The sequence below is a fragment of the Cyrtonyx montezumae genome, unplaced genomic scaffold (assembly GCF_038088225.1).
Source record: "Cyrtonyx montezumae isolate F1298 unplaced genomic scaffold, pur_monq_1.0 scaffold_12, whole genome shotgun sequence".
In the NCBI taxonomy this organism is placed as follows: Eukaryota; Metazoa; Chordata; class Aves; order Galliformes; family Odontophoridae; genus Cyrtonyx; species Cyrtonyx montezumae.
Window position 1 is genome coordinate 15,851,612 of NW_027071848.1, and position 72,089 is coordinate 15,923,700.

The 72,089-nt window shown below is 38.8% G+C and overlaps 1 protein-coding gene across 2 annotated transcripts; it reads right to left on the minus strand.

Moving 5' to 3' along the window:
- Positions 1-3,085: 3,085 nt before the first annotated feature.
- On the minus strand, positions 3,086-60,071 carry SACS (sacsin molecular chaperone). 2 transcript variants are annotated; one of them, XM_065730117.1, is made up of 11 exons: positions 59,846-60,071; positions 58,702-58,802; positions 41,202-41,773; positions 31,087-31,237; positions 28,818-28,905; positions 27,489-27,574; positions 23,294-23,405; positions 22,590-22,736; positions 20,004-21,486; positions 18,799-18,890; positions 3,086-15,988 (listed from the first exon to the last, which is right to left on the minus strand). In XM_065730117.1, the coding sequence occupies exons 3-11, from the start codon at positions 41,222-41,224 to the stop codon at positions 4,428-4,430; spliced, it is 13,743 nt and encodes a 4,580-aa protein (XP_065586189.1). In that variant the 5' UTR covers positions 41,225-41,773; positions 58,702-58,802; positions 59,846-60,071; the 3' UTR covers positions 3,086-4,427. The 2 variants fall into 2 exon arrangements, with proteins under 2 accessions (XP_065586189.1, XP_065586188.1); XM_065730116.1 differs by lacking the exon at positions 58,702-58,802.
- Positions 60,072-72,089: the final 12,018 nt, after the last annotated feature.

A 72,089-nucleotide genomic window follows, 5' to 3' on the forward strand; every position in this document is an offset into this window, starting at 1 on the left:
TTTTGTGTTTAGATGAAACTCACCTTAAATGAATATTATCATTTTCTAAACAGTTATCTTCCCAGGACATCAAAATGTGATATTTACACCATTCAAAATAGGAATAGTGATTCTTGACCACAACTTCCCAGCATTTAGACTATGCTTTACAATCAGGCTTCATGGAGTCTAATCTAGAGTTTCTTCATCTGTACATGGTAAAAGTAAGCAAAATACTATGCCAGTGCTACTGAATTAAATCACCTTGAAAGCAAATCAAAGAAAAGCTAAACAGGTTTGGTAAAAAATAACAACTCAATGTCCCAAATATATCTTCCTCAAATTAAAACATCTACTTTGGCTGTCAAGTTTATTTTTAAACTATTACTTCTTTCAGTGTTCCAAAATACCAATCCAGACATCCTCAAAGTGTTCAGATCTAGCAATGGGAAATCTTAAAGTTTGTACTGCCCTTTTTTACTTTAATTAGAATGATTACAATTGATTTCATTAAAATATCACTTAAAGCAACTCAAGTGCCAACTGAATTAAAACAACACATGAATAGTTCTTAAATAAAGCCTACTTTTCAAAACAACACTGCAGTTTTATTCTGTTGTGCATTTGAGCACAAATATCCAAAAATCTATTTTCTTTATTAAAACGTATTTTTCTTGTCAGTGATGCAAGTGAACAATCCTTTTTCAAATAGGTGGTAATGCTTTGAGAAAAAAACTTTTGAAACTTTCACACAAAGATACATAGCAACAAATCTGCCAAGAATCTACCACCAAAGTTCCTTAGATTTAAGCTATTGATTGACAGTACAGTCTGTTTCCTGTAGCAAGTTATCCTTCCTATACCTCAAAACAGCAATCCTGGGATACAGAACTGCTAAAGCTGCTTTAAAAAACACATTGGATCCATGTGGACTTGGTTGTAAATAGCTTTTGGCTCATGTGATTTTGTGTAATCTGTAGAATTACTTCTAAAATAAATATTTTTGTGAAACCTACATGGGATGTTCCAAAAGTCATAGCATCACAGATTCGTTTTGAGTTGGAAGGCACTGTTGAAGTTCATCTAGTACAACTCCCCTGCAATGAACAGGGATACCTACAACTAGATCAGGTTGGTCAGAGCCTCATCCAGCCTGATCTTGAATGTCTCCAGGAATGGGACATCAACAATCTCTCTGGGCAACCTATCCTAGTGCCTCACCTCTCTTACTGTAGATCAAGTTATATCCAGTCTAAATCTCCCCTCTCTTTCAGATGGAAACCATTTCCCCTTGTCTTATCACAGAAGACCCTGCTAAAGAGTCTACCCTCTTCTTTCTTATAGCGCTTCTTTAGATACTGCAGACATTAAAGTAATGGCTCCTGTTTTATGATGCCAGCCCACAGCATCAGAGGCGGATGTTGGTGGTATGGCAGTAGAGGCTGAACCCTCCCACCACTATTCCATTATATGTTGTTGCCGTGGACAGATGGCAGCATAGGGGCAATCTTGACACAATGGTGTCTGACGTGGAAGTACTGATAAAGCAAAGGAGTGTCATTTAGTTCCTCCACGCAGAAGCAATGTCACCCGTTGACATTCGTTGATGCTTGGTGAACATTTATGGAGAACAAACAGTGGATGTGGACACAGTGGGGCAGTTGGGGTGTATTTCAGCAGAGGCAACAGCAGGTGACTGCCACTAGCCCAGGTTTTCACAAGCACAGCAATGCAGGCTCTTGTTTGTCACTGGCAAAAATGCATAGCTCGTGGTGGTGACTTTGTTGAAAAACTGTGTTTTGTAGTTGCGAGTTTGCTCTATCAAACAGTGTTATTGTGTTCTTTGTATCTGTTGCGGGTTTCCATCAAACAAATAGGAAGCACTACTTTAGAGCAACGTACATATCTGCTAACATTTCGTTCTACTCTTGCTAAGAATAATCACACAATGCTGTCCAGGGCATCCCTGCCAAACTCAGGAATGTTACTGCATATCTCTCAGGGCTCCCAGCTGAGCCAAAAGGAAGCATACGTTTTTTCCTTTTTTAAAATTCACTTATGAAACCCACTTCCATCACAATAGGGTTTCCATAAAGCCCCTTTATTTAGGCTATCCGTCACAATGAGTTAAGCAAGTGGAAAAGGAAACTTCCAGTTCAATCATCCTCTCTTGCATGTCTTTCTGCATCCATATATAAATTCTGTTCCAGTTTAGATGGCAGCAAACCATCAATAAAATAATTTTTCTGTCATTCAGATTTTCTTGCTCTTCTTGTTTCAACCTTTTAACTTTTATCTGAGATGATTTTCTTTGTAACAGCATCAGCACCTGATAACACACCCAATAGAATTAACAGTAGTTCTGCACACCCATTTTAATGGTTCATAATAAACACAGTCCTGTCGCTTAAAGGTTTCCTTTCTCAAAGCTTGACCTAAAAATGGAAAAGTGTTCATGCAGCTCATCTGTTTTTTCCAGACCATTCTGCTCTCTTATGTTTTAAGTCCATTTAAACTGAAAGACACATTGAGAACTGTTTTCTCCAGTTATTATTATATTAATCCTGACAACTATTCATCTGACTCAATACACAAAATAACAATGAGCCACAAAGCAGTGTACTGTAGGGAATTAACTAGATTGATTTATTTCACAGCACACAAGAGTTTATGGTTCACTTACATGCTATTTATTTGGGGAAAATGAAGAAGGCAAAATGTACAATTTCTTGAGAAAATTATTAATGGCATTACAAGAAAAATGCATCTTTTTAATATTAGTATTTGTACAGTTATTTAGAATTAGTTTAAAAGAGACGATGTATTATATAATACAAAGCTTGAAATAATAGATAAATTTACTTTATAAAACCAAGACATATTAGACTGAAGTATGTTTGCATTTTTTATTAAAATTATGGCACTTAATATTGAATAGCAAAAATAATGACAGGGCTTCCCTACCAGAAGCAGTGTTGCTTTCCAAATATCAAATTTCTTCCTACTACCATTAATGGCAAGATTTTTCATAATTTTTCAGAGAACAAGCCCTTTATATTTTGCAAAGAAAAAAAAAACCTTAGTCATGATTTTTTCTTTTGATTTATCAGCCCTGCAAGCTCGCTTGTCTATTTTTCTTAGCATTTTCTAAGTTAAATTGCAAGTTTCACTGTGCTGCCAAGTAAACAATACTAACAGCATGTCACTGGAAAGTGATGAACAGGTTAAATGTTGCTGATCCAGCAAAGAGAAAGCCTTTTTAGCATGATCCTTCAGTTTAACATTATCTTCTTTTTTTTTTTTTTAACAAATAGCTAATGTTGAACATACTGAATGTTACCAGAAGTAGTACAAACTATAAAAGAAAGAGTGAACTAAAAACCAGTCTTCTTTAGAGTTGTAGTGAACAACAAAACAAGAGCATTACATTGCAGTACCTTTAAATATGTAACAAAACAAAGTGTTCACTGTACACCAAAAATGTGGTACTGATTTGTACTACTACCATTGTTTGTTTGTGGAAAAATATATGTTTATATGTACACACACAAAGGCATACACACGAAAGAAACTCACACATTTAGACATCTGAAAACTGAGTTTTGGTGTATGGTTTTTAAAAACGAAAAATCCTCATAAAACACTGTATAATAATATCAATATTGTATCAGCTACATGCATTTTTTCATTAAACAAAAATGACAGATCCTAGAAAAAACAAGTAAATTAAATAATTATTTTACAATAACGTAAATGCAATCAATGCATGACATGGAGTTTCATGTTAAGTCAAGTATCATTATTCAGGATTACAACAGCGTACCAATTCACAGGTACTAAACAATCCTTTATATGTTTACAAGGTGATATTGCAGCAAATCTTTAATCAGATCCAGCTGATAAGAGTATTACTATAACTGACATGAATGTCCACAGAACACAAAAGATTAAAAAAAAATGCTTTGGAGCATTATCTCCAAAGTTTTTTTAACTTTCATCACACCTCACATTTTCTAGCACATCCAGTCTTAGAATTAGTACACTGAATAATGATATTACATTCTTGGAAATATAACAGTAAATGAAATAAAATCTAATGAGGAGTTACAATATCAGGACCATCTAACAGAAAGCTAAGCTTTGGTTATATAAAGTGCAGTTCAGTAATATGCCAATTAATCACAATAACATACATACAGTTCATTTTTGCACTGTTTCCTTGGAAATTTTAAAAAATGCTTTACAGATTGCTTGTACAGCAGGCTCAGTTTTAAAAAAAAAAGTTTAAATAAATTTAATTTCTAAGCACTTCAGTGCCATCCACCTGTGTGCATATTTCTAAATAGCTTTGCAGTGTTTAACCCCTTGGATCTTTAGTGATCTGCTCAATCACATTTGTGTCTCATCACATAAACTAACTAAGCACTTGAGAATAGTCTTCAAATCTCTTACACTTTTTGTTGTATAAAGTTCTCAAGTTTTATTATGATACAAGCAGTACATTCCATCACTCTCATAGCAACTTCTGAAGTAAACCTATCATTTGGAATCTGTGGAAAAGGAAGCAAGTCAGGATATCTAGTTTTTAAGCTATCTACACCATAAGCTTCCAAAGTCTGAACATCATTTGCAAGCCCTTCAAGTTGCTGACTATATTCTTCTATTTTTTGTGCGAGGGCTGCTGGTTTTACATCTTTGTCTGATTTTCCCTTCACAGCATAGTCAGCTGCAATCAAGGCTAGTTTAGTAGAAAGGTAACACTTAAAGCATACCCATTCATTGGCATTTTTATGAAGATCATTTCTTGCAGCTGAAAAGTTAGCTCGGGCCTGTCTAAGCCATCGACGTGCTTCTACAGGATTGCCAACAGACCTGAACGTGGGTGGGACAAAAAAGCGTTGTGAGAAAGATGGTCCTGTCGAAGATGGACACTTTTCTTTATACTGCTGCCTTTCAGATTTGTGACTTGTTGCTTCTTGATTCCATGAAGTATAAAACCTTTGGAATGAAAATTTATCTGACTGAAATCGAGAAGCTGAGGATGAAAATGTTCTTCTTGAGGCTCTGTCCATGTTTTGATCCATAAAGGCCTGCTTTTCTAGCCTGTTAATCTCATTCTGTAAATGTTTGAAAACTTCATTAGCTATATCAAGATTATCTGCATTTTTATCTGGATGCCACTTAAGGTAAAGCCTTCTAATAATCTTCTTTCTTTCAGATTCTGGAAGCTTCCAGGCCTGTTCAATCACAGATGTCACTTCTCTTAATATCTCTGGCAAGGAGCTTGCTTTTAGCTTCTTTGGAGAGTGGTGTTTTGAGGATGCTGTTTTGTGGCTGTCTCTACCAGTGAAGAGAGGTGGAATTGTTCTCAGTCCATGAGCTGGAAATTCTGTAGGACTAGTTGGGGTAGAGGGTGTGCTATCCCTGCCTTGAGAACCTTCCTCAGGTCTTGAAAATCTGTACAAGTCGAGAGAGCTCACTATTTTATATTCACTATATCCAATATCAATCTGGTAAATCTTTCCCAGAAAACTGGAACTTTGACCATCTTCTCGTTCTACTTCCTGTACAATTATTGCATACGTGTAAGTTGGTTGATATGATCCATAGATATCACCACCTTCAGCATCAACAAGGTAACCAACATACTCACCAGGATAAAAGACATTCATCGGATCCATAAGAAGTGTGTAATGAATTTCAGCTGGTATAGGAGTGCCAGGTGTTGGTAGTTCAAGTTTTGATGGCTCAGATGAGTCATACTTCACTCCTAAACTGTCGAGCTTCTCACTGATCCGGTAAATATCATTACAACCCAGCATTGCAATTAAATATGAGGTATCAGAAATCAGGTTGTCAGTTGCAGATTTTAAGGACATTGCTAATGCTAGCAGGAAATTTATGTCTTTGCTGTCAGAGTGCTGTATATAAAGCAGTATTACTGCATTTCCATATCTCTTTAGGAAAGCAAATGTTTCACTTTTACTGTGTGGAATAGGAGCAAAGCCTTTAACTCGTAATGTTGTTTGCAGCTTCTCAAAACAGGAAACTTTCAAACCTTCTCGTAAAGCTTTGCAAAGTCTTATTGCTTTTTCTTCATTCGCTAAGAAAGCATTGTCATTTTCATGCTTCATAATCCTAATAAGTCCTGTGATGAACTGCTCTGAAGACAACAGTAATTGTAACCTTCCCTGCAAAGAACATAAGGCTCCAAACTGACAAGTTCTGGGAGATTCTTCATCTAACTGCTCTTCAAGAATACTGCTAAGCAAGCGAGGCCTCAATTTCTGAGGGAATAGCATTATCAATTTAGTATGAAAACCATGGTCTTTGCCTAAGTAACACTGGCTAAGATCAACAAGCATTTGTACACCAATGTTACCCTGGATTCTACTTTTGTAGTGTGGCGCATCATCAAAAACTAAGATACTTGACTTTACTAACCTACCATCTTGACTGGGAAGGTAAAGGGCAAAATCCCTCATGTTTTCAAGGTCATTCCTAACCTTGACAGAATCATTCTGAAGACTTTTGAACAGGCCAGAAACTACTCTTTTAACTGTGCGCATTTCATTAGGATCCAGCTGCTTTCCTTCTGAATTCTTGAATATACGTCCTAGAACTTCAACATATTGCTTTGTTGAAATAACATCTTCAGTACCCAAGTGTTTAAATAATTGATGGAAAGTACCAAGTTCTAAAGGGAGTTTGTAAAGATAAGGTTTAAAATCAGATTCATACTCAAGGTTTATTACCACCTCTTCAGGTTTCAGGAGCTTCCAGCCTTCTTCCACCATTACAAAAGAAACTCCTCGAAGCTGAAAGCGGAATTCCCTTTTCTCTGCACTAAGAAATTCATAAATGCTTCTCAGGATCTTGGCCCTAGTTTTCACCATTTCTTCATCCACAGTTGTTATATTGCATATGTTCCTGCAGTTATTGATAACTTTGTCCAGAGGAGGGTCTAGATTAACATTCAGCATAGTTAAAACCTGCTCAAGTTGTTCCTGCACATCAAGAGTACTTCCTTCTTGCTCTTTGATGCTCAAAGGTGTTGCTTTCTCAGGAAGAATGGGACATGAAGTCCACAGCAACTGTAATACATCAGTTTGTTTGAATTTAGGGTTCACTTGTGCTCCATTGAATCGTATAAGAGGGAGTGTTCCGTTAACTTCTTGGTACTGTGGATGAAATCTAACAAATTCTGCTGGAGCTCGTTCAGGGCAAAGAAAAGGAATTAACGACAATTCTTTCAGAAAGTTTCCTGACAAAAGATCAGTTCTTTCCTGAAAAATATGATGAAGGAGGACATCAACAGCATTCTGCAGTGTTTCTTTAGACCAGTTTTCTGTATTAGCTCGCATGCTGATCTCCTTAGCAAACTGTAATAACTGCTGCTGTGAAATAATGTACTTCAGTCCGATATGTCGTAGAAAAGTTACCCATGATGGAAGGAATGCAGCTTGGCTTTTTGGCTTTGTAATCTGTTCTAGTTTCTTAAAAAAATCTTGAGGTATAAATAATTTTTCAGGAAGCATAACTTCAAAGACTTTTACAGTCCTATCATAAAAATATTTTGCAGGTTTTAATCTATTGCTTGCGTCATGAATGATCAATACACTTTCAAGCTTTTCAAAGAGCTGTTCCTTCATTTCTGAAGTTTCTTCAATGCTAGTCAGCCTATTCTTTAAGTAGATCAAATGTTCGAGTTTTGCATCATAAGACAGACTTTCAATTTTTGGCAGAAGATGTTTCAAGTACACTTCAAGATCGTCCACAGACACACAGCCAAGCACAGTATACAAATCTTTTAAATGAATTTTCTCTTCAAGAAAGGCTGATGACGTTGACTGTGTCCATCTGTCTACTTCCACTGATGGGATGCTTTTTGTAAGAACATAACACGTCCCGTATTTTGAAATGCTTATGTATCGACCACTAATGGATTTATAGCACGGGAGAGACTTTAAAATTTTAATGTCATCTTGAGATGTCAAATGACATAAATTGCAATTGAAGTACATTAAGAGAGCCTCAAAGTCACTTTCTGCTAACTTTTCAGTTCTAAAAGATGATGTTTGTACCATATACTGTATGGCTTTCAGAATGCTTGAAGGATTATCTATATTTGCTGTAGAAGCTGACAGCAAAGGCACTAAAGCACTGTCTTTGGAGCATATTTTGTTCAACGCCAGCTGAATACAACCTGTTTTCATCAAAGCATGAAAGACTTTATCACTCTGGGCATTTGGAAAAACAGCAATATGCATAATACTGAGAGGCAGCAAAACGTCACACTCTGGCACTACAAGATGGTTAGCTGAGACAGTAAACTTCACACCTGGAAGCAAAGTCCAGTCCTTCAAGGTTTCAACAACACCATCAAATTTTGCTTGCATATCTTCTTGCTCTTCCTTAACAGCTATAGACTCACTAATAAAATGCCAGGCATTTTTAAGCCAAGACTCACTTGCAAAGTTTTCTTTCCATTTCATACAACTTTTAGTTTTATATTCTCTGGGCAGCACAGAAGATAACAACTCAGCAAAACTTGGAATATCAAAGACTTTTGCTACATCACTGCTAAGTAAAATATTGTTGTACCTCAAATACAAAGTGTTCATAAAGAGATCCTTGCGAGATGGAATCAGTTCATGGTATGTTGTTAAGAACTTCGGTCGTTTTGAATCAAAAATTTGCAAAACATTGTCAAGAGTAATAAGAAGTGGCAAGCCCTCGATTTGGATTTCATTTTCTTCTGCATCCTTAAAACAATAGTCAACCAGAAGTTTGAGACTATGGAAGAGTTTCAAATTTGTCTGCTGAAGACGACAGGGTAACTTTCCAATGTGGCAATTAGAGTCTGGAAATGAAAATGTCATCAAAAATAATCGGACATCAGCAGGTGTGACGTAGGTAACAGGAATATTTGCATCGACCAAACAGTGGTAAAGATTTGCAGTTTCATCACAGTTGTACACCAAATTAAAACCAATTTCTAAAAGTAAATGTTTTAATCTGTAAACATTTTCAGCCACTGATTTCCGTGTAGTAATGTTGTATTCTGTGTTTTTGAGATGCTGCAATTCATCTTGTAGCAGATTGTCAAAGAATGGCCGACCTTTATTCACAGTAGACATGTTAACCCATGTGATGATAACAGCAGAATGCAGATCAGAGCCATCAACATTTGGAGCTCGCATAACGGGTAAAAGACGCTTCAAATCCTCATAAATACAACTGTAAACTGCTTTCACTAAACAATACCAATCTGGCTGAACATCAAGTCTATTAACTGGAAAAAAAGATAAGAACTTTTTTAAAGTGTCTTTCACAGAATGAACCGGTGTGTTTTGCAGCACTGACACTGTAGGATCGGTGCCTGGAAAATAACGTTTCTTCAGCTGAATCAGCAGTTCAACATAAGCTGGTGCTATCAGTGCTGTCATTAGACTGTTATTCCAGTCACTTCTTACACCAACTCCATTATCATCACGCCACAGATTTCTTCTTGCAGAATCCAGAGCAAAGTGTCCATTCACATGGAAAGGTAGCCCAGTTTCTAAAGATAATGGTAAGAAACAGAACGCCCTGTGGGGCTTTTTGTAATTATGAGTAATGCAAGCTGCCACCCCACCACGTGGAAAAAGAGTAATGTCCTCATTCTTGTGGGCTGAAACCACACTTTTCGATACCTTTTCCATAGCAGAAAAGCCTGACCTATTACAAATTAACCAAGTTGTGAGATTTCCTTCAGAGTCTTCCGTGTCCATTGTGTAAGTAATCTGTTGCACAGGTATTTCACTTAACTGTTTTTTTTTAGTTACGCTGTCAATTACAGATGCATGGAATTGCTTTCTTTTCAGCCGGTCTCCATCAGTGATTTTTCCTTGTACAGAATACAACACATTCAGTGCTCCTGTTGTTTTTTCTATCTCGCAAATAGAAATTTTTTCCATATGGTTCAAAAACATTAAGAGTTCTGCTCCATCTGTACGCAGTTTATCTAAAAGATTTTGGACCATTCTATCTGAGCATGGAACTGTGGAAATTTCTGATACTTTTGCCATTTCTGCATTTCGAAGTGGAAACCTAAACATTGTGCAATTATCCAGTTTGAAGTGATTTCCTAAGTAGAGGTCCAGGACATCCGAGAACTGTGTTCTGAAATCTGCATCTAAATCTCTAAACATGCGTCCAGGACTTGTTGATGTTGCACCTGGTGCGTATCTAGCATGAGGATCAAAAATACAAAGTATATCATTGCCAGATATGAAAGAAGGGCAATCAGTAATGTGATAAACAGAATTGAAACCTATACCATATTGTCCAGTTTTACAGGGGTTTCCTACTTTAGTACCTTTTCCAAGGTTCTGAATTCCTCTAATATCATCTTCCGTAAAAGGCTGATTGTTGTAAACACACAGTGCTGGCCCTTGAAGTGGTGCCCATTTCTCATCAAATATTCTATCAGCTGGATGCTGCCTAGGATCAAACACAAAACAGATCTCTGTAGCTTTTGCATCATCTGCATTCTGAAGGAGCTCTTTCAGCATTTCTTTTTCTGAAGGGTAGGCATTAAGAATGCTTTTAATTCTACTTGTCAATTTTTCTTTCTGGCCAAATTCTGTTCCCAGGGTAGTAAAACAGATGTTGGATGCATATCTTTCTAAAGCTTTATGGCGTTTGGGTATTGCTCCTAGCTTTACTGCAACTTCCCTAGGAATATCTGCATGACAATACTTAACCGTTGTGTCTTTAACTTTAATCCATGGACAGTCATTGTAACACAAAGATTTTGCAGGCAGAAGTGCAAGACGAGTATCTGGTAACAAAATCTCACCATATTTTTTCACACAAAATTCCTGCTTTTTCTCTCTAATGAGGCTCCATATTCCTTCACTAATTATTCTCCTGCAAAGCTGAAAATTCTCTTCTGTTAGTTGCTTGGTCCCTCTTTCCTGATTTATTAATTCCAGAACAAGAGCAAAATCTTCCACTGTGAAAGACTGCCTTACACCCATGCTTTCAAATAGCTCACGAAAACTGTTTTTATATTTGTTAGGCAACTGATAGAGATATGGTGCTGCTTCAAAATTCAAGTGAAAAGACACTTTTGTTGGATCAACATACACATTCTCAACAAGAATAAAACTACAGTTTGTCAGTTGTTCAATTATCATTGCTTTTGTTGATTCATTTTGTAACATCGCTTCATGTAGGTGCTTGTAGCAAGCATTGGTGATATTTTCTTGATATAACGTAATGCCATCACAGGACTTTGCAACTTCTTCTAACTGATTTATGACCAAATTAACAGCTGGTTTCTTGAGCAAACCCAAAAATTCTTTTACAGCTAATGACAAAGAACCACAACCTTTGAAAGAATGGGAATTTTCGTTAAGAATTGGTTGTATCAGGCAAACTACATCTTGATGATCAGCAGTGAAAAGATCAGTTGCAGAAAACATTGCATCGGGCTGAAAATCACTGCCTTTCCAGTGCAGTGAGAAGCCTGCTGGCTTACTAAGGAAAGGAAGAAAAGGGATGGTTTGACATTTTTCAGCAAATTCTTTAGCTCTGGGGTCTCTACACTTCAGTTTCTCATCAATGAGACTCAGTATAATACTGCTTCTGAGACAAGCTGCTGCATGATCTACCTTATTAATTTCAGCCACTGACTCTGCACGTTCTATCAGATCTTCCCATAAAATATCATCTTTAGCCATTCCTAACTGAACAAGTTTAACCAAAATAACAGGGTTAAGGTAATCCTGAGTGGTGCCATAAGGAAATCTTCCATCTTCAGCATCGTATAACTTTGCAACTCTTCCTTCAGGATGGATCAGTCTTGACGGTGTAACTAATGGATGTCCATCCAAAGAACAAGGAATACATGGAGTAACACGAAGAATTCCTGAAAACTCCTCAAGTTTTTCATTGAGAACGTAACGCATCAAAGGGTCACGCAGCTCTGCAGCAATCTCTTGAACATTAGGGAAAAACACTTCAGAAAAGAACTGTTTCTCAGAGAAAGTGTTCTCCAGTAATATGTATTTGCATCCTGCTTCTTCAAATCCTGTCTTAACCCAAGAAGGGAGATCCACAGCACACAGACTTTTGGAACCAGTTTTGTTAAGGTACTTTAGAAAGATCTTAAAGGCTGATGGTCCAACATCTGGCCTTTTCAGAATTGAGTCATCTAGAAACCTTACGTTCTTCATGGAAACCCAAGAGATGCCATCAGAAAACACTTTTATCCCTTCCTTGCTTTTCATATGAGCTATGTCTTCATAGAATCCTTGACAAATAACAGAAAAATCATCATGAACCGAATCAGGATCTGGCCATACTGCACAGTAACTGTAGTCAACTAGCTCACCACTGATGGCCATATCACGGAGAACACAAAGTGCTTCTATGTAGGCTTTTACAATAACGTGCCTCATGAATACTGTGTTCCACCTCCCTTTCGTGTCTGTTTTCCAGATTTCTTTCCGGTTTGAAGTAACTGCAAAGCAGCCATTTATATGAAGAGGTAAGCCTGTTTTTATTCGTAGAGGTAAATAGCAGAATACTTCACCTAAGTTGTTGCAGTTAGGTTTCACAATCCACTTTTGATCCTGGGTTTCAGTCAGCAGCACTGCTACTCCACCACAGGGAACAAGACCTAGTCTTCGTCCACTTTCATGTAATGAAAATTTTAAAGCATCACCAGTGTCCATGCAAGAACAAATAAGCCATGTTGTTGAATCTACTGTCTTCTGTGGCAGCTCATCAGCTGACCTTTTTACCTGTCCTGATTTAGCCATTTCAAAGAAAGCAGTTGGATCCTCTTCTGCACCTCTGAAAAGGGGAGACTGTAAATCAGCAATCCGCCTAAACACATGGTGAAATTCTTCTACTACTATCTGTAAGATACAGGAGGACTTCGGCACTTCAGTGGGAAGCTTTTTATTACTGCTGCCACAGACCTTCATTAGTTTAGCTGCTTCTTTTAAAACACTTCCATTTGGTGCGGTCAAGGCTTTGGAAGAACAAACCTTTTTTTTAATAGTGACAACATCCTGTGCCACTCCAGGATCTTCTTCCTCAATTTTCAAGTACTTCAAAACCATTGAGTTTACACTCTGAGCAAATATAATCAGCCTATGACCACAAATACTAAATTCATCCACAAGAGAATAGATGTCTGCTGTATTGTAACATGTATTGCTGACTTCACTAACTTTAGCTTCCTGCTGAGTTCTGAAGGAGAGTCTGAAAAGTGTTCCTTTGTAGCTGTAAGGCAATTCTACAGTCAGCGGTAGCTGGCAACCAAAAACTCCTATAAATGGCTTAAACTGATTGGGAAATTTTCGCAGCCGTTTCTGTTGTTTACTCCAGTTAATTTTGATCCCAGGATTAGATTTATCTCTAATATGCTTACTGATATGGTTTACATTTGGATCAAACATAATCATGAATTCACGGCTCAAAATAATTGGAACATCAGTGATGTGATAAACAGAATTGAAACCCAGTCCAAACTTCCCTACTTTGTCAACTTCACTCCTTTTCAAAGACTCTCCTAATCGAGTTATATTTAGAAAATCAGAGTCAGAAAATTCAGAGTTATTAAATGACCACAAAGCTGGACCATGACACGCTGCCATTCCTGGATCAAGAAGATTTTCTCTTATATCCATATTTCTCCTCATGTCAATCAGGAAATTACATTCTGTGGCATTAGCATCATCAGCATTTTGAAGAAGTTCTTTAAAAATATCTGAAATTGAAGGGTACTCTTCCAGAATGTTTTTAATTCTTACAGTCAGAGGCTCTCTTTGCCCAGACTGCTCAAACCCCATATTTTCTGGATTAATCAATCTTGTGCTAAGACATGGAACATTTAGCCACTCAGCAGTTTTCATTGGTATGTCTTCATGCACCAAAATTATTGGTTCAACAGAATCTTCAAGCAAATCATTTAAGTCATCAACCTTGATATCACAGTAACAGCACTCATGAATTGGCCTCATCGCAAGTTTATAAGGAAGTTTGCCACTGTAGAGTGGCATGGGTGTATGAAGACTTGCAGGAATCTGATTACTGTACAGCCATCTTATAATGCTCAACATAATGTGAAGATTTTGTTTACTCTCTTGTTCTGAGAGAGATTGCTCACTTTTTAGATATATTTTCTGAATGACCATAGAAACATGGTCTGGTGTTAACTGCTCAATTGAACCACAACATTTAAACAACTGGTGAAATTTCGCCATAGTTTTTGGCACATAATGCAGGTAAGGCTGGAGGTCAAGATCAGGTACTGTTTTTATTACTGCTTGTGTAAGGGAACAAAATGTTTTACCTGTCCAAACCCAGGGAAATTTCAAGGCTTTAAAAGCTTCTTTGCCATCTTCTAAATGATCATGCATAAACCCATAAATTTCAAGCAAGATATGCTGAAACTGATAATAGTCCTCATCACTGAAAGTTTTAGAACTGTGCCAATCAACCACCACTTTGAAATGTTTTAAGACTGCTTTTATGCTGGGTTTTGTGGAGATGCCAAGTGCTTTTTCTATATCTACCTGCACGTTTTCCACAAGAGGAACTGAGGATCCAACTAAGATTGCATGAGATATATCACACATTTCTGGTGGTAAACACAGACTGCAATGATCTCCTTTCCAAACTAAGGATCCTGGATAATTTGGAGGCCTCTCTTTACATGCAGGAATCCATTTTATTTTTTTCAGGGCAGTTTTTGTTTCAGATGATTGAAGCAACATATGATTTTTGTTCAAAATCATCAAGAGAGTTCTAGCTTTCCTTAACAGTAAATCATGATCGGTGTTAGAGTTAGCATGCAAACTTTCAATTTTGTTTGCTACTCTCATAATATCTCTTTCCTCAAGATTGGTTTCATTTTTTAAGCCTATTTGTCTCAGAGAATGAAGAATATCTGAAGATGTAAAAATAGCAGGAGGAAAGGAAATTTCTTCCTCAGCATAAAACAAGTTTTGTAGCAGTTCCACCTCAGGATCAAAAAGTTCATTTGCTGTCATTGTCTTTTCCTCTGAAATTCTAATAAACTTCAATGTTGCCAACCAATCTATCACATCTATATTCTCATTTTTCAGAAAAGTCAGATTTTCAAGAACCCACTGCATTATCTGTGCTGTTTCATCATATGAATAAAAGTAATTTCTTATGTCTTGTATTATAAACTTCAAGCAATCTGTGCTCTTTAGCTGTTCTATTTTTAGCAGGTTAGCTAGGCGAATAGTAGCTTCATCACTGCTGTCTATTATTGGAACAGAAAATCTTAGACCAGGTGGAATTTTGGCAGTGTGGTGTAATACCTTACTACCATTTAGCCCAGCATAAACAGGAACACCTTCATCAGATGATTTTTCCATTTTTTTAAATATCAGCAATTCCTGAATAATTCTTCTCTCTTTTTCACTTACATCATTCAAACTAGCTAGGAATGCCCTAAGAGCATCCTTATGTGCTGATGATAATGACAAAACTTGATTGCATAGTTTCTGTAGGGACACTTTTTCCATTATTTGTAAAACAGCACTTGGTAATGGTGGATGCACATATTTTTTTATAAGTGGATGTTGGATTGAAATGTCCAGCTTCTTAAGTACAACTCCACCAACTTTCTCAATGATATCAGCTACGTAATCCGGGAGCTGAGTCTCAGATTCATCTTCCAGAATGATAGGTGATGGATTCCTAAATCTAACCAGTTCTACCGATGTTTGGTTTTCTTCCAGCAAAGTCTTAGGGATAAGTGGCATGTCATCAAAAGCACTCAAGTCATCAGAAAAATGCATATAGAGGTTCTTCCAGACCATCTTAAGCCAAGAAATTGATGGATGATTTTTGTCTTCCAAACCTGGATACCACTGTACAACCATGTCTCTGCCAGGCCACACCCTATTCATAACTTCTTTAATTAGCCGAGTAAATCTTTCTGGGTTCAGAAGCTGCAGCTGAGTGCATGGCCTTCCTGAAATTACAGCAAAAGGGCAACGCCATGAGAACCAGAGCAGAGTTGCATAACAAAGTGCTTTTGGAAGTTAGAAACAACACTTCTCTATTTGGGGAAAACTGCTAAATAGAACTGCAGATATCAGCTACTCTTGTTTTTAAGAGTTAATTAAAAGCAAATACATTCAATATTAGTATAAAAATAACAACAAATTGAAAATTATTAATAAGTTACTGCACTTGTTAGTTTGATACAAAAGCTTTCAGGCAAACAAAGCAACTATGGATTTACTATCAAAGTAGAAACTTGAACGTTATTTCCTGTGTAGCTGATTGTTTACACTACTTACTTGCCTACTGCTAAGTAATAACCTAATCCACTATTTTTCTTTCTATATTTGCAAAGATTCCAATAGTTTCTAATGATTATTTATTAAACATAGCAAGGCAGATGCTTTTATGCTAAAAACTGACAAGCAAAACTCAGTTGTGCAGAGTGCTGAAACTAAGTTTAGATGTATATGCTTTTATTTTTATTGTCAGTACTTTAAATAATTGTAATGCATGTTAACACATCTTAATTATCATTAAGACAACTTATAATTAAAGAACTAAAGAATGCCTGTGGCTAAGAACAGAGTAGAGAATACAAAAATACCAATACTTCCCAATGACACTGAAAAAAATGACAGAAATGGAATCAAGACATCTGAGTTTGATCTTTCTTTCTTCTAAATAGTGCAGTTGTTTACAAGGAGATGGGTAGTAAGATCTTAAAAATAAATAAATAACTTTCACTTCAGCACTTCAAAGACCTATGTATTCTATTGCTTGTGCTATGAGAACAAATTGTATTTAGATCTCTTTTCATAATTCTCCTTGGTAGCTATCTTCTGGCAGATTGTTTGGCAGGTTTTGTTTAGAAAAAAGCTGGAAGTAATAAGAATAGCTAATCACCAAATTCACACAAAAATCAAGCTTCAATCCAAACCAATACATCTTGAGTTAATAACCATACCTGAAAATCCCCAGAGAAGCTGTTGGGCTAAAATATAATCAAATTCATTTAGAAAACATCTAGTCAATTATATATTAACTTACAGAATAGAAAATACAGAAACATTCATTAACTACAAAAGTACAGTACATGTCTTGGGAGAGAAAAAAATAAAATCTGGTTATTTTTGCGCAACACAGAGAAAAAACACACAACCCATCTTCCCAACAAACTGTGTAAAAACATGTCTATTCCGCAATCATACTGGGGAATCTCTTGGATTAGATTCTAGTTAAACAAGTAAAATTCTTGAGAGGTAAGATCTTAAAACCTGTACTGTAGATGTGCCTTACAACTATGAAAAATCCTAGAATGACAGGTAATTTAGGAGGAGGTGGAATGAAAAGTAGGCCACAAAAACTCACAAAAAGTCACCTGAAAGTTCTCAGGCATTATTTCTACATAAATCTGACAAGTAAGTTCTTCTAATCAATGAGAGGCATATCACCAACCAAGAAAAGTCCCTGAAAGAACAAAGGTCAAAGAAGCAGTGAAAGGAAGATAGTAAGATTAGGCCCCAAATGCAACCAGAATCTTTCTAGGAACTAGATTCACAGACCAACCCAGGAAGTGAAGGAATGTCCTACAAGAACTCTGAAAGTGACTGGGTTATAAATACACAGATTGGATTCTATTTCTTTCTTTTTAATCTCTGCTTTCTGGTTTTAGGTGATTTTTGTTTTCTGCTGTTTTTTATTTAAGCACAGTTTTGAACTGTCTTGTGATACTAGGAAAAAGCAGTCTAGAACACTTCACCTCAAAAGCCAATTTAAGGTATCATCACAAGGAACTGACATTTTTCAAAGCTAACACTCCTGTCTTCCATATGATTTCTCATCCATCTATCTCACTGTGGCTGTCTAAATCAGTTTAAACAAGAATTCTGATAAAATGAATAATTTAAAGAGAGACACAAGAATCTTATTTTTTTTTTTGAAGTCACTTTTTCTAGAGATTGAAGAATAAAATAACTCACCATATACATAATATTTAAAAATAAGTTGAAGTGTGACATGTGGAGAAAGAAAAAGCAAAGGCTTTGGAGACAGACTTCAAATATACCTATCAAATGCATAATGAGATGCAAGTGCAGAACAGTAAATTGAATTAACGCTGACTAGACAAGAGACACAAAATAAACAGTGAAAAACAACACAGAAGCATCATTCCTACAAAAGCAACTAGTTTTCTGTAAACAAAATATTTGAATAAAGATCAGTAGTATTCTGGTAGGTCCACTTTGACACAACCAAAAGTTACAAATTAAGACTCAGGGAGTATTTAATGATACAGTCTACTGCATGAATCCATCCAGATGATTAAGATGGTTTCATCTGTTTGGTTTTTTATAGATGCCTCTTAAAAATGCATGGACGTGATCACTTGTGATTGTGAGATAAGAAATGATCTATAATATTAAAAACAAACAAACAAACAAAATCATGATATAGTTATTGTGTATAATGATAACATAAGACATGTAGTACAGAACTCAGACCATGTCAAGAGCAAGAATACTAAACATACAAAATTTGCATTGAGTTATCCTATTATTCTTTTATTGTACATTTTTATCCTTCTTTAGATCTTCTCTTTATGTTCATTCATAATTTTCATTTATGCCATGTACATTTTAGTCTGCAGTTTTTTGTTCTTTTTGAGATGATCAGCTTAGTAATGTGAAATGTATCTCAAAGAAGTCTCAAGTTTACAACTACTATGTTCAACAATCAGCAATCTATTTCATCATATGAGTTTACAAAAGACATTACCTCTACTTTTGGCAGCTTCTTTCAAAGCAGCTAGAACCTCAGGCTTCAGGTCATCAGAAAGTAACCTCCCTTCAAGGCCAGGAAAGAGTGATCTAACACATTTAAAAAATAAATAAATAAGTTTTCAGCTAAACATCTAATTCATGTATGCTCCAATACAGAAATTCCCAGCATGGTAATGATCATGGTAATTGGTGCATGCAAAGTAGTCACTTGTATATTGGGCTGTCAGTGGATATCATCCTATAAAAAAGGAAAGAACAACTTGGGAAAGAGAGCAGTAAGAAACTAAACTGGCCTTCTTGGCCACCAGGGCATGTTGTTGGCTCATGATGAGCCCATTGTTCACCAGGACACTCAGGTCTCTCTCCATAGAATTCCCTTCTAGTACACCAGCCCTTAATCTGTACTGATGCATGCAGTTATTCCTCCCCAGGTGTAAAACTCTACACACGCCCCTGTTGAAACTCATAAGGGTCCTCTCCACCCAACTCTCCAGCCTGCCCAAGTTGTCCTGAAAGGCAGCACAGCCTTCTGGTCTGTCAGCTGCTCCTCCCAGCTTTGTATCATCAATAGACTTGCTGAAGATGCGTTCTATCCCTTTATCCAGGTCATTGATAAAGATGTTGAACAAGACCAGACCCAGCACCAACCCCTGGGGAACACTACTAGCTACAGGCCTCCAACTAGACTATGTGCTACTGATCACAACCCCCTGAGCTCTGTCAGTCAGCCAGTTCTCAGTCTACCTCTCTGTCTACTCATCTACCCAAACCTCCTCAGCCTACCCAAAAGGAGCTGAAAATTACTGAAATCAAGGAAAAGAAGGGGTGGTTCCATCACATATGGGAGACAAGAATGAACAGCTACAGGTTAAAAAAAAAAGCCTAAAGCTATCTCATACTTTAATAAAGCCTTATAATTTAATGTACTTCCTTATAATGTGATGTATATCCTGTGGCATTCTGTTAAAGCCTAGATTACATGATTCTTTACAAAGTTATAGAACTAAGTAGCTTTCAAACTTTTCAAATGAGACACATGCATACAAACACTTACTTTTATCCATAAAATTGAGATATGTTTATGCAATATTTCATTACATTATAGCTGCTGTTTATCATCTTATTTCCTGACAAGCAAATAACATTCTGAAGCTCTTTAGCTTTTAAACTATAAAGCAAATTTTAAAATACTAATTATACCTGGGAAAATCTTCTGAGGTTATGTAAACGATATCCTGCTCTGACACAGATGAGGAAAAAGGAATAAAGTTTCCATTCTGTAGTGGCAAAAGCTCCAGTCCAATGAGTTCACTGTACACTCCATCAGAAAGCACAAACTGAAGGAGATGAAGCTTTTCTTCAGCAGGTCCACTGTGTCCAGATTTCCTTAGTACTTGCCGTACAACTGCAGGAGTCACTTTTTTCACAGCTTTAACAGTACAAGTAGTAAAATGCACTGCACTAGCAATATTTGCTGGTACCTTGGCAATCTGCTTCCCTGAATTCTGGAGGTAGTTGAGAACAGATTGTGTGTATTCCAAACTCTCATCCATTTCAGAAAAGTACACCTGTTCCACTTTCATCCACTGATTACTCACTGAGTAAATAACTGTATGCTGAAGCAGCTCTTTAAAGAGAGGTACTACAATTGGTTTCCAGGGTACCCTGATTTTGTTCTCATCAGGCCACAAACCATAAATTCTTTCAGCTGACAATGGAAAATCTGAATTCTCCTCAGTCTCCATTCGTTTGATAGCTTCCAAAATAAGGGTGCTATATGCCTTTGGCACAATATTCACCACAAGAAGATCATTCCACAAAGCTGCCGGATCTCTCCATTGATCCAGCTCTCGCCATTTGATACTCCTTCTATTGTCTGTGAGACCAAAGAAACCACTGACATGAACTGGCAGACCAGTTTTGCTTTCTTCACCTGGAGGCAAAGGCAAAAAACAAAATGCTCTTCCTGAGAAGTCTGCTACAGCTCCTTTATCCTTTTCATTATATGATAAAGGCATGGCTATTCCAATAGTAGGAACAAATTTCAAGTCATCTGCTAAGCAGTCCAGTTCAGTACACATTCCTCGGCCACCCACACAATTACACACTAACCAAGATGTTTTCTGTGCATCCTTAACACTCTCATCTTCTAGAGCAATATTTACATGGTACGTCACACACGTTATGCTATTGCTTGGAACTCCCTTACAATACTGATTTATGGCTGTTCCTAAGATTTTGATAGAATTGGGTCTTTCATGTTTCAAGGCTTTGTTCTCACTAGCAGTCACTCTAAAAATCAGCTTCTCTGTTCCATCCACCTCTCTAACATGCAGTGAAACATCCTGAACACTCTTTAAGAACAACAATACTGTGTCAGCATCTGCTCGGAAGGATTCAAACAGTTCCAAAACTTTCTGTTTGTCATAGACATTGCTGCTCAGCTGGGACGGCTGCAATCGAAGTGGGAAGCGAAAAAATGTACCAGGAAAGTTTCCATTCTTAAAAGTTTCCTTAGTGCTGCCAAACACACCAATGAATGGTGCAAATTGGTCTGTAAGTTCACTGATTTCCTTGCTATCTTCTTTGAGATTCCAACACTGGCCTGATTCATGAGGTCCAAACAGGGTTTGATGGGGATCCAGCATTCCAATTTGGTCACCACTGAAAATACTAGGAACATCTGCATAAATAAAAGCCAAAATATGTTAATAATCCTAAAAGAGCACTTTGAAATACACTTTTATTCCATTCTAAAACAACGATGAACCTAATAAAATTCTGATAACATATAGTTCAGTATTTACTGACAGAAAGCAACAACCACATCCCTATTCTGCAATATGTAGTCATAAGACTTCTGGATTTTAGCCAACAGAGAAAGGGTGGAGTTGTTTTCAACTGTATATTTTGACTTCTAAAAGACTATAAAAAATCTACTTTTCTAAAAAATGTAACCTATTACAATCATACTTCGCAGATTTCAAAGGCTGGCATTTATAAAAGCACAGCATCCCAAAGTTATCAAACCACTCAACGTATTAACTTTAACTAAGATTTTAGGCAGGCTGTACTAGGTAAATATACTGCAAAAACACCCTGAGCCTTATTAATCCCCTTCATGGGCAACACTCATTCAATATGTTATTTCAGAAAAATTTTGTCTTTATCCTCTATTACTGTAACTACTACAAAGGCTGCAGGCACTGTTTATATCTACTTTTTTAAACTGTACATTAGTAAAACATTCCAAAAGAATTACGGATTTTCATACTTAATTTTCCCAGTTAGTAAAGTTATTTTTGTCAGGGTTTTTTTGCGTGGTGTAGATTTTTTTGGAAAATCTTTCTCAACTGTAAACACATAAATTCCTGTATTATGGTGTACCCTTTTTAGCATGAAATAAACATCACTGCTTTTTATATAAAGACCTTGCATAAAGTTTTGGTCTAGTGACTAATTTAGACTAGATGCTTCTGCTTATAAATCCACCCTATATTATAGCTTTCTATAATGTGAACTGCAGCACATAACTAAAATAATGATGCAGAGGAATGTTCATTTCCATATAAGGGACTAAGTACACAATAATGTTATTAGAAGAAGCAAATATTTTCAAAATTTTCAAAAATAAAAGACACCTTTGTAGGGTTTTAGAAAAACATCTGTACTCTTTAGATAAACTTAGCTGGAGATCTAACGTAAAACGTACTGTACAGATGTTATTACATACTTGATGAATATGTAATTAAAAAATGATTAAATGAAAATATATACTGGATGTACCTGTTATATGATAAACTGAATTAAAGCCAATTCCAAATCTTCCAACTTTCAGGGGATCGTCTTTCTTCCTGCTTCTAGCAATTTCCTGTATACCATGCCAGTCCTCAGGAGTGAAAACTGCATCATTGTACGCATAAAATGCTGGCCCTAAAATAAATAGGCAAGTGTTAAAAAGATGATGGAAGAAAACTATTCACTGCTGAAAATTTCTAGAGAATTAATTTACAAAACTGAGAAAGCATTTCCTTGAAGTACATGTCTACAAATTTAATGGGGAAGCAATGACTCAGATTACTCTTGGCGATGAAAGCAAGGTACAGGCAGAGGAGTAGCAAAAAACAGAAGCAAAAGTTAAGAGTTATCAATGTATATGGTACTATTTCCAAGGGAAATAAACCTACAGATAGACACATATCTCTCAGAGAAGTGACTAAGAATAAAGTAGAACATGAATACTTCCTTAACCAGAATAATTGGAAGCACTCAGAAAACTGCAACTGACAGCCTGCAAAAAGACAACATGGCCTTCAAAACTAAAAACTTGCTTTGGAAAAGAATTATCAACATCAGAACTTAAAGAAAAGATCTAGCAAGGTTGAAGCAGCGACGGAAACATCCCTATAGTAGTCAACTACACTCAGAAAAAAAGCATAGAACTACATACATACTGAAGAATGGACAAAATTAGTAAAAAGTGTATTTACCCTGATACTGCGCCATGTCCTTGGACCACAGAGTTTCTGTTCCATATTGAGTTTCATCATATAAAAACCTAACCTCGGTGGCACCAGCATCTTCTGCATTTTGAATCAGTTCCTGACAATAAGAATTAAAATAAACAAGTTAAGGTGTAATGCAGTAATTGTAATTGTACACACACCATAGCCACGGCTTTCCAACTTAAGCAGTAGAAAGTAACTTGTAATAGCCTCAAGTATAATTGTTGTCATGCCTTTCAACCAAAAGTATTTTATCCAGCTTACCTGAATGAAAACAGACATTATAAAAGGAACATTCAAATACTATAACCATGATTTGATTTAGAGCTCAAATATCACATGCAACCAGTATTTGTAAAGTTTAGAACTAAACTATTAAACTGTTACTCTAACAACTATATTATCCCAAATCAGAGTCTCAAAATAATGCAAGATGGCAGAAGATTGGAAAAAAAACCATAATAAGTTCATTGTTAAAACCACATTGTGAGACAGATATCAAGTAAAAAATTGTGAAGTAATACACCGTGTTCCTCTTTGCATTAGCTAAATTCAATTTAAGTCAACATCCTACAGCAATGAGGTGCGAAACATTTCTAAGCAGTATCTCTACAGTAATGAATCAACAGAGGTCACCTGTCAAAGTCCATTGAGTAAAAAGAGGTTTATATTAAGACTGACTATTTGTTAAACTGCATTAGTAGCAGTGAGAGCCATGGAAAAATCTAATAACTGAAATGTAAATAAGGTAGTTTATTAATTAGAAACTATATTGATAAAATATGTCCATCTAGTATCCTTTACCATATACTCATGAGAATAATTAAGAATTTCATTAAAAGCTCTATTTCTGCCAGATCTTAAGTTTGTCAGCGCTTCAAAAATGCACCACATAAGTATCCATGTGCATGGCAATATGTGTAATTAAGTTTTGCATAAGGAAGTCTCTTCATTGAATTGAAGAGCTATGTACATAAGTACATCACATCAAAACATAACACACAATATAAATTTTCTTCAATCATTCACAGCAATAAAAGAGCAGTTAGCAAGATGAATGTTCAAGTTGCATTCCAACTGTTGTCAATAATGAACAGTAATAAATGAGTAATAAACTCACTGATTTCTAGGATAGTGTTTTAAAGTGATAAGTCCTCATTTTCCCCTTCACAAAAATATTTTCAGTCCATAAAGTACATAACAAATTAACCAAAATAATTTATTTTTAACGTCAGTTCTACATCATTTAAAATCAAGACAAGATAGCAAGGAAAACACCCAGTTGAGCATATGCTTTAAACAGAATCTCTATGTGTAGTACTTAATTTTAAATAATAATAATTTTTTCCAAAATAATTAACACAATCATGCAAGAAGATGCAGAAAAACAGCCGAAGTCTTTAGAAACACGAACTCAGAAGGGAAACTAACAAGTAGCCAAGGACTCGCATTCATTCTGTGGCACAATTGACTTTAACAGCAATATACTTGAAGAATATTAACACTGAAATCAAATTCAACAGACCAGCAAAATTCCTAGTTCTAAGCCCTTCCTAACAGACAGTTAACTCTGATCTGAAAAACATGAAAAGATGAACATTTATAATATTAGATCTAACTGTCTGCTTTCTAAGGATATTATCCTATCCTTTTTCATGCTAGAATGAGAAAATGAGTTTCACTTTTTAAGAAATTATGAACCCTTCATGATGCAAATGTACACTATAGGTTCAACTAGTGTTCAGTATTATTTACACAGTAAAAATGGTAGGTGTCTGTTCACAGAATGGATACTATCGAAAAATATATCCATGATGCAAGCTGCCAAACCTTCCAAGACAACAGGGTTTGTCGTCTTCTGTCACTCATTTTATTGTGTTTTCTGTACAGAAAAAACACATCTGTAACAAATCCCATCTAGTCAGAAACTGGAATTCCCACATACCAGAGAAATGAATTCCCTACCAGCCAAGCCATGATATATTCTGGACAAGTACGTTATTCAAATATGAAATTATCAGATGAAATGCCCTTCAAAAGTAAAACTGACAGTTCAACATGTTAGAATGGAAAGCTACGATAAATTAGCCAAGTCATCTTTCCCATTGCTAAACTTATCGAAATCAGTGTGAACTGTTTAGCATTATCTGTGTTTTGAGATCATAGGGGTTGGAAGGGACCTCAAGAGATCATCGAGTCCAACCCTCTGCCAAAGCAGGTTCCCTACACCAGGTCGCACAGGTAGGCATCCAGGTGGGTCTTGAATATCTCCAGAGGAGACTCCATAACCCCCCTGTGCAGCTGTGCCAGTGCTCCGTCACCCTCACCATAAAGAAGTTCTTGCACACATTCGTGCAGAACCTCCTGTGCTGCAGTTTCTGTCCATTTCCCCGTGTCCTGTCTCCACACATTTCTGAAAAGAGTCTGGCCTCGACACTTTGTCCCCCACACCTCAGATTTTTTATAAACCTGGATCAGGTCCCCTCTCAATCTTCTTTTCTCAAAGCTAAAGAGACCCAGTTCACTTAGCCTTTCTTCATAGGGGAGATCCTCCAGGCCCTTCACCAGCTTTGTGGCCCTGCGCTGGACACTTTCCAAGAGATCCCTGTCTTTTTTTATACTGAGGAGCCCAGAACTGGACACAGTACTCCAGATGAGGCCTCACCAGGGCAGAATAGAGGGGGAGGATCACCTCCATTGACCTGCTGGCCACGCTCTTTTTAATGCATCTCAGAATGCCATTGGCCCTCTTGGCCACGAGAGCACACTGCTGGCTCATGGTCAACCTGTTGTCCACCAGGACACCCAGGTCCCTCTCTACAGAGTTCCTCTCCAGCAGCTCACCCCCCAGCCTGTACTGGTGCATGCAATTATTCTTCCCTAGGTGCAAGACTCTACACTTGCTTTTGTTAAATTTCATCCCGTTTCTGACTGCTCAGCTTTCCAGCCTGTCCAGGTCTTGCTGAATGGCAGCACAGCCTTCAGGTGTGTCAGCCAATCCTCCCAATTTCGTATCATCAGCAAACTTGCTGAGGGTGGCCGCTATCCCCTCATCAAGATCATTGATGAAGATGTTGAACAAGACTCGATGCAGCACGGACCCCTGGGGGACACCACTGGTTACAGGCCTCCAACGACAATCCTCTGCGCTCTGCCTGTCAGCCAGTTCTCAACACACTTCACTGTCCACTCGTCTACCCCACACTTCTTAGCTTTGTTATAAGGATGTCATGCGAGACAATATCAAATGCCTTGCTGATGTCCAGAGTTAAGCGAGATAAAGCCCATTCTACCTGTTCCCCATCTTATTAATTGAAATCTTATTAATTATTAATCTTATTAATTGAAAATAATCTCTCTCTTAGGTCACTGCTATGATTTTTAACCTGTGGTTTGCCCATGTAATATTCAGCATTCAAACACAGAGCACTGCAACTTAATGCGCCCTAGTGCCAGCATACTTAAATCTCCTAGACAAATTATAAAGCAATATAATGATGCTAACTTCAGTTTAGAAGAAAAACCAATATTCATTCATTAATAACCTATTTACAGAATAAAAATATTTTTATGCCCATACAAAACCAATGAGTTCATTATTTTTGCTGCTCCAAAACAGTCTCCCAAAAGTCACTCAAAGATGTCTCTTGTAAGTGTACTTAATCTTACTTCGAGACTGTGATACCATTGTAGCTCATTGGGGAAAAGCATATTTATTTAACATGAAATTCCAAAGCAATATTTTATATTAGATTCTCAGGCTTATCCCAGTCTTACACTGAGATAAGTCCCACAGAACTGCATAAACTTTTTATGTACTTTTTAATAGTTTACAGCAGAAATAAATATAATAGCGAGCAAACTAAACATTTTAGACAGCTCATTCACAATTAAATCAAACACTTCATGATTAAACTCACATCTGTTTTTTATCTCTTTTTTACTAATTATAATGGCACTGGTGACAAGCAAGCTCAAAGACTACGTTAAACAACAAAAAAAAACCACAACCCACTTTGCTTTGTTCACAGAAACAGAAATATTTATCTACTGTACTAGAATCTGATGAAGACAGATTTTAATACTTCAAATCTTCCATAAACATTTGCTGGAAAGCATTAAACTAATAGCAGTGTGTCGTGCACATTGATTTCTTCTAAAAATACCATTTATTGTATACCTTAAGAATCTGTCCTCCTTCTGGGTATCTTCTTAAAATATCCTTAAGAAAATCAACAAGTGGTGGAGTTGTTTGTCCAAAATGACCTAAAAACAGACACAACAACAACAAAAAATCTGTGTTATTATTCTACTATGCTTTTACTATCAGGTTTAAGAAAAGAAACACCAAAAAATTACTTCAAATTTTGTTTTACATTAACTTACGACCTGATATTATAACATCCTAAAAAAAAAATGCAGTCGGTGTTAATGTTAGTATGACATTTCATAACTGGGTGAAACAAACCTGATAGCTAAGGCTTTGAGTCATTTATATCCCAATTAACAACTACTGAAATTTCAAATGCAGCAACTTTCAAACACAACGTCCAAGTCTTAAAAAAACTGGTTCAGCTTCAGAGCTGACCCTGCTTTAAGAAGAAAGGTGAAGTAGAGACGTCTTGATATCCCAGTAAAAATGATTATTCTCCAACTATAAAAAAAGTATTATGCATTACACGATAGACACCACTGATGAATTAACACAGAGGTGTCTTGAATGGTCTTCAGAGTACATTAGCAATCAACATGCTTAGCCCTACTTATCATGGCCTCTATGAAGTTACAAATTCAGGGACTTCCTTGAATCACTTGATTTAAGAAAAAAAAACCTCAGAACTTACACAGGCAGAAGTCTGGTATTGAAGCCTTCAGTTACTTTGGACTGATTCACATCAGAGTGAAAGGCTCGGAAAAGTTAAGTGCTTTATCTAGATATGGAATCCTTACAGTAGTAGTTCTTAAGAAAATCTCACAGCCAAATATTCAAGCAAAAAAAACAGCAAGTTTTTCCTTTCCATTAAGGATTTCATAGGACTACTTATAATGTATTCCACATATACTTGCATGATCAAAAAAAAAAAAAGGTTAGAAAGAGGAAAAAACTCTTTACTTGAAATCTATCAATGCCATATACCAAATAAGAGAAAGAAAATTGTTTCACGTCATAGAAACTTAGAGTCCATTTTCACAGGAGTTTTTAAACCATTACAGGTTCTTTAGAGATAAAACACGAACTTGTAGCTAATATACAAGTACCCTACTTTCCTGTCACCAGAAAACCATTAGTCAGTAAATCTGTGGTTAATATAAGCTAAGAAACACAGCTTTTTTGTAACACCAAACTTCTTCATACATTACCACGTTTCATTCCCTTGTAATGGATACTTAAAACATACAAAAATGCATTGCTTCCCATTTAAAATATAATAATATCTATTAATTCCAGGCTGCATTAGAAAACATTTGTACCTTCTACTTCATAAAAAGAGACAAGTATTTTTCATACCTCCTCCTTTCAATGCTTCTGACTGAAGCTTTAGAAAAATTTGATGTTGAGACTTTTGAAGATCTACAATCTTGATATCATCAGACAACTGAAACAGAAAAACAGATCTTGGTCAAAATACTTGGAAGTGTGTGTAATCTAGTTTAGTTTTATTCCATACATATTTATGCTGTGAAGCCTGGTTTTATCTAGAAGTACACAAATACTCCCCAGCATCTAGTATTCAGTTTAGCAGCACTCTCAGTCTCTGTTGTCTAGGATGGCTTCCTATGCCTAATGTCTGATTGGTACTCTTCAGATGATGCACTGGTCTGATAGTAACAAGAACAAATGGAGGTAAATAAATTAAGTAGAAAAATGTCTGCAGAAGCCTACTAAGTGCAAAAAAAAGCCTTCTTTTTTTTTCACTTGAGAAGCTACATGCTCCGCAAACTTCTGGAAGCGTGCAGTTACTGTTCTAAGGTATATGCCCACTCAGAAAATAAATATACAGAAGAAATACATGATCTATGTACTCCAAAAAGTAGATATGGGTAGGGTATTTCAAGGTGATTTTTAGAGTATGAGTACGTCACTGAAAAATCCCTGAGAAATTTGACAATCTCATCTCACTTTTACCTCTAGATGCAAACCAATGGAGTCAATGGGAACATGCCAAAGAAACGAGGACAAACTAAGCAACAAAATCCTTAGCAGCCATTGGGAAAAGCATCATGGTTTTGTTATATGGTTTCAGTCTACTATGGGAGACCCAGTCAAATATGACACGATGCACAAACATAAAGGGATAACAAATAACAAATGTGTAATCAGAAGTTGTATTGAGTTAATTTGAAAACTAAGCAGTTGAAATTAGTCTCAGCTTATAGTAAGCTAACAATTTTATTATGCAAAGTCGTATTATTATATTGCCTCAATTTACAGTAAAGTTCAGGTCTACTTTCTCCCTTCAGTGACTAAAAACAAATGACTAGGAAGAAGTTAGTGCTCACACAGAAATGTTTACAATCAAAATACATTTAATAAGCAGAAAGTTCCAGTCCACAGCACATAGTCATAATTTTAAAACATTAATTGGAAACACATTTATTTTCAATTGCATCAGCTTTATAAAGTATTTACAGCAACAGTACACTTATTGTATGATCCTACATAAATGCTGTACTTGAGCTGAGCATATCTCAAGATGAAAAATCACTTAGAATGGGTATACCACTCAGGATTCAATAAAATACAAAAGAATCCAGACAATGCTGTAACCCATCAGCAAATATGAAAGGGAGAGAATAGCCAGCTTTTCTCTGGTTGTATTTTTGTACCCAAAACACCAGCAGTAACTAGACAAATTAACAGGTTCTAATTAGTAGATTAATGCTTCGTTATTGGAAAAGTCTGCCCAAGGAGGTAGTGGAGTCACTGTCCCTGGAGGTTTTTCAAGAGAAGGATAGCTGTTGCACTGAGTGACAAAGTTTAGAGCAGTCACAGCCACAGGCTGATGGCTGGGTTCAATGATCTTAAGGTCTTTCCAACATTAGTGATTCTGAGACTCTATAAGGTGCTATGTGAAAGAAATATTGGATATTACTTAACACCTGGTAACAGCTGTGATGGAAAAAATGACATAGCAACAAAATAAAGAAAAAAATAAACAAGCATTCAAAACCTTGAGAAGGATTTTCAAGATTACTGCAACACAGAATGCCTGTTCACGTGGATATTTTTAAATGTTAACCGGAAGCATGTATCTGAGAACAGCTACTATAGCCTGCTTACTGACTGCTCCTGCCAAAACATTGAAGTCTGTGTCAGACAGAGCTGTACTAGTATCTCAGCTTACAGATGGGTTTTAGAGGGTGATACTCTAAAATACCTTCCTCCCAAAACAGGAAGGCCTTTATAGAGTGCAGAATCAAGGATGGAAAAAATAGTTCGAAAAAAAATAATAATTCAAAACTCAAAACATGTAAGAGATGAGTTCCCTGAGCAGTACATCTACTAGCACCTGGTTCTCCATGCTTCGAGCATCCCTGCGCCATACCGAAGTCCAGTTCCCAGCCTGCTTTCCCCTCCCAGCTCCATCCCACCCCACCGACACCTCCAGGCAGTACGGACGGAGCTGGCCGAGCAGCGCCGAGCCGATGACCTCCGCTTGATGCTTTTCCACGGCACAAGGTCACCCGCTCATCCGCTCCTCTCCTGCGTGCCTACACCTCAATTTCCGCCCCGTGCGGGCAGCAGGCAGGACCCCCCGCACCCGCCCCGCTCTCACCTCTCGCCCGCAGTGCCACAGCCGCTGCCGGGCAGCAGGGAAGCCGGCATCCGCGTCGATCCGCGCCTTCACGTCGCCCACATCCGCGGAGGGCGGCAGCTCGAACGTCCTGCAGCCCAGGCAGCCATGGAGGACGGTGACCCGGGCCAGCCTGCGCCAACACAGAGAGAGACGCCGCCTGAGGAGCGCTGCCCCAGCGCCCACCCGCAGCCCCTCCACGAGACGGAGACGCGAGGCTGCCGCCGCAGCTCCCGGCCCGGTGGCGGGATGGGGCAGCGCCCGCACCCGCGACCTCGTCCCGTCCCGTCCCGTCCCGCCCCGCCGCCACTCACATGCCCGCAGCGCACAAAGGACCGTTAGCTGCTACCGCCGCTCCCCAAGCGGGGAAGGGGAGGGGCTCGCCCTGTGCTCTGCGCTGTGAAGGAAGAGGAAGAAGGAGGAGGAGAAAGCGGGGCTGCCGGGGAGGTGCAACCGGCTCCGTGCAGGGAGGATGCCGGAGCCCGTTGGCTTTGGTCCTGCGGCTTCCAGCCTCAAAAAGCAGTGTGTTCCCAATAGGTAGGAAGAGCTTACTCCAGCCCCTCAAGGAGTGGAAGCAAAGGATGCAGTGGTAGTGTTGCAGTTGTTTTCACTCAGCCTGTACCAAAGCTCAGTGATAACCAACACGCTCATTGGGAAAGGAAGTTCTGTAAAATTCTGAGCTGGATGTTGGTGGACGGAGGAAACAACTTAATGACCGTCCGTGTGGAAACAGCTGAAGCACTCGCTGCATGAGTCTTTAAAGGCAAAGCCTGCTTCTTATCTCTCTGACACATTTCGAGGAGGGGAGTAGCCAAGAATGGGAACTAAGCAGATAATTAGGAACTACAGTTAGGAAGTCAATCTACTCAGGTCCATATACACAGATGGGATTCACCAGAGTCTTAAATGCAGACCAATGTGACTGTGAGGCTATCTGGGGAATGTGCCACCTGTGCAAAAGCACAATGACCAGCACAGGATCGTGGATGGAAAAGAAGGCCTGTCTTAATGGAGGCCTAAAAGGATGCTGAAAGGAATTTAAGGCCACTAGACGTCAGATCTGAGAGGTAACACGGAGAACATCCACTTGGAATCTGCATAAAATATGTGAAAGACAAAAATGTAACAACGAAAGTTAAGCACCAATTAACAAGGATATAATCAACTCTTAACTACCCTACACGATGAAATGACCAAGTATGTAGATGTGCATGGGAACTTCTTCTCAGTGCAGTGACTGAGCTCTGGCACAGCTGCACAGAGAGGTGGTGGAGTCTCCTTCTATGGAGACATTCAAAACCAGCCTGGACGCCTACCTGTGCAACCTGGGCTAGGGAGCTGCTTTGGCAGGGGGTTGGACTCGATGACCTCTAGAGCTCCCTTCCAACCCCTACAATTCTGTGATTCTGTGAGACAAAATCCGTAGATGAAAAACACCTCAACTTTAGCATGGCTTTTGAAACTGTAGCCAGCATTCATGTCTGGAATATGAAAACATATGGGCTGGGACTGAGAAGGTAGGTTGAAATATTGACTACCGAGACTAAGAACTTGTACAAAGCAGGGTATTTAGGCAGTTGCACTGGGTAGGTGTGATACAATTCAACATCTCCAACAGTTGCCTAGATGAAAAGTACACAAACACTAAGCAAACTTGCAGCAGGCACACATACAGCAGCAGTCAGAGCTTTCTCTTGTTACCTAAGGTCTATTAAAGACAAGCTTTAATATGACTGATAAAGAAATGAATTAACTGTTCTGCTGTATGACAACTGGTATATTGAGGAGGAAAAAAAAAGGAAATTGCTTTTTGTCCTTGCAGGCATTCGTTAAAACTGACAGTAGGGAGGTATGATTTGCAAGAGATTTATGATAATGTGATAATATCATGGCAAGGTAAATGAAGAAATACCTGACTGAGTGACCTCTGTGGTGTCTATCCCAGTGAGCACCAACATAAGCACAAGCTTTGACAAGTCAAGTTTGGGAAAGTTGTTCTGCAACCTCAGAAGAGATCCTATTTGGGGCCTTAATTTCTTATCAGAGAGAAGAGGAGGGTCCTGTTTTTGCTACATGCCTGGTGCAGAGAAGCCTCATATAGGAATGCTGGTCTAGGTTGGTGACAGTTCTGTAGATCAGTGTTAGTTGCTCACCATCTTCAGTATGATACCCTCTGTCACCATGGTATTGCCATGCTGAGCTCCTGGTGGCTGGTGAGGTGGCATTGCTCCTGTAATGGGTCAACTAGTACAAAAGTGCCTTTCTATAAATGTGGGTATTTTTATTTATATAATTCATATTTATATTAATTAATTGATTATATTAATAAAATAATATATTTAATCCAATTGATGGATTGAATACTGTTTGCATGTAACAGTAACATTAACAACAAAACAAGCAGTAATTAATTGGAATCCTTTTTTATGCTGTGATAGCACAGCTCAGTGACCCATGTACTTTTCATCAGTAGTTTCCCTGTGCAAATCAGTCTTCAAGAGGTTTAGTTCATCTGTCATCCAAAGAAAAACTTTAAGAAACTTATGGAAAGGGGCAACAAAAGCATCCAAAGTTATTTTTTTGCAACGTCCTGCCTGAGTCCACGGACTGTGCCTCCATAAACCTTGGGAACTGATGGGCTGAACAACAACCCTGCTTTAAAATACTTGGAGAATGCCAGGCTGAATGAAGCAGCAGAGAGAAGTCTAGAAGGTAGATGATCAGCAGATCAAGGGCAGTGAGTCCCTGCTCAGTGCTGATGAGGCTGGATATTGCAAACAAAGGTCATCAACTACAAATAAATAAATAAATAAATAAATAAAGCTGAGGGACTTGGGCTTGTTTAGTCAAACGAAGAGAGACTGAGGTATTATCTGGTAGCATCCTGCAACTGCCTGAAGGGCAGTTACAAGCACGATGGAACCAACACTTAAAAGTGAAGGACAGTAACAAGAAGCAACGGTAACAAAATTGCAGCTTGGGTGCTTCAAGTTAGACATCAAGAAGAGGGGATCACTAGGAGAGTAAAGAGATGCTGCAAGAGTTGCCTGGGGGCATTCTAGGTATTTGGAGAATTTCTGGGCTTAGACATGGCTGACTTGGTTTTCCTTGGAGCAGGAAGCTAAACCTGAGATCTCTACAGGAGTTTGAGGACCTCCAATCAACATTTGTCATTCATTCCCACTCACTCTAGATTCCAGACCCTGATTATAGACTTTACTCAGTATGAGTGTGAAAACACTATGAGCTATGTGGCAGCAACAGAGAGCAGAATTTCTGTGAGGAAGGAAAATTGATACAGTGAGTGTGTTTGCATGAAATTTACCAAGCTAAGGCAAACAGCAGTGGATCAGGCTATTAGAATAAAATGAAGCCTAAAAAACCACTGTCAAACGGATCAAAATCAGCATCTAGATAGACAACCTTGCCACTGCTGCAACATCTTATTTCAAATTAAAAAAGATGAATCAAATCCTTTACTATTAGTTTAAGTTTCTCTTCATTTCTTATTTAATCTTCCTACTTTTCCATCTTGTTGTGCCCCCTTCAACTGTTTCTGTCATCAAAGAATTTTTCATATACCCATGCAAATGAAATGGGTGACTTTGCAGTCTGTTTGTAGCTTTATGGTTTGACAGATGCACAAGTGTTAATGACTGACCAAAGTGGAAGGAGAGAAACATGGTGAATTCACATCCACATTGCCTCCGGAGCTGTTGAACCACCAAACCACACTGGCAAAATCTAATTCTTTACTAAAGGTGGTATAGAACTGAAGCCATGAAAGTTCTCCACAAAGGAGTGTAAGACCTGAGCTCCTGGAAATTAGCCATATTTGGTATCCTCATAGTTACAAAGGAGACTACTTTTTCATACTGGTAGGACATTTTTACTAATTTCTATTTAATGTGTGAAACTTTTCATTTGTCTCTACCATATGTTTTCTATTACTGCTTTCCCTTATGATCAGTTGCTGGCTTTGGTTCTTTTTTCTGTCCATCCATATGAAAGCAAGATGGTCAACCTCTTAACAAACTAAGCATGACTAGGGCATGCGTACCAACACAGATTTTGATTATCTGCATTGTTTAATTGTTGTGTTTCTCAGTACAGTTTGACCCAAAACCACCAACAACCTTCAGGATTATGACCAGCCATAGATCATAAACCAATGATTACTTCTGACATACAGAACAGACAAAAACATTTGGTTTTAGGTGGGTGTTAAGTTTTTTAGGCATGAGCTGTGTTATGTCACCTCCCTTCAGAGTTCTAGCACCGTCTTTAGGGCTTTGCTTCTTTATTATTTACTGTTGATGAATGAGCCTCTCATTGATTCCAGTGGTGCCAAAATTTCAAGTTACCATTTTTATGACAAATTTCTATCAAGAGAAGTCACTGATTTCAGTAACAAAGAAGAAAACAAACAAAAAATAAATACCAGATCCAAAGAATGATGAAAAAAACATGCTCCTAAACTGGAGGGGGAGGGAGGAGAGAAAACTACAATTTGAGTAGAAACCTATTAGAAAAACTTATTTTTTTCCTGATAGCTAGACAAAAACCTCCTAGAAAAGTGACTACTTAGAAATTATACTGCTTGATGAAAAAGAATTACTATTTCTGATTTGCACACTTTGAGGATCAACAAAAAAACTTTTTTTTAATTATTCTTATTTTTAGTCCTGCTTATCCCTTTGGAAAATAGAACTAGGAAGGTATGTAAGGTCTTAATCACAATGTTTCCAAGCAGAACAGCACTTGGATTTAAAAATACATATGGAAATTTTTCCTGTATCCATAAATAAGTGTTTTGTTTGGTTCAGAATAAGGTCATATAGCCTATATATAAATGGACATGCAATAGAAAAAAAAAAAGAAAAGAGTCTCTGCTGTACTGAAGTATTTTTATCAAATACATTGAAAGTAATATTTCCTTTAATACAGAAAAACCTGTGTTGCAATGTGATCTTACATTGAGAGTAATTTAAAATAAGTGAGCAGCAGCAGAAAGAGATGAATTCAAGGCCATTCTTTCCTTATCATTGTGCATCAAAAGACAGAATGCAGACTGCAAAAGGAAAAGTGCCGAGAAACAAATAGCGTGAGGTTAGCAATAGAAGAGAAAAGCCACTGCAGTACAGTGTCATCCAGTGCAGCAAATATTCTGCGGTGCTGGCAAGCAAGTAGGAGTGACTCAACAGCTACATTTATTTGAGACAGCACATAGGAAACATAAAGCCAAAGATTTCTATGACACAGTAAGCACTTAATTTCATTCTCAACCCAGCTCTTTGTTTCTAACAGATGTTTTCAATGCTGCATCATAAATATTTCTGATCAGCCAGAGACTGTAGCTTGCATTGGCATGCAGACACTGGCAGGACCTTGCTTTATCCCTCCTTACCAATTCCTTTTCAAGAAGTTTGAGTCTAAACCTATCATTTGCTGATGACACATGCGCTACTCATTGGGAAAACACCTCCTTCTGGAGAGTGGATTTCTACTTATTTGAATAGCTCTATTAACAGACAACTTTTTACATTTTTTCTTATCTGAAATCACTAAACAGGCATTAATTATATCTAGTACAATTGACAAAAGATAATTTTACTATAGTTTGATGCAGCAAGTTTGAATCAGTTCTCCTTTCTCTTCGGTCTTCATATGAAACTGTTTTAGCCACCTTCTAAGCCAAACAGCTCCATGATCATGGCCTAGTAAAATGTGCAAGAACTAGAGGAAAGTGTTCTTATTCCCTTTGCAAGCTGATGTGTTTCTAAATACACACTCTAGAGGCCAAATATTTAAAGAACACAACAGTTTTGAAATACTAACAACAAACAAAAGATTTAAGTGCACAGGGGCCAAGGACAGTAATTCATTTCCATGTAATAGTTTTATCCTCCCGCTTATTTCTTTTAGTGTTCAAGCCAGTTCCTTGGATGGCGCTGAGGAAATGTCAAGGGAAAGCCCTTAAGAGAACAAGAAACTTGTATACTCTTTGCTAAAAAACAGCAGAGCAAGAAGGCACATAGAAGTGGTAGAATTTCAAAATCTTCTCAGATGTATAAGTACATCTTCCTCTTAGATCTACCTCTGCGATGAGAGTATATTACGTCCTTTAAGAGAAGACCTAACTTTGCTCTTAACTACAGTACAACAACCATTACTCCACAGATTTGAATTGCTAAAAATCATGGGGGTTTTCCATCCCAGATAGTTCAAATCATAAAAATGTCAAATAAAAACATCAGTGATAAAATATCCTCTTCAATTGCTCTTCAGAGAATTGCCTGAAGAGTCCTTGCAGTATTACAAGTACTGCTGTTGACACATGTTTTTCAATAATAGTCATTTTCTTATAGCCTTTGGTGACAAGAAAAGGATCAGATTTAGAACACTCATTTTAACTTTGCAACACCAAAAAACAGAGGTTAAATCTGCACATGGATTTCAGTGTCTAAAGTAAGTTTTGAAATACCATAACGAATCCAGTCTAGGCCTCCATATGGGGCACAAAGTAATCAGACTATCAAGGGCATTTCTTCCATACTACATGGACAGTTTTCCTGTTTTCATTTCAGAATACTTAATGAAGCTAACATCTTTCTAATTAAAGTGAGGAAAATCCACTCAATAACAGTAAAATGAGATCAATATCCCCAGATTACACATTCTAAGAAGTATTTCTCTATCTCTGTGCTAGAGGATTACTTCTGAATACTGCATCTATTCATGCTCCAGAGTTTCAGAATATTTTCCAGGTATCAATGAGCAGAATTCTATGTATCTGGATAAAATATCAAACAGAATAAGATTCAAGACATGTCATCTTCATAAATTATGACAGCTCACAACTTCAAAAGCCTCTGAGAGTGTCTGTGTATGTCTGTGCATCAAATAAGTGGATGGTACCCAGTAATCATAGAACCACAGAATGGCTGAGGTTGGAAGGGACCTTAAAGATAATCTACATCCAATCTCCCTGCCCCAGGCTACACAGAATCCCATCCAACCTGGTCTTGAGTGCCTCCAGAGATAGGGGATCCACAGCCTCTTTGGGCAACCTATGCCAGCACCTCACCACCCTCTGAGTAGAAAATTATTCTAGCAGCTAGCTTTCTATCAGTTCTACCTCCTTCCTAGAAGCTTTTAAAATACTGAGACAAGCAACAGATTATCCTTCAGACCACAGCAGAACAATGGGTGGTGCAAAGGAAAAAACATGAGAGCAAGGAAGGCTTTGTGAGAGGAAGGGAAGAAAAGGGGAAGGAACAATATAGAGCATCCCCTTCTGGGAAAACGCAAAGAAGAAGTGAAAGGGACTCTTGGTTTGCCTGACAAGTCCAGTTCCAAAGCCGTGATACCTTCAAGTAAACACTGCTCAGTTTTAGCTCATACACAAGAATCCCTCATCAGGAGCCAGAGACAGTTCTTCCATTTCCTGTCCTACATGAAGGAGCATGGGGAAGGGTACCCTACACCCCAATGCATTTCACTCTACTTTTTGATTTTTGGGTAGAACATCTATAACTACCCCTTTTCCTGGTTCAAGCATTATCACCCAATTTAACAAACTCTTACAGTTTGAATTTGTTGAACTAGCTTGGCTCATTTTGACAGATTTGAGGCACAAAACAACTACAGGGGCCATTGGTACCCTCAGAGCTGGGGTCGTGCTACCCTACAGCTTCACCAAAGACAAAGTATAAATACATCCTAACTGCCTACACTGAAGTTAATGGCAGAATTTCACTAGCTGGGGTTAGGGTGCTTTTGGAAATGCTGTCCTTGTTTAAATCTCTATCAATGAGACAGTACAGATGATGGATAGCCCTTGGTGCGCCACTGTATATTTGGACAAAATTGATGCAAGAAAAGTCAAGGGATTTTTCCACAAATGCTTTTTTTTTTCACAAAGAGATCGAACAACTACAGAGGTTATAGGGTGGATTTTGCCACAACACCACAGATGGTATGCTTATTTATCACACATATATATTCACATTTACACATATACTTTTATGGAAAGTGTTAAATGCAGTGAATCTATTATTATAATTGTAAAATTTCTATTGAAACATGGGTATGCCAGCTGTAAAGTTACCCAAGCTTGTGCTGATTTCTCTCCAATTAACCTGTTTGTACCTGTCCTGAACAGTAGACAATGTACAAAAAAAATCCTGCTTTGATAAGAACTTTCACAGTCCATTAAGAATGGATTAGCAGGTGATGGCGTGCATGAACTGAAGCTGTGGTGTGACTGCATCTTCTTTGAGCATCTGCATCACACTGCTGCAGTGCACTCTGTTCCTGCCATCATAGATTTGCTTAAAGCACTTCAGTAGACGAAGACTTTTGTGAATACATGGAAATGAGATTAAGTACAGCAGGTTCTGTAAGGAACCTGCTTTAGCAGGGGGTTGGACTAGCTGATCTCCAGGTCCCTTCCAACCACTACTATTCTCTAATTCTGTGTTTCATACTGCAGCAAAACCCATCTATAGCTTAATTAGTGAAGCTTTTCTGTAAAAGCCATTCATTTTAGTCAGCTCTAAAAGCTTCATTATTGTCATTATATTGCATTTATGTGTTGATAGAAAGAGGAATGAGGATAGTAACGTAAGGGAATTGCACTCCTATTACCATGAATTAAATTAGTACAAAATACATGTACATAAAAGTTCAAAACCTTCAAAGACAAAAGCTGAAGTGGAATTCTGCACATCAGCTACTGTATTTAAATATAATGCACAAATCCTGTGAATATCCATCTGGCAGCAGCGTCTTGTTATAGACACAGAAAAATAAAAAACATGCTGTAATGACATCTATTTGCAGTAGACTTGCTGGAAAAAGGGCATACACCAAATTTTGAGAAGTAAATACAGCAACACAAAGTCAACAGGGATCTTCTAAATTTTGTGAACAGACTTACTTGTTGACCACAATTAAAAATAACTAGGAACTATATCAATATTAAAGTTGAAGGTCAGATAACATATTGTACCAAGATCTTTGAGAGCTGTAATTTTTTTCTAATTGATCGATACTGATAATAATAATAATAAAGATGCTCATTGAGGAGTCTGAGATTTCACTGTACAGTCTAATTGAAACTCAGTTTAATTGAAACTTACATAAAACACATGAACTATGTGAAACCAAATAAGCAGAAGTCATTATTTAACTGGCATGACAGGATATTTGTCATTTATGATCTTGGTGGAAGAAAACCCATCATTAAATAGTATCCGAGATGTTAATATTGAATATAGAATTTTAAACTGCTGGCAGCAAGAACAATGCTCACTGCAAGAAATCTGCCTATGGCAGAACAGATTGAGCCATTTGTATGTAATAGTATTTGTCAGATCAAAGCCTCTCCCTTGCTACAACTCTTAAGTCTGATTTACTCAGTCCCACCTCTTCCCAACACACAGTACCCAGCTTGTGTATTGGCCCTTCAGCTTCATCTAGGTCAACACACACAGGGGTTGTGCCTGTCAGAGAGTTGTATGTCACTTGGTTTCCCTCAGACTGCAGTTCTGGGAGTGGAGGTTGTCATCTCTTTGTGGATTCACTGCGGGTAATAATATTTCCAGTGGTCTCAGATCAATATTTATCTCCTAGGTTTTATTCAGACACTGTCTGCAAAAAGAACTCATATTGTTTTTCAGCTGTTAACAAGATTATCCATTGTTACCAGTAACATACTGCTATATGTTGCAGTCACTGTTAGGAAAATGTATTAATAAGAAAACTTTCACTTGTTTTTAAAAAAACGCAGTAGTGAAAGTGAAGCGTACATATAAATTGAAGGTCAGACTATGAATCTCACAGGAACTATTTTTTTTTCAAGAAGTTTTCATTGATTTCATGGGGATAGTTCATATGTAAATGCATCAGAACCTGAAACCTACATATGTGTTTGTAACTAAAGCAAATAATTTCACTTTTTAAAGTAGCATTTTTTAAAAAACAAATTCTAAGTAAGTTTCAGACCCAGCATTTATCTTACTGAAGACCATAGGGGGTTGAGCAGAAATATGTCACCCTAACAAAAAAATTCTTGCAGGAATTAATTTTTTTACCTGTTCTTATCCTTGATCTCCATTGTCTCTTTGCCTTTGATATCTTCCTAGTAGAAACATGAAGGGGATTCTGGATTTATAAATTAGAAAATGATTTTTCAATCTTCTTTTCTCGGTAGCTCATCACCTCCCCTTCAGTGGACATTGGAAAGCCCAAACTCAGCTTAATTTTCAGTCCATCTCTCTATTCCAAAAGATTGCTTCACGTCTCACAATCTGCTGCTTCTCCAACTTTCTTCTAAAACTCAGAGCTCAACTGTCCAGAGATCTTGCCTCTTTCAAAATCATAAACAGACTTAATAGGACCAGCTTCAGAAAGCAATGTCTTGTTTAGGTTTTTTGTTGTTGTTGTTGTTGTTGTTTTTACTGAATTCAAGACTATGGTTTTGTGCACTTGATTTATAATAATTTTTCTGGAGAAGGGTTGGAAGTGCCACAGCTGCTATTTCTGCTTTTTCTTCCTTTCTTCTGGAAGCAGACAAAGTTGGAATATTATCTGTGAAGGCCGAAGTCTGACTTGTCTTCCCCCTCACACCTGATAGAAGCCACTTCTTAACATCAGCTCAGGAGTTCTGGAAGAACAGACATGAGAGAAAAGGGGTGGATCAATAATACAACAGAGAACTGAACTGAAGAGTATGGAGAGTCATTTCCTCTGAGGGCATAGTATTAAGTGAGTCATGTTACTAATTATAAACTGCCTTCTGCATTACAGTGCTAGTAAGCACGTGGAGAACTGAAAATGACCAATGAGGTTTTTTGCTTTTCCTCCAGTACAGTATAGTGCATTCAACACAATAACTAACATATGTAGCTGTATGTATGCAGAATAACTACAAATTGTTCAATTTCTACCTTGCATTGGTGTCTGCTAAAAAAGACTCCAGAATATATTGCAGCTGTAACATAAAAATTGCAATGAATTTCCGGGGGGAGAATTCAGTGTCTTCCTAATTAATCCCTTCTCCCAGATGAGAACATCCACCCTGAGCTAGTTCTTTCAAGATGACACACAAAACTCTTGTAACACCAGGAGAGTTTATAAATGAGACAAAGCATATGCCGTCAGACAGTAGAAAATGTTTCATTCAATATATGTACAAAGTTATTGCCAGAGGAAAGTATGCGTGAGAGAGCTGGGAGAAAGACAGTGGCATTCCATTAATGTTCAGCATCCGTGCAAATGTAAACTGTCTCTGAGCTCTGACAGTATTTTCAAGCTTTTACATAATGTGCAGTTGGGTATAACCCTCTTCAAACAATAACGCAGAGAGTCATTCTTTCCTGACCCAGAAAGGGAAACAACTGGATAATCTGCAAAAGGTAACTTAGTTTACTGTGTAAGTACGATACCAAAATACATATAGTATAGGAGAAAGGAGGGTAGAATTTGTGGGCTGAGGGCTTTTTTCCCTGTATTTAGAAATTTACCTCCCCAGTAAATAAATAAGTATCAAAGGATACGGACTGAAGGTGAATTTTTAATTCATTGTCACAGAGAACATAGCTTGACATAAAACTTCTGTGGTTAAGAGATACAGACTTAAGCAACAGTCATGCAAATCCAGCCTCATTTGCACAGGTATGAAGGACACCATCTAGAATGAATGAAACCAGTGCAGCTCTGCTGGGTAATGAGTTGCCAATGGGAGAAGAGCACCAAGGAAAGAATTTCAGTAGCAGTGGAAAGCTGAGCCCTAGGGAGATCTGGCACCCTGGTGCAGCCATCACTGGAAGACCAGGGTAGCTTAGACTGTTTCCCCTAAAAATACATTAGTAAAATCAAACATGAAAAGCACTGAAAATTGTTTGACCAGCTTCAGTTGTCTAGGGGAAGGAAAAAGAAAAAAATAGGTTTATAATAGAAAGCTATTTATGATTTAAGAAACTGTCTCTGCATAATTAGGGAATGACACACTTTTCAGACTGTATTCTATTTCTAGATTTGGCCTTTCAAAGACTGTCCTTTATTACATTGCTGTGGAGAAGCTTTTTAACTCATTGTGATTTTGTGCATGATTTTGCACATACCACTGTGCACGACCTGCATGCTGATGAGAATCCAGCTAAATCTGTTATTGCTGTAAGTCAGTAATTGCCATGAGTATTTATTGCAGGCCACTGAGAATCCCTTTGTTTCAGAGTTGATACGCGACTTGCTGTTGACATACCCGTAGAAAATAAAAAATCCTTGTGGGACATTTGATTGTGATACTTTGGTCTGAAAGTACTCAAAGGAAGTTTAGGCTAATTTAAGCTAAATGCACATGTGAAGTGACATCTGTACTTTGGCAAATCATTCTGATAGTCCTTGAAGGAACTTGGCCTTGCCTGCATGGATGTGACCTCTTGGCATTATCAGTTTGCTACCAGATCACGTTACAATTCTAGAAAGACTCTGACAAAGTCATCTCCATGTTGTCTCACCATGGTAAGAATGAAAGACAAATTGGCTGTCAGATACCAGGAATCAACAGATCCTGGCACACTGACTTCCTGACCTTACTCTTCTTCACTGCCTGAGGTTGCCATGCAGGCCACCTTGTAAGTTCACACCACACTCAGCCCCAGTGTTTGACACTATTCTTTCATAGGTTCATTAGGTTGGAAAGGACCTACAAGGTCATCTAGTCCAACCATCCTCCTATCACTATCCCTACCCACTGAACTACTAAATCAAATCCCTTAGCACCTCATCTAAACGCTTCTTGAACAGCGCTAGGGATGGTGCCTCAACCACCTCCCTAGGCAGGCCATTCCAGTGCCTGACCACTCTTTCAGAGAAAAAATGTTTCCTCAAATCTAATCTAAATCTTCCCCGGCGCAACTTGTGGCCATTCCCTCTCATCCTGTCATTATTTATTAGGGAGAAGAGGCCCACCCCCTCCTCATCACAGCCCCCCTTCAGGAAGTGGTAGAGTGCAATAAGGTCCCCTCTGAGCCTCCTCTTCTCCAGACTAAACAATCCCAGCTCCCTCAGCCGCTCCTCATAAGACTTGTGCTCCAGACCCCTTACCATTCATTTAATTCATTAGTATAAACATAACCATACCTCTCTCCTAGAAAAAAAAAATACAGTTACAAACATTGCCTACATCAGTTTTCTATGATTAAATTTATTAGTTTTTAAAAGGAAATAACTTCTACTGGAGAATTTTGTTTTCATTTGAATTTTGGTGTAGGGAAGAGGTTTAGTAGTCAGTCTGTAAAAACAGTCTTCAGTTTTGAGGATACCTGCTATTAGTTGTAGGTATGAAACCACAGGTGTGTGTCCTAGCACGCTGTTACGCAAATGCTTAATTTGCCTGCAGCATAACAGTCACAAACAGTCCGTATGTAAAGGAAATGGAGGAAAAACTTCTTTTATTTTAAACAAGATCATTTCATTCTCCTTCAAAAACGCTTCCCTAGTAAAGTGTAAATTGAATGAAAAATGTACAATTCAGACATTTCTCATGAATGTGACAACCAGCTTGATTCTACCAAGAATGGTTTTAAGAGCAAATACAGGGAGATAAGCATTGTTACACATGGTAAAAACTTGCACTCCTGTGTATTAAACTCATTAGCATAAGAAGCATCACTTTAAAAGGAAAAAAGCAAAGATATTCAGCAAAAGTGGAGGCTGATGATGAATGAGTGCCAGCAGAGGCAGAACAAGCTGGAAACCAAGTTTTCCCGAGGTCTAATCCCTGATCTCAAGTATTATGAGGTCATCTCAGAGCTAATTTGTAATTTCTATGTCCGATATGCCATGGTAAATACAGAATGGCTCCACTGTTTTACTAAACTTCTGCCTTTTCCTGGGTTTATTAGGCAGCAGCACATGACAGGTTTAACTCTCAGCTTTAATCCTACTCCATGAAATAGGGCTGAATGAGTCTAGATCCCTAGCTGCAGCACTGGTGCACAGTGCTTTGTGCATTTTTTTTTACACAACTTCTATGCTATGTGTCATAAATGTGAACTCTCAGTGTGAACTTCAGCACACTGACTGCTGCACATTGTGGACAGAATAAGGTATACATGCAGAACAGTCTACTGAAATTTATACAGAATAAGCCTTTATGAAAACTGACATAGGAAAATGTTCAGCAAATTTGAACTCCAGTGTTTCACTCATGGAGGGTTAAAGACAAACTGAAATAGATTTTTATAGAGCTTACATTCCTGAGAAAGCAGCTAAGAACTGGAATAAAAAATAAAAGATCATCAAAAAATCTGAGACAACTGGCATGACTTAATTACAAATTGTTCCTGTCTATGCATAGCATAATATCTGGGTTTGAATTTAATTTCTACCAAAAGTTAAACTAAATTCAAGGCTACCACATGACTGCAAGTATGACACAAACATACAAAGTTGCTTCTCAGAGAGAGCTGTCCTGTAGAAATTTGAGACAGACCTGATACAGAGTAATATGATAATCACAGAATCACAGAGTTGCAAGGATTGGAAGAGACCTCAGGATATCATCGAGTCCAACCCCCCTGCCAAAGCATCTTACCTACAGTAGGTTGCAATGGAAGGCATCCAGACAGGTCTTGAATTTTTCCCCAGAAGGAGACTCCACAGCCTCTCTGGGCAGCCTGTTCCAGTGCTCTGTCACCCTTAGTGTAAAGTTCTTCAGTGCCATCAGACAAGTATATGTTTCTGCATTTATATTGTTGTGTATAATATTGTCTTTCATTCTTCATCACATATAGAGACAAGACAAGACTAAACTAAAAGCATTCCAAAATGCCAGTGCTTTACTACTGTTGATGGCATTGATGCCATAGATGCTATTGGTATTATATTATTAATTTTAATTAATTATTAATGCCTCTGGTTGGAGGCCTGTAATTAGTGGTGTTCCCCAGGGCGGTCAGTGCTGGTTCCACTCTTGTTCAACAACTTCATTGATGACCTGAATGAAGGGATAGAGTCTACCCTCAGCATGTTTGCTGATGATACGTAGCTGGGAGGAGCGGCCGACACACTGGAAGGCTGTACCACCATCCAACAAGACCTGGACATACTGAAGAGTTAGGCAGGGAGGAACCAGATGAGGTTTAAAAATAGCAAATGTAGAGTCTTGTACCTAGGGAGGGATAACTGAGTGCACTAGTACAGGTTAGGGGATGACCTACTGGAGAATAGCTCTGCAGAGAAGGACCTGGATGCCCTAGTGGACTACAGATTGGCCATGAGCTAGCAATGTGTCCTGGCCAAGAAGGCCAATGGAATCCTGGCTTATATTACAAATAACATGACCAGCAGGTCAAGGGAGGTGATCCTCCACCTCTATTCTGCCCTGGTGAAGCCACATTTAGAAAATTGTGTCCAGTTCTGGGCTCCACAGTTAAAAAAAAACAGGGATCTCCTAGCAGGAGTCCAGAAGAGGGCCACAAGGATTGAAAAGGGCTTGGAGCATCTCCCTTATGAGGGAAGGCTGAGTAAGCTGTGTCTGTTCAGCCTGGAGAAAAGAAGACTGAAAGGCAATATGATATATGCTTATAAATATCTAAATGGAGGTGGGAGTACAAATGATGAAAAAGCCAGGCTCTTGGTGATGTCTAGTGATAGGACAAGGACTAATGTCCTAAAACTTGAACATAGGAAGTTACATACTAACATGCAGAAGAACTGAAGAACTTTACAGTAAGGGTGACAGAGCACTGGAACAAGCTGCCCAGAGATGTTGTGGAGTCTCCTTCTATGGAGATATTCAAGACCTGTCTGGATGCCTTCCAGAGCAACCTACTGTAGGTAAGATGCTTTGGCAGGGGGGTTGGACTCAATGATATCCTGAGGTCTCCTCCAATCCCTGCTACTCTGTGATTCTGTGATTCTAATTATGCTATCAAGGATAAAAATACTGCAGCATCGTTGATTTTTATAGCGACAATTTTTATAGAGATTATTAGTAGATGGAAAAAAAAAGTGATTCCATGTCTGGAATGTGATGATTCTGTTAAATATTTAACATAAAAGAAATGGGAAAAATTTTGTGGTCATTGGTTTTTGGATCCAAATGTTTTTGTTGTTTGTGCCTACCCCTTGCAAGGCTACATGAGCAACAGAGAGCAGCAATTATCTGTCTTAGATCCAATGGTGTAGTAAATGGGACTACGGGACCAGCAATCCCATAACTGTAGTTTTGTATTGCAGCAGAAGTCCAATCTAAACCTCCTCTGGCACAACTTGAGTCTATTTCATCTGATCAAGTAAGACTTACTTCAGTTTTATGCCAAAAATTTATAAAGATAAACCAAAGAGAGCAGAAGACCATATTTGTCTGGGATAGCTGTTACAGACAGCAGGCTATGTTTGAGAAGCAGCTTAAATAACACCATGGCAGTGATCTGTGAGTCCATGAATTCAGCCAATGATTCAGACTGATTCTGAAGGTTGTTAGGCCCCATCTCCCTACATCTTCTGAGGAGAGTATTTGTTATGTATTAAATCAAGCACATATAGAAAGTTCTGTATTCATGTCTATCTAAACAAGTACAAGAACTGCCTGCAAAAAGGAAGTGATCACCGAGATAAAAGATTTAAGTTATGCAGTTTTCTCGTATAGTGAAACTAAAACATTTTAGTTCCACGTTTACATTTCTTCAGTGAATTCTTGAATAGTTCAAAAAAGCATGATTTATGAATCTTGGAAGCAATTACAGCTAGTTTAGACTTCAGTATTATATTTTAATAGAAAAAAAAAACAGTACCATATTTGTGAAAACTTCTTTGTTACTGAAAGAAAAAGAACAGACTCCACCAGCAGATAGAGAAGTTGGGCGATAACCTCAAGAGCAAAATTTGGGCACATCTACAGCACATATTGCAAAACAGTTCAGAGTTACCTGATCAGATAGAGAAGCTGCTAGCTCCAAAACCAGATGGAACAAAGCACAGGAACCCAGCAGCACAGCTGCTGCAGCAAGCAGAGCTGATGGCCACATGATTCTCACTATGAAGCTGCTACCTCCACACAGCTCAACGCTACATGAGGACGCTGGGCTGTGATCACCACTACTCCAAGCCATGAAATACAGGAAATTTCTCTTGAGGGCAAGAAAATAAATGTGCAATACATATGCTCAAGAACAATACAAAATTAATTTAAATTAAAAATATAGAAAGAGAGATGCTGTGCCAGTTTCATCTGTTACTTCTTAAAAAGCACAAGGGAAATGCAATCTTCAATAAGTAAATGTGCTTAACACATGAGTTGTAATACTTTATTTAGAGGAAAAGTGACTCAGGAAGTATGATTTCATATACCAGTATGAAAGCTCTAGAAATGGTTTGTAATAATACAACCAATTTGCAGTCAGCCTGTGCTGTGGCATTCACATGATCTTAAAGTAACTGCCTGGGACTGTGTGGCTGAACTACAGAATCTCTTAACTGAGTTCTGATGAAGTGATCTTAGATACTCAATAAGATTGTTTCAAAGTGACTCCTGAGCAGCACATAACAGCTGGAGAAAAAAAGGCTTGGCCAAAAATAAGTCAAGCATTTAAATGCTCATCAGAACTGCTGCTCTCCATAAACCCAGAGATGTGAAGGTCCTTGCTCTGAAACTGAAAGGAATAGGTGCCTCACAAAAGGACCAGCAGAACTCAGCCCTGCTGAAAGTTAGTTCTCACCATTTTATGAGTTTTCCAGTAAAACAGGAAACTGAGGCTTTCTATAAACCATAATGCAGAAACCTGAAGATCTGTGCATTAGCAAACAAACATATAAACAACTGGGTTGTTAAGCAGGGGGAAAAATAGCATAAATATGGATTATGGCTTGACTGTGCCAGGTGATACCATTTAGAGATACCCAGCATAATCACTAAGTTCTGCTTGCTGTGAGGCAGGACAAATTAAGTCTCCTAGTTATGTCTGGGCTAAAAGTAGCAACACTATTTCTCGTACCTGAGTTTGACTATACTGAGCACTGCAGCAATATATCGATCTGTGCAGGCTTGCTTGTATAAGAGTTCATAAAATACCTAGCAAAAAATTATTTCTCATGAGGCCCTGGCAAGAAAACACATGAAGGACAGAGTAGGAACAGAGCTTTAGGACAGAAAATACATTTCAGAATAAACACACCAGCTGCTATTTTTGTTGAAGTCAGTCTCTGTAAGTGATACAAGATCAGAAATGGTCAGTCAAGTGTTGTGACAACATGGTTCCTTCCCTTCATTTTTATTTTAATTCATTCTGTTTGGATTAGTAAAATGGTTCTTTTAGCTACGTAAAGAATATTCCACAAGCACTTTCCTTAAGGAGTAACCCAGAAAACTCAGCACCAAGTGTTGGTCTCACCTTGACTCTTGCTTTGCAACATTACTCCTAGCTGAAATACAAGGGAAAATAGACGATTCTCTGTGGTCACATAAAGGCACTTTATGGTGTTGTACACAAAAGATCATTACCAAAAAAAAACATTAAGTCTATTGGTGCCCCTGACATGCACTTTGCAGATGCTGATTTAGGATGATGTATTTATGTTATTGTTTGTTTTGGATGTTCACAAATAAGTAAGTCCTTATCTGTATTCAAATATCTGAAGAAGAAAAAAAAAGAAAAAAAATCGAAGTTCAAATAATCAACATACACAAGAAATGATATCCCTTGATTTCAACTTCAAGTGCAAACTGTAGCTATACTCACATCTTCTTGCACATCTTGCCCCAATATTTCAATCGAGAGAGAAAGGGAAGGGAACGTTAGCCACTAAAATGAACTGATGCCTGGTCTCAGTGTTGCCATTCCCTGAATACCATGTAATCCCTGCTACCAATATGAGCTGGCCTCGCTATCTTCTCTGGCTAAGCAGCTTTCTCTTCGTTCACCTTGCAACACAGCTGCCCAGGAAGGAAGGTATCAGCCTGCATTTGGTAGGGTTCAGAGTTTTTTTCATTATTATTATGATAGTTACAATGAAAATTGGAAAAACTGTTCTGTCACAGCAGTTTGAAGTTATGAGAAGCAGAGATATTTCAAGTGGTGAATGCATTTATTTCTCTCATTAAGTATTTCTAAAAATCTACAGACCATCCAAAACATTGTTGTTGTTTTTGTTGTTGTTGTTTGGTTGGTTTTTGTTTTTGTGGAGGGAAGATAATAACAGCTCTTAGAGCAGCACTCGAGAAACCAAACTTTCTTCTTATCCTGTCCTCTATTGCTCCTAAAATCATCACTTCTTGTGTTGAGTTACTGGAAAGTTTATAATAAGATAATCTCGATACCATCATGATTGCCAAGTCATTCTCTACTTTAGACACAGTGAGATATGCAGTCAGCCCTGGCCTGACAGATCTCCAAGTAAGACAGGTATCTGTAGAGCTGACAACCACATCTGCTGAAGCTGAGTCTGATTCATCGTGTCAGGAAGCACATAAAAGTTCCAGGCTACTGACCATATGCAGTGCACTGCTTCACTGAATGATGCACCTTCTATTCTGGAACAGCTTCCAAACACTTCAGGGCACAACCTGAGATATGGTCTTTCTACTTAAAAAGCCTCATGCACAGCCAGTAACACAGATAATACAACAGAGGTAAGTAGCATTACCCTCTCTTCATAGAGTTCAGTGTTGGGACCAAGATGACATGCCTAGCAGAAAAAAAAAATGTGTGGAAACCAAAATTGCCATAACTGAGGTAGGAGTTAAAGTTAACCCATTCTACTCGTAAGAAACCAAATTATCTCCATCTAAGAACTGTGAAACACAAAATTGCTGTCTTAGTAGGAAACATTTTTAATAAATCAATCTGATATTACCACTATGACTGGAAAAAATGTGACTGGGTAACTACAGATTCTTTATCCAACACCAATAGTGTGTGAGACTTTAGAAAGGAAATACTAATTACAAACATGAAAGCAAATACAAAGTGAGTTAAAGTACAAAAAATATGCAAAGTCAAACTAACATATTCAATTGAAAAACTATTTATCAAAGGAATAAACTGCATAAATCTCACCCTCTGAATTTTAGAAACATTGAATAGTTTACAAAGTATTCACTAATCAAGAAAAGACTGAAATATTACAAAAGTGGTAGATACAGAACCAGCTGCATGGCAGATGGTAACGAGAAAGTAATGACACTTTGTCAAAGACATGATGATACCACAAGGACAACTAAGGGAATCAACATCCTATCCTGTAAGCAAAGGCTAAGAGAAACTGTCCTCATTAGCCAAACAGAATGAAAGAGAGAGACAAACAGAAAACAAGTAAGATTACTTTTTTAAATCCAATAGATGGATGTGCATAGGAAGGGAAGAAGAGCTATTTAACATATGAGGGCATGTGGGTATAAAAATACAGAAGTTTAAATTTTCCCAGAATAATGAATGAAACAAAAAAGCAGTGAGGTTCCCAGGCAGCCATCCAAGAGGAAAAATGAGTTAAGTATTGGCTTTGGAGACTGATCAGCTTTTATCCAAAAAAGGATCCCACAGGCTGTGACATCAGAGACTGCTCTCTTCCAGGAGATCTTTTTGAACCCAGCAGTGCACAGCCAAGCCCTGGAAATCACTTGGGACATCTGAACTGACAGCATCTAAATTTGAGTATATGGAAACCAGCAACTAGGAAAGGGTGGAGAGAAGCTTTCAACTCTGAAATTTATGTCAGCCCTCTTATCTAGTGGTAACTGAGTTCACTGACTTGTGGGCCACTGAAGGCATACCTAATTTCTCCATCAGAACAGAGTAAAATGAAATCATCTTCCATTTGTTGTTTGGGAATACCTTAGTGGTTTCAATAAAGCTTTATTTTCAAAAGAGCTCACTCATGCTTTTCAGATTTGCTAAGCATATGAGTATAAAGCAGAAATGGATGCTTTTTTGGCATTAAGTCAAAGATGTTTTAGTTTAGTCTAAAACTGAAGATCACTCCCACAGTAGTGTGTAATATGATGATCTGGCTTCTAGAGAATGATGATATGAACGAATTGCAGGCTCAGTACGTTATCTAGCAACCTAATATAGACAGATAAGTTTGTCCAGTCAGCTGGCAGGGAATTTCAATGTTGATGCTGATTTTGTTGTGTTTGCCTTGTGCCCAGACATAGCACAGGACTGCCTGATTTAGTGCAGGAAGCAAAATATTTTGTAATAGCTATTTGCTTGTTATAGTTGCATGAAAGTATCAAAACTGAGATAAAGATACTTCACCTACAAATGTTAGAAGGAATCAAGTAATCAGCAGCAGTCTGCAAACACATAACACCCATCTAAACGAACAGGCCACAGCTGTGAAATGAAGACCTATTACTTTAGACCAGTCTGGTCCTGAACTATGGGAAATATATATAAACTCCAGTGATAGCCAGTTATGCTTGCTTATCCTCCCTCTTTGAAGTGCTTTGGAGTTTGGCTGCCTCAGAGAGGAAACCATCAAAGCCCTTGGCTGTTTGAGGCCAAGCATGTAGCATCAGATTTACTACAACTTATTCCTAATGTTTGAGCCATACGAGTGATTAGTACTTGGTATTTAGATATTTAGATGTTACAGCACTTGCATAAAACACGGCCTTATTGAACTGTAAAGACTTCTCTGTTGTCTCAGAAAATTTCCAGAACAGCCATTCACAATTCCCTAAGTGTCACAGTGACTAAGTACCTAGTGCCTAATCCAGAATCATTCCAAAAACAAGTACAATTTTCATTACAAGCAAAAACAGTTGCACCTGAATGGCTAAAAAACTGTCTACTTTTCATACTTTATTACTTGAGTTCTCTAGGATGTTTTTGAAAGAACAGTAATGAGGAAAGACAAGGAGGAAATGAAGGCATCTACAGTTTCCTACCCATTAGCACCAGCTGGTAGGGAAATATGGTCATGCTGCATGATGTGGTTTCAGACACAAATTGTGCAGTCCCTCATAATCATCACTTGATTCAGATTAGCATGTAGCAGCCTTTGAATTTTTTTGTGGAGAAAATACAGCGAGGTTCAACTGAAAAAACAGAACATTGTAACATCAGAAAATATTATTAGCCAACTGAAGAGGGATGTCAGTCTCACAGTGTTGGAGAACAACATGCATTAGAGTTGCAAAGGCCTTGAAAATAAGGGCAGATAGCTCATGCTCAGGAAAATAAAAGTGAAGAGTACAGCAGCCTTACTCTTTTGGCAAGGCAGTAAAATCTTGAACAACAGCATCTGGGTCAGTATCAGCAAGGATAGACAAAGGCATAGAAAAAGATAATATAACCTTTAAGATCCAGGACAGACATAATTTTCTGCAAAAAGATGATGTCAGTAGCAGCAATATGGCAGAGCAGAAGACTTGGGAAGTGTTCCCATTCCATTCATAAGAGGCCATTTATATTTACAGAAATGTGCATAGCCTTTAGACCATCTGGATAACGTCTTTCTCTCCATCTTGGAAATATATACAGCACATACTGACTGTGCCTACACTACTACAGTCCTGTGCTGCAAAAGCAGGACTTAGTCCTTTCTCAAGATGGTGCCTATTGTCTCATGTGTTCAAAGTTATGACCGTGCTATAACAGGACCACAGACCCTGTGTCTCTTCTTTGCCCCATGTGACAATCCTGTGGTCTTTAGAAGTTTGGGAAGGACACTTTCTGGGTCAGAAAGGCCTGAAGTAGAGACAGTGAAGCTGTATAAAAATCCTACTTTTATAGCATAAAGTCACTTTCACAGACCTAATGTTGTATGCCTTCACAACTCTTTTCAAGGAGAAAGGCTTGACCTTAAGAAAATACAGGGAATAGCTTGCAAACAATAGCTCAAAACAATTCCACATTACAGGCAAGAAAATGTTCCTGCAGAGTAAGAAGCGTTTCTTCAGCAATGGACTCAGTAGTGAGAAAACCACCAAGATCTAGGAGGTCTTTTCCAACCCTGATGATTCTATGACTCTATGGGCTGCTCATCCACTTGACACCGAGTCTTGTTTAGACCAAGCGATGTATCCCTCTGAAGCAACTGAATTTTCATTTCAGACACTGATATTAATCAAAAGTAAACACACTGCCTTCTCTCTCTGTCCTCCAAGCTGATTCCTATATAAAGGCAGCAGCAGCAAGAGGCTCTTAAGATCCCAACATACTTACAAAAGTATGGACAGAGTTTGACAGACATCTGTGCCATTTGTCAGACAAAACTGAAGACAAATGGCATGGCATTTTCTGTCTATGATTATTATGCTTTTAAGGAGATAAATTATCTATATGAATGCCTCCTCTGTAAGTGGGAGGGTTCGTCTCTAAACTGAGACATGCTATGCTGAAAATTTACGTCTGGGAATGCCAAATGTTGCAGAAGCAAGGAGAGCAACACACAGGGTTGGCTGGATTCAGGATGTCGAGATGGTGAGGAGAACATTTTTTCAAAGCTGAGAATAGTTAACTCCTTTGCAGATGCTGCACATCAGTGTGAAAGCATGGAAATGCAGCATGTTTAGCAGCTGTCATTCATGGTAGCAACTGTTGTTTAAAAATATTCTTAGGACAACTCTGCTAAGATCTCGTATGCACAAGACTTGACATCTCTTCCATTACTCCTGTTGCTTCACAAGATGCCCAATTAGAAATCTTGTTTTCTAAGCAGTCATTTCAGTGCTGTTTTTCCTAATTAAAAATGTTAGGAAGGTGAACGATGGAAAGAAACATGGATATTTTAGCATATGAAACAGAAATAGCGTTATTCAGAAACAACTATATTAAGCTACAGAGGTATCATAAAGATGCATCTGTGTGTGTTTGCAGAGTGGTTTGAAGTACTTGATTAAGCAGCATCCTATTAGTGAAAATTATGATTAATGAGAAGCTTATAACAACAAAGCTCTCTCTGCAAGTGCTGCAGGAGAAAGAAAGAAGGAAATGAGAAGGGTATTTCAGGTTGGAGTTGCTAAATTAATAAATAACGAATGAAGGTCCACTGAAAGGGTGTTTGGAAGATTCATATATTCTAAAATTTAGAATGAACAAAAAGACATTGGACTTTGTTCTATTATTTCCAGGGATTATTTATTTATTTATTTCAAATACTCTAAGATCCTATTGTTATTCCTCTTAAACAAGGCAGTATTTTACACGTTGTGAGAGAGATGACAGAGATTAAGACATAGGGTGGCAAGCAGGAGCCCCTAAGATCAATACTTTCAGTCACATCTGAGCAATTCCATTATCTCCCATATAAAGTAGGCTGCTGCCTTTTACATCCAGCTATAACACTAATGCATTAGAGAAAGAGGAGATGTGGTCATTCTCATTTATTTTTTATGAGACAAAGCATGCACAACTTGGCTGACATCATCCTTGTCACAGCTCATGAGAAACTGAAATAATTTACTTTTTGTGGCTTTTAGGAAAGATGAAAAAGCCCTTTCAGGTTTAATAATCCATTTTTTTCTGCAGTAAAGTGCTCTGTAACATATGCAGCCATTTTATCATATATAATTGTGTATGTCCCAAGCTGATGACTGCTCTATAGAGGAAGTCCTTATGTGTACATACACACACACTGAATAAACATCAAATAACCAATACAATTCAAAGAGATGTGTTTAGTGTTGACAGATGTAGCCAAAGCAAACTGAAAATCCCATTAAATTCTTCAGCTCTTAAGTCTACTTTGCTCTGGTGGATCAGTGCTGTTGTGGGCACAATACTGCCAGACTAACAAAAGCCTATATCAGGAGACAGGCCTCCAGTGCCAGACCAACATGAACACTGAGATAACAAAACCAAAATTATTTGTTAGTGCCTGGAAAGAGTCCACATCAGTTGACAATGCAAAGATCACTCTACAGCACACAGCCTGTCTCCTGTCAATGAACTGCTCTTGCCAGAGACTGGCTCAAGATAAGATGTTTGCATGGTCCCAGTCTAGGCATGAGTTTGGATGCACCACTAAGCACAAAGGAGACAACTAAAGGCTTAGGCAGGTTCTTCTTCTCTGGCTTTCTTATTTAGCAGCCCAGGTATGGTCAGTGCCTCTAAATCCACCCTCAGGACATGGGAGTAATGTGAGATGTTGTCTGGGAACTAAGGCAGGACAGGGATACTGCTATTACAGAAAAACTAATGAGAGTGGATCAGAAGTTATAATTGATGTAGCAGTTGGCCTGAGACGGAGAAAAAAGAATTATACAGAAGGAGGAATTTGAAATGGAAAAGTTCACATGAGCAGTCTAGGGGGGAAGCACAGGTGGTATAAGAAAGGATTGAGAGCACAAGGCTGCAATCCTCCTTCTTTCCCATGGGGTTTCCAGACGTCTCCTGACATTTGCAACTTTTCATAGTGGGATTTTATGCAACAAGACTCAGTGACAGCTGGCGCCTGTTTGTAAATCACACCAGACCACTCTAAACCCTCTGTCATGATCTCAAGGATCTCAGCTTACATTGGTTGAAACATGAATGTGATTTTTATGTTAATGCTGCAGAGTTTCTGCATGTACCATGTAAAACTAACAAATAGGCAGCCACGTATATTAGCCTATCCTAAAATAATTATGTGAAGCACAAGCTGCTTCAATAAAAGCTTTAATTAAAACTAGTAATTTAAATACTAACATTATTATTTCCTTCTTTGTGGAAGCCCAGAGGTAAAGCTCAGACCTTTAGCTATTTTCTACCAGCTGCCACATTTCAGGTAGGTGAGATACAGTCTAAGAAGCAACAGCCTAAAACTTGAACCTATGAAGTTCCATACTAAGATGCAGGAAAACTTCTTTATGGTCAGGGTGATGTAACACTGGAATAGGCTGCCCAGAGAGGTTGTGGGGTCTCCTTCTAGGGAGATATTCAAGATCCATCTGGATGTCTATCTGTGTGACCTACTGTAGGAAACCTGCTTAAGCAGTGGAGTTGGACTCAATGATCTCCTGCAGTCCCTTCCAACCCCTATAATTCTGTGATTCTGTGTTATGCAACTAGATATATTCTCTGTAAGGAAAAGAAGCCAAATGTTACAGCTAAGAGAAGCCTTTGCATATTTATGCCCTCCTTAGAAGTCACAGGAGAAGCTCAGAACAGCTGTTCCACTGTGTTCTGAGTTTAATCATCACCCACCTCTTTCAGTTTCATGTGGGCAGAGAAAATCTATACAGGTAAATTTAAGACTGACTGGTGAGATGGGAAAAAAAAAAGCTAATATGCTAATAAACTAGATAGACCACTTTGTTTAAAGACTTAGTTCAAGACTGCCAAAATGAATGTATACCCATTAATTACACACTGATGAGAAAAATAAGAATATGAAGAAAAAAAGTCTGTTGCACCAAATTAATGTGCAACTTGTATTTCCTAGTTGAGGCAGAAGTAATTGCTAGACTGTGTTATTGCTGAACTATTTAATGCTTATTTCTACAAAGATTAAATCTCCCAGAGGATCAACTACTTGGAAAACTGACATGCATGTTTTTCTGTGCATTTCCATTTCTGTGTATTATCCTAAAGTGTTTAAACAAACTGGGCAGCTAGACATTTACTGGTTAAAGTCTTCAAGAAAATGCTCTTTTGGATTACAAAAACCTACACTTCCATGTATTTTAACATGCAATATAATGCAGTTCTTTCTAAGCCCCAGTCACTGTGAGCACAATGACCTCTGGCTCATTTTAGGTATGTGGACTGTCAGTTTTCTGGGAAGGACTCCTGTGCTTCCACTGACTTCACAGGGAGCCTTGGGCATCTGAGGTCCTTCCTTTTATTTTTGTATGGATCTTGGCCTGCTGCCCTGAAGTCCATAAAGATTCATGTCTGAGAAGCAGGAAAACAATTAAGTAGACGGTTCAGAGAAAGAAATGGTTTTCCAGTTGGCCCCAAAAATGCCAAATCCACCCCAGTGTAATTCTGTTGAAAACAATGGAAGTACACATGAGCTGAACTTTTCCCACTGCCTTCACACAACAGTAAGCAGCCTATAAAACAATTTTATCTAATTAAATTATGTCATGGTCCTGCACATTTTCTGTGGGAACAGAAATTCTCTACGTGGGATTGGCTTTTTGTATTCTGTTTGTGTTCATATAACACTCACATGACAAAGCAAGTGATTACTCTCTTAATCTTTGAAAATTCTGTTTCTAACCAGAGACACTGCGTAGTGTTGGTGACAATCCTTGCATAGGAGAGAAAGGGCAAGAGCAAACACTGGCAATGCCACAGCCTCAGTATTCACATTCCCTTCTGGACACTCCTCAGGTAATGATGTTTTGCTGTAAGCTAATTAAGGACTAAATTGGGCCTCTTATAATTTAGGTTTGGATAGCAAGCAGTAAGAATTTTCTTTGAAAATGCAAATGAATTGTCACAATATGTGATAGCTCTGAGAGCACAAGGCGAGGACAATGCCAAGGGTGATGATGAGAAAAAATCCCTTTGGGTTCCTCAGTGCATGGGTGGCATGTCCCCAGAGTGACAGGGTCACAAGTGAGTGTTTACTTGCCCGCATCCGCAGTTCTGACAGGTCCCAGAGGAGATGTACAGAAAATGAATACTCCTTGTGTCACCTACTCACCCTCCCTGACACACCAGCAGGGCTGCTCGGCACAGCCTCCCTGCTGCCAAAGTGAGATCTCCCTGGGGTTCCTGCAGCAGATGGTGAGCACCAAGGTAAAGCTGCAAAGGCCATCAAAAAGATGAAAATCTTTGCTTCAGAACAAATCAGCATAGCCCTAAGCATACTGAAGTAGATTAAAGCAGAATGAATACATTCATACAGAACAAGGAAAATACTCATCACTTAGTTTTTCACTCTGCTGCACAGACAATTTTAGCTATATTTATTAAAAAAAAAAAAAAAAAAAGCATGGTTACCAAAGTTTCCCCTGAAACAGTGTGATAAACTTGCTTGCAACTTTTGTTTTTTGAGTTTGGTTTTAAAGCTGGCATTAAAGCCAAATTTAAAGTTTGACTTAGCTCCTCAGAGCAGATGGAGAACAAATGGCGTCAAATCATCTGCCAGAAAACAAAACACTGCATTTCCATAAGAACAAATGTTTACATTTAGAAATGCATACATCTACATCAGCTAGAAATGGAACAAAAGGCAGGAAAATGTTCATTCCTGGGAGTAATAAATCATACTTGGCGCACTCTTCAAGCTATGTTAAGACCCAGCCAAATGTAGCAGGCAAAGCTCTTGGAATTTCATAAGCTTTCTACAACTGCATGCATAAGGGAAATTAAGAACAGGGCACCTAGTACGAAGTAACGCTGCATAACGAAAAATTGTTGCATTTTTGAAAATCAGGTCAGCCACTGTAGCGTGAAATAACATACTTTGTCCCCCTGTGCCTGGAGGCAGCCCGGAGCTCCAAAGGCCGGTTCAGAAGCAGGGCAGTACTGCAGCACTGCACGGCTGCAGTGGGGAGCCCGGCTGAGCCATCCGGAACCGAGATGCTCCTATGCAGAGCCCTATGTTTCACCCACCCTGCCAGCTCACTGCAGCTCATGAGTCACCCGAAATCCCTGTCGAGATGCAGGCAGTGCTGCTATTTGCCTCACTATTAAACATACCACAGTCAATGCTTTCTTCATACGTGAGTTCTAAAAGCATTTCAACACATGTAAAATATCTCCCAAAGCATTGGGATGCTCCTAAATCATCTCCCACAACCAGCTACAGAGACCACGGGATCTGAGATTGCGCTCGTACTTACAGCATCAGCCAGGACAAAGCTCCGTGTTTAACTATTCCTTCATAAACTGCTTCCACATGCTCGTCTGCTCATTGTGCCATTTCTTCCACTGGTTGCTTGTGTTTGACAGCATCTGGACTGCAAAATGATCCTTCTTCCTCCTCTCTTGCAAAATCAGCAAGCTGTGGAGGGATGCGTGACCACTGCTGCAGCCTCTGTGTATCAGAGCAGCCCAATGCAGCAGAAGCTCTAGCTCCCCCTTCCCAGCCTGGGTTTCTCTTTCTTTCTTTTTTTTTTTTTTTAAAGAGATATGATCCAACCTCATGTTTCAGCAGCACAATGTTAAGCACAGGCACAGAGTAGTCGACTAATAGAGGACAATACCGAGACAGAAGGCCCACTTCATTTCAAGGAGATAACGCACATAGATAACAAGGCATAGCTTGTAATTGAAGCAGATACCTACTGTAACAGATCTGACTCGGAGTTTTGCTCTCTTTTGTTCCATTCTAATCTACTTTCTACCACATTTCTGCACAATTTCTCCACTTTCTGCATTTTTCTTTCAGTTCATGCAGCAGAAATACCAGATTCTCTATTGATTTCATGTTTGAGCTATCCCACTGTGTTAGAGGATGTTTACACTTACAATGGTCACTACTCGTCCCTCAGAAAACCTCTTGTCTCTGGAGCAGCTTTAGAAAATACTCTAGCTATTCTGCTTCAGACTCCCTCATTCAACAGAAGTGTGCAATGCTTGTGCTTTTTAGGGCTCCCTGAGTTGGTTTCTTCAGTGTTGATTACATCAAGACTCAGAAGTCTGTGTACTCCCAGCAGCATACTGAGTTTGCTCTCTCCTTTTCAAGTTGGGGCACTGGGAATCATTTACACATTTTAAAGCTTACCTCCTTACAATATTTTGCATTCCTATTCTAATTCTCATTCCATTCACAAAGCAGACCTCAGAAGCATCTGGGATCTCAGACACAACCTTGATTGGAAATGAAGTTTGTACCATTTATGGCACTTCTAAGGTTTTTTAATTCTCTCACTTGCTAGTCGCCCATGTTAAGTCATCAGCTTGTCCCTTCAAGGGAAACCAAGAGAACTCTGAGAGCTCTTCTAAACTTGCCAGCCCTGCTGTTTGAAGTTCCACGTCAGTGCAGAATGCTATCCATGCCCATGATCCAGCAACCCACTTCCACAGACACATCCAGTTTCTCTCCATTTCCATTTAAAATATTACACTAATGTAGCATTTCACAAGGGTTTCAGGAGTGGCCAAAAATATGAAACTGGGGATTTTCTTGTGAGCTTGGTGCTCTATCTCCCTCTGCAGTCCTTCGTTGCCTCAAGATAAACAAGAATTCATTTGTCCACAGGGTAATGTCTGCAAAGGTGCAGAAAACAACCACTGAGAGGAGGAAAACAACAGTACTGCAGCTTTGTACAGGCAGGCAGCTCCTCCTTAAAGAACTCCAGGACTTTACTATGACTCTGCTGCTTTTGCTTAAAAAAGACCTGTTTTCCTGCCAAGAAGCTGAGGCTGACTTCTCTCACATTGAAGGTCAAAGTAATGCTGCAAACACTAAGGATTGTCTGCAGTGTTTTATTAAAGGATATCAATCTCCTAAGGAATAGAAGCCTGTCCCATGATGTTTCATGTAGAATTAGGTTTGATAGGGGGTGTAATTTTGTGCATTATCATAAGGCCTGGAATTTACTTACAAGCAGCTTATCAGGCCAACATCCTCATAGGTACAGCCCTGTTTATGAAAGTTCAAGAGGTGCTGAGCATAAGTAAATGCAAGAATTGGCCATACACTGTTGCCTTTTGTCGCACAGAGACGAGGGAAAACATATTTTCCTGGTGATCACATCTCAGCTCTACCAAAGTTCTCCCTGATCTCTGTATGAAATCCTCTCAGAGTTCAAGTAAACAAAAGGGCATTGTAACCAGGCAGACCAGGCTGTTTGGCCACAAAAACACACCATGCCAGCCTCCAAAGCATTATGCTGCTGGATAAGCTCCTGCAGCACAGTGATCTCACCCAGCTGTCATCTCACTCCTAAGTTTAACTGCTTGGGGCTTTGCCTCTGTTGCAATGGCACGCTGGGCACATGGCCTTGCTACAAGCAGAGCACACACATAGGCCACAGCCATTCAGGTCAGTGGTGGCATCAGTCATGCACAGCAGTGAGGTGGCATCATTGCTCTGTGACTGACCTCTTAAGGAGAAGGTGTCCACGTGGGGCTGAGAACTGAGCCATGGTGGTAATAGGAGGCAATGGGGAAGAAAGACCTTGAGAAGAAAAGGTTTAGAAAATGCTCTCTCACAAATTGCTCGTATACTTTCTGAACCACAGTCCTTTAAAATTCACTTTCTACAGAATAAAAAAAAAAAAAGAAAAAAAATGGACTGAGAACTGTTATTCTCATCTGGGATCTTCCTACTGGGGAGCATGAGCTGAGGCAGCCTTCTGTCTGGAAGCTGGGGCCAGAGAAGCAGCTGGGCTTCCTGATGGGAAGCAGGTGGAGGGAGAATTTCCCCTCCAGGAGCATTTTAAAACAAAGGCAACAATAGGCATTTAATTGATGAATTCACCATCGCAGCTGTGAAAATCATAGTCAGATTAGAAGGCTCGCTGACACCGCTACATCTGGTATAACTTTGGACACTGATGGAGAGCAGGCAGTTGCTCACAGGGACTGCCTACAGAGCTGATAGCTCACAAAAAGTACCCGGCCAGGATCAGTCTTTTCTGCCTCTTGCATTTCATTTTCTTTCTCCCTGAATGACTTTAGGGAGAGCTGGATTTCAAAAGCATGTGTCCATGTTCGGCTTCTGTGCATGTAAAGGTTTCCATGCTGAGCTCAAGGTTTCATTGTCCACACGTAGCCCAGGCACCTTGAGTGAGGAGAGCTGAAATCTTCCTTAAATCACACAAGTTTAAATTATGTGATTGACTCAGTTCAGCTGTTGCAAGGGAGCTTTAACTTCTTAAAGTTGCAGTTGAAAGAGAGAGGTTTTCTATCGTATGAAGTTAAATATCAGAGGCTTTGTTAGTTAGATGTTGTACTACATCATACAACATTGTAATGCCTAGATCAACAAACATTTCATCACAGTGTGGTCCAAGTGACTCACATGAGCTTTAAAGGGGAAGAAGGAAAAAAAAATAAAAATAAAAATAAAAAAAGAGAGAGAGAGAAAGAAAGAGAATGATGGGAAGAGACAATATTCCATGGAGTGAGTGCAAACACTCACAAGCTCTCAAGTTTGATACTCTTTTACATCAAAATAGTGCTTTCTGCAATTTCCAATTGATGGTATTTAAGATAGAATTCTTGGAAGTCCTGATTAAAATAAATAAATAATAAATGTTAATATTTCTAGGCTGTGATCCAGGATAATTAAAACTCCATCTTGCCCAGGCAATTTGTGCCATGACAATAATGTCAGTGGGGCCAAGCTATCAGCATTTGGATGAACAAAACGCCAATCTGATCTTCTGGAGCTGGTGTGATCAGGATGTGGGCAGCCCAGGCTGCCAGTGTCAGTGCCACCAATGCTGTGGAACTGCGCAGCTCTTCAATATTTGAATTTAAGCTCAGAATATCTTGACATGTTTCTTTGCTTCTTTTTCACTAACCATGCTTTTTATAATTGAAACACATACATGCATATTTCTCATGTTCATGGAATCGTATGAAAAAAATTTTTGGTGTTTTTGTATCTCCACAGCAATGGAAAATTTAGTTTATCATCTGAATAGGAGGAGTCATAAAAGGACTGGATTACCAAGTAAGAACTCCCAGCAGGGAAATTACAAACAAAGATCACGATGCATTCACTCTCTCACTAAAATGCAGAAGCCAGCTCTGTCAGCCCATGGCACACAGCCCAGACAGAGCCATGCAGCCTGACTGACCCCATTACAGAGGGCACTTGATGCATTAACCACTGACATGCATGCAGCTTTCTCTGTGTCCTTGAGATAGGTGGGAACAGCTGAAGTGAAGAGCTGGTTTCAACACCGAGTGTTGAAATCCAGGAGACAGGTTTTTTCTACTGTTCATTTCGTACTGGCAACACTGGTGGACAAAACTTCACAATAAGTGCAAAAAGGCCATGGAAGTCAGATAGCTCAGTGCAGGCTCAGTGGCCCCATGAAGAACCTACTGTCAGAAGCAGCTGCCTACCAGAGACTGAAGCCAGGTCATAGCAAGTACTGGGACTGCAGTGCTCAGCATGAGTGCAAAAACTCAGCATTGCATCTGCACTGCATCTTAGGAATGTGGTAGAGTTCACATATATGCATACAGATAATATGTGCTACATATATGTATACAGATATGTAGCATATATTGACTATTTACTGCTACTTTCTCTCTTTCAACTATCTATATCCAGTTATCCATGCAGTCTTACCCTTTAACTACATACATTTCCTTGAAAGCCTTTGGCAAGGAACTAGAAATGCCTTTGGCAGTCTAGACAGATAGGATTTCCAATACCTTCATATGCTGCTGCTCTATGATTATGTATGAGAGGCACAATTTGCACTGATAACATTCATGTTGACTTTTGCCCAATGTCACAATTACTTTTGTCTCTAATTTTATTATTTATTATAGAAATTTTGAAAGTGCCCTGTACAGATACTTCATTCACCAGTTCTGTAGTTTCCTCCTGGGACTTAGGGAAGGGAAGGGAAGGGAAGGGAAGGGAAGGGAAGGGAAGGGAAGGGAAGGGAAGGGAAGGGAAGGGAAGGGAAGGGAAGGGAAGGGAAGGGAAGGGAAGGGAAGGGAAGGGAAGGGAAGGGAAGGGAAGGGAAGGGAAGGGAAGGGAAGGGAAGGGAAGGGAAGGGAAGGGAAGGGAAGGGAAGGGAAGGGAAGGGAAGGGAAGGGAGGATGCAATGAAGAAACAAGGAGATACTGAATAATACAGGAATAACACCAAATACTTTTATAACTCTGCAAAACTAGTATTGCAAAAAGATATAAAGAATTCTGGGATTTCTGTCTAATGGAGGGTTCAAAGAGTGGGTCCCTCGAAATGCAATGGGTATGGAAAATCTCTTCTGGAATAAATGTCATGGAAAATTATGTATGCACAATGAATATAGGCACCGATTTCTTCAAAAAGCGTGGATTTTCATGCAGTATGATTTTACCAGCACTGACATCGAGCACTAGTCATTGCATTGCTTAATTTCTTCTTGCTAATTCGTGTTAATTCTCTTTCCCATCCCTCTCAGCAGGGACAAGGTGCTGCTGTACGCCAGGGGATAGCTCCGGGGTTTGCTCGTCGGGTGTCTACCACGAGAGGTCCCCACAGCCCCACGAGCGGCACTGTCACGCTGTGAATGTTCGCTGAGGTTTCTCCTAAGGCGACCGCTGAAGGAGCACAAGGCAGGGCTGAGCTTCCAGTCTGGCAGGACATCACTCACAGCAGCTCCTGTGATCTCCAGGAGGATGCTTCATGAGACTCTGGTGCCTAAAATTAAGCACCTAGGTAGGAGGCTTGATTTGGGCTATCACCAACCGCAGGAAATTTAACACGAACAAGTGCTGGATTCTGCACCTGGGACAGGGCAACCCTGGATCAGTGTACAGACTGGGAGACAAGAGGCTGAAGAGCAGCCCCACAGAAAGGGATCTGGGCATTTTGGGTGACAGCAGCTGGACACGAGCCAGCACTGTGCCCAGGGTCCCAAAGGGCCAACCATGCCCTGGGGTGCTCACGTTCAAGGAGTATTTGGACTGTGCTGTCAGACACAGAGTTTGGATTTGGGGTGGTCCTGTTTCGAGCCAGGAGTTCAACTCAAAAATCCTTATGGGTCCCTTCCAACTAGGCATATTTCATGACTATGATTTATTTTTTCCCTCCCTAAGTAAATTTATCCCCATTGGCAATGAGAACACGTTTCAGAAAATCACAGAGCAGAAAGCAAAGTCTGTTTGCCCGTCGAAGTGTTCAGCTGAGTTTGGTGTTTTGGAGTTCCTTTTGGTGAAATGATGTTTGAAACCGTGGTATATGCATGGTCCTAGCCTTGTGTTTGCAGCTGTGTGTCTGCTTTTCAAAAACCAAAAATATTTCCTATCTCTGATGAGACATCAAGTAAACCCGAACACTGTCACTTCCCCCCAAAGCTGTTTCTAAAATTAAGATGGAAGTATAAACTTCCTGGTGCCAATGGGTGTCCTTAGCAAGCAGACAAGGATTTTCCACACTGTGATTACCATGATTTTACTGAAGTGTATCCTGAGCTGCATTTGGTAGGCATCCAGATGACTTCAGGCATGGGTACGCTCCAGCTGAACTGCTAACATGACTAATGATTCATGGTAGTGAAAGTGACACGTACCTGCAATATTCATCGACATGAAAGGACAACATAGTTGGTAACATATTAGCATCCCACATAGCTTTGGTCAGTGCTGCATCTCCATGGATGACACAGGTGGGTTTTTTCATTAGTCTGTTTTTTAAAGCCATGTGAGAGAGCCACTTGTTATACTTTAATCATCTTTGCATGAGGGAATGGTGAGGAACAGGTTGACCTAGTCATACAGTTAGAAAGAACTGGGGGCTAAGTTTGGCAAGACTATCCTACAGCCTTAATCCAACAAAGCATGCATTTGATTTTAAGTTCATAAGCAATTCATTGACAGCAGCATGGTTGTTCTCATGTTTGAAATTAAGCACCTGTAAAAATGCCGTGCACGATAAGACCTCTCCCTTCAATACCCTCTGTCTGCTCACATATGCTGCTCTTTGTTGTGTCTGAAAATCTGGTTTCTTGGCTTCCTTTGTCCATAGTGATATGGTATAATACAAGAAGAAGGTCATTTGGAACCCAGTCCTACAATGAGCTCCAACTGAGAGGACACTGAAGATATAGAGTCCTGATAAAATCTTTTACAGGGTCCTACTGAAATCTCCTACAGCCTTGGTGCACTAAATGATGAATCACAGTTGAGATGGGACCCTGTTGCACTCTTGCACCATCAGGCTGAGCCTCAAACTGCAGCAGAACAGCTTCAGTGCAGTAATTCAGGATTGTCACGGCAGCAGGGGAACAGCTTTAGCTTGCACAGAACTTATACCATGCTTTGTCGTGACAAAGCACCCCCTAAAAGCTTGTAAGTGACTTCTGAGAAGTGGACTTAAATACTTGCATCCCCAGCCTTCCTAAAGTCTGCTTTATTCTTAAATAGAAAATGTTCTGTGTCCGTTCACCACTGTTACCAAGTGAAACTGCTGAATTAACCTGAATACAAATGTGCCCCAGAACGATGCCTCACTGAAATGCCTCGTTGATGCAGTGTAATACACAAAACAGAGGGCGTGTATTTGCATGCAGCTACTCATAAACACTAATGCCTTAACTCCAGAGAAGTTTCACCTAGGGGAGAAATGAACTAACCTTGTAACTGGCTGATTAGAAGGCAAAAATGTTCTCCTGTCATTAAAGAGTGAATGAAGAGGGAAATAAATTTCCAGATCAAAGATGTGAACAAAAAGAATTTGAATTATTTTTTTTTATTCTGAGTGTTTCAGGCGTTTGGACAGTGGCCGCCACTGTAGAACCTCTGTGTGGTGAACCCAGAGCCCTCTTAGCAGCGGATCTGGACACTGGGGCACAGGCTTCAGGGACCTGCACTGTAGCTTAGGCATGGAGTAAGCTTTAGCATGTGTGAAGTGTCAGCAGGATGCCTCCCACTACCACCCTTAGCCATGACACCAGCTTTTTGTTTTGATATCATAAAGGCAGGAAGAATATTTGTCTGCATGTCTATTCTTACACACATTAAATTTCATTTAAAATGACTCTTAGAAAACAGAGACTGCCCTGTTGGAGGAACTAGTGCAGAGATGAAATCAACTTGGAAGCAGATGCCTTAAGTCTGCCTGCTAAAGATGTACGTGGCCACTTGTATTGAAAGCTTTGAAAATTGTTAGTATTGAGTGAGTCCCTCTAATGTAAGTGGAAAGTACAACACAGGGCTTATATACAACCACAAATTGGAGTCTAGGAGCCCAGACTTCTCTGAATATCTTTGCCATCATGCAGAAAGGACTTGAATAAACCCATATGTTTACATCAGCTTCAATTACATAAGCTTCAAAGAAAAAGCATATGACAATTTCATTCATAGCACACACTTTTCTATAGGTCAGTGAACTTCTTAGGATCACAAATATTTGTATAGTGGGGCTTTTTGTACTTCTTTTTGTGTTTCGGTGTCTTAGATTATGATGACAGATGCCAGAATTACAATAGAAATAGGGAAATCACCCTTTTAAAAAATGTATATATTGGCATGAAAGCACATGGAACAAAGTTAAAAGATGCAGAGAGCGTGGATGAAGTCTTGGTAGCAGAATGTGTATGTTGTCTAAAAAACACCACTGCAGTTACATTTGGTTATTGATGGGTTTTTTTCACCCACTTTATTTGCTCTTTTTCTTCTTTCTCTCCCTTAAGGCATAGTCCATGGTTCTGTCCCAAAGAGCCAGATCTTGCTATGGGATAAAAAAGGTCTTTCTGGTTCACTCTCTTCTCCCTGACACTGCAAACCTTTGATTTCACATTTACAGCAGTTCTCCTGCAGCCCCATCACCTGAGCAGCAAGACAAGTCTGTTTTTATCCAAAATGAACATATCTAGAAATACCTCCTTGTCTGTAAAAAGCAAACATTCTCTGAGTTCAGTCTTTTATTTCCTTGATATTCATCCGATTCTCATCAGTGCAGTGCAAATTACAGCAGCATCTTTCCTTTACTTGCTTTGAAGCAATAAGGGAAAACATGTGTGTAATCATTAACATCTGTGAATTTACACATTTTGAGATGCTTTTTTAAATGAAAGTAATGTGCTTGCTGAAGATGTGATCAGTTGCATAGGCATAAATCCTACAGTTGTATTGAAGTTTGAGGTGCAATTAACAGTAAGGCTTTGCTTTCAGATGCTCACAAAGCTTTTCATAAAATAGTCTATATTCAGCAATAGTTTTAACATAAAAACTTTCAGGAAAAGCTACAGACCATTATACTAAAACTGATGCAAATCATAAATAAATACGACAATGCTATTTGTGGGAAGAGGTAATAAAGACCATATTTGGGTAATACAGACCATATTACCTCTATTGGGAGACTCGTGGCTTTAAATGGTTACTGCTACTGGGGCAGCACTGGGGTGTAAAGAAGGGCAGTGCTCTTCTGCATTCTCCTTTGGAAGCATTTTCTTCTTTAGTACACTCAAAATGTTTCAACATCTAGCAGCTCATCAGTAACACACACATGATGTGCTATACAATTCTCTCGTTTTTTAAAATAAATATCTCACATTCCATAATGTCTGTCAAATCTCTTCTGTGTCTCAAGCATTGAAAAGGAAGGCTGAAGAGAAGTGCTGTTCCCAGGTACCATCAAATAACCCTGGACAATAGTGGAACTATTCCAGTGATTTCCCCATCACTCTATTTAAAATTCATTCCTGTGCACTGAGAACCATCTGAACATTTCAATACTATTAAATGTTTGGGCACATAAAGGATTTTCACCTAAGCATGAGAGTTGGTGATGCAAAGTTTGGGTTCATTTTTTTCTCTTTGTGTCTTTACCTATAGCTCATTTAGCTGCTAAGGTGCTTCGTTGCCTGCACCCAGTTCACTGACCTCCCACAGTGGGCATCTGTTGGAGTTTACTTTATCTTCTGCCTTGACTTCCCATATCCCATGTGTCCTGCCTATGGAGACCAGCAACCCACTGGGGGATGGCTGGCACAAAAGTGACCTTTATCCAAAATGTGATCAAAACATGGTCTTTGTGCACATCCTGACTCGAAAACTCACATTTTTTCCCCACTATGGTTCATAAGTTCATAAGTTCATAAGTTCATAAGGTTGGAAAGGACCTACAAGATCATCTAGTCCAACTATCCTCCTATCACTATCCCTACCCAACTACTAAATCAAATCCCTTAGCACCTCATCTAAACGCTTCTTGAACAGCGCTAGGGATGGTGCCTCAACCACCTCCCTAGGCAGGCCATTCCAGTGCCTGACCACTCTTTCAGAGAAAAAATGGTGTCTAGACATAGGCTTAGTTCTTCTGGGTCAGTAATTTATATTTTCCTGCTCTTCTCAATTTCTTCTCAGCATAGTGGAGGCATTGGTGCTACCATTGTTCTGTCATGTTACTTGCTATTGGTTTGGAACTCTTGACTTCCTTGTTGGGACCAAGACACATACATCCTAATTTCTACTGAGATCTCTGGACAGTATTATAATGAATATAGGTACAATAATTAGTTGCAATGTGCTAGGGCATCTACATGAACAATATCATACAGTCAAAAACCTAAGGAGCGGTTAAAATAAAAGTTTAATCTCTTGAGTACATGTAATGAATGCTTCTCAGCTGCACACCTGACTGTGGGAATGGCTGTGGTGCCACACACCACATAAATCCCAAATGCTTATAAAAAAGCGTATGTTACACCACCTGCTCTTATCCAGGTGCTTTTCTTTTCCCCCCCTTTTTTTTTTAAACTACAATAACTGCATGTGAAATGTAGGCTTTCAAGCCAAAGAAACATTCCAGTCAGAGTCCAATTTCAAAGAGTTCTTATTAAAATTCTATGAAGAGAAATCCAACAGGAATAACACAGGGCATTCAAAAGCATAAAAACTGGCGGTTTCAAATTCCATCCTGGAAGATGACTTATTTTTAGATACTAATGAGATTTTCTGCTTCACTTTAAACCTGTTCTATTTCTGGACCTCCAGCCAGCTGCTTTCCCAATAAAAACGAACAATAATAATAGCTACAACATGTGAACATTAGCCGTCTTGAAAGGGCTTGCGGCTTTTGAAAACACTGCTAACAGTTGTGTCCTGTTGCTGCAGCTATCACCACAGCAACCCTCACCTTCATTGGACGTAAGCTAAACTATGGGCAGAAAATGTTTTCTTATGATTTGTTTTGGGAAAATACAATTATATTTACCATTGCATAGCAATGCAAGCTATGAGGAGATGAATATATCTATCTGGACATCTGTTTTTCATTTATAATTTTGGATTAAGTTCATCTCAGCCTGAAAGCAGGAAAAAGATCATCAGAATCCATCTGTAAGAAGCTGGATAAATGATAACTTATGTAAGAATGCAAAAATTCTCTTTCAGCTGGAAGTAAGAAAATGAGATCACTGGTAATTAGATTATTGATTAATTTCGCCACCGCTCATTTAGCAACATGACCTGATGTTTATTTGTTTAGACAACACATCTCAGCACCCTTCTGAATACAGCAGCCCTGGCTGTTGGAGCTGATAGTAGCCTCACAGTTAATGTGGATATCATTTTCAAAACTCACTATTTACTGGGCCAGAAAGGAAAGGACAAAACACAGTGATTATTAATGCCACAAAAAGGAGGAATCTGTAGCCATCTAAAGCACAAGGTCTTTTCCCTGTGAATTCTCTCTCACTTGATGGCTCCTTTAGCATATACTCAATACATCATTTGTTTTCTCCGCAAACAAATGAGAACTGAACACGCACAGATGAGACATCTAACCACACAGGCATTAGCTCCTTTCATGCAGATAAAGGAAGATTTGGAGTGCATATAAAACACTGCGTTAGAGTTTTTACATTGGGAAACACCTTACTTGCTGTCCTAATAGAGCCCATTTAGCTCTGCAGAAAGGCTTTACTGCAACCCAAGTAGTGTTTAAGAGAAGACGCAGAGAGAGGGTACTGTTACCACACACATACATGTCCAAACCTATCTGCAAAAGGCATGTGACAATGTTTCATCTTTCACTGAATGGACAGCCTAGAATTAATTCCTTCAGCTAGCACACAGTATCTAGATTATGCTGATGTCCCTAATTTATGGCTGATTAGTATGCCTTCAGTCAGCAGGTCTGGCAAAAAGAAAGAAATACAAATACAGTTTAAACACTTATGAAACTCTTACAGATTTTGCTCAAAAGTACAATAAATTAAATTCATAAAAAAGAAGTGGAGAAATAGCATATCATTATTGTTACAACACCGGTGTATTGTGTCCAGTTCTGGGCTCCCTGGTAAAAAAAAGACAGGGAAGGAGTCCAGCAGAGGAACTCAAAGATGATAAAGTGCATGGAACACCTCCCTTATGAGGAAGGCTGAGAGACCTGGGGCTGTTCAGCCTTGATCCACATCTATAAATATCTAAGGAGCAGTAGGCAAAGGGATGAGG

Coding starts and splice junctions, on each gene's coding strand:
- SACS (XM_065730116.1), bottom strand. CDS start 41,224: ATGGAGATCAAGGATAAGAACAG. Junction 22,737..23,293: donor GGACATGGCGCAGTATCAGG/GTAAATACACTT, acceptor TATTTATTTTAG/GGCCAGCATTTTATGCGTAC. Junction 21,487..22,589: donor TTCAGTTTATCATATAACAG/GTACATCCAGTA, acceptor TTATTTATGCAG/ATGTTCCTAGTATTTTCAGT.